This window comes from Vigna angularis, chromosome 2 (assembly GCF_016808095.1).
Source record: "Vigna angularis cultivar LongXiaoDou No.4 chromosome 2, ASM1680809v1, whole genome shotgun sequence".
Taxonomy (NCBI): domain Eukaryota; kingdom Viridiplantae; phylum Streptophyta; class Magnoliopsida; order Fabales; family Fabaceae; genus Vigna; species Vigna angularis.
In genome coordinates, this window is record NC_068971.1 from 33,256,408 (window position 1) to 33,328,496 (window position 72,089).

Here is a 72,089-nt window from a genome sequence, read left to right on the forward strand (position 1 = left end):
AACACCAAATTATTTTTCATTTTATGATACTCTTAATTATACATTTACAATTTCGTTCAATGGTTCATTAAAATGTTTCTAGGACTCACATATGATCAATTTTACTCTTTTTAATATTTTTATATGTTACGTAAAATATTGTTTTGATATTTTTATATAATTATTTTATCTTAACTCATTATCACTACAATCCTACAAAGATATTTTTTCATTATAATATAATAATCTAATATCATTGAATCATCTATATCATCATTAAAATATTAAAATATGAGATATCTATATCTAAATTCAAGTTATTATTAGTTTAATATTATTTTCTTTATGCGATTTTTTTCAAATGATATATTATAATATTTATTATAAAAAAAAATTCATTAGAATATAGATAATGTAAGTAAAAAGATATATAAAATATTTTTAAACTTGAACATTTGTTTTCCTTTTAAAATATTTTTAAAAAATATTGAACGTTATCAACTTTATTTCATTAACATTTGCAAAATTAATAGATATTTTGATTTTCATAAAATTTTATTTATGTGCCTTAGTATGTAGGAGTTGATCCTAATGCTCTCTAACTATAATTCTTATTAATTACCATTAATTTTATTCAACAATTTTAGATAAATATTGTAAGGGTCTGATAAATTATTAGGCCATTGGGCCTTACATGGGGGCAAATAGGCCCATCACTCTAAGGCTAACCAGACCTTAGAAAGGGTTCTCAGATTTCTAACTTTTCTGAGCTCTTTTCTCTCTCTAAACTCTTGTGTTCTAAAGCTTTATCTGCCTTCTCTCTAGATTTCCAACTCTCTGAACCGTGAGAATTTGAGATAGGCGCTACCCAAGCGTTCGTGGCATAGAGAGCCTCATTTCTACCAAACGTTTTCTCCGTTCCGACCGGTAAGTCGTTTTTCCCTTTTTCATTCGCTGTCTTTGAGCCTAGGGCATGCAACGTTATTGGTTGCATGTCACCAGTGAAGTTTCCTTTTCATACTCTCTGTCAAATCGAGCTCTAAGAGTTGTTGATGTCACCACTTGGGTAGTTTATAGGGTGTGGTGGAATTTTCGTGGTGTGAGACACCATAAAGGAGTGCTCCTGTGAGCTTGGTAGTTCAACTCTGAGGTAAGGGGAGCTAGTTATTTTTGGTTGAAATTAATTTATGAGATATATGCATGTTGAATCCTGAATTGGTGGATTGATTTAAATTGTTATGTACCTGTTGAGTATAAATTGGCTTGTGTTATGATGCTGGAAAATTGTGCATGTAAAAATGTATTGGTGGTAAGTTGTTATGATGGAATTGATTGCTGAAATATAGATGGGTTTAGTGAAGATAAAAGGAATGGAGTTTTCTGCATATTTAACATATCAGTACGGGTACTGTAAGAACTTTTGTTTGAGAAATATAAAAAAAGGAAGAAAAGGGTTTCGTGAGAATTAAAGTGATGTATAACCTTTGGGTAATTGGAGTCTAGGACACATAGTACAGTTTGCAGGATTTTATGAGAGTACGTTGTTGGTAGGATAGAGGAAGCTTAAAAACCTGAGTTGGCACATCCCTGATCATAGAGCAGCCCTAGCCTGGTCCAGTCAGTTGTGACTAGTCATATGTGCTGGCGTCGAAGGTGAGTTTGATGCCTTCAGACATCTGGGTCCTCTCTGGTGACCAATTGGGGTAGAATTTGAGAGTTAGGGGTTCTGGGTATAATTGGGCTATTGGGGCAGTTTTAGCAAGTGGATTGTGACTTGTTTGAGTCACCAAATTGGTCAGAATAGGTACAAAGTGTTAGAATTGGGTTTGGGGTCCTCTAGTTATTGAGTTAGATGTTTTGGAGTAGAAATTGAGTTTGTTTAGTACATCTAATTCCTATCCAAATGACCAATGCAATACTTTACTTTCATCTATAAACATGTTTCATATCAATATTAGTGTTACAGATTTTAGTTTGTTCATTTGGATATGTCTAAGATGCACCAAAACCAGAAAAATCACGTTGTGGTAAAAAACTGATAAGAATAATCGATTATCTCACTTGATAATCGATTATTTTAGTCAGAGCGTTGTATCCTCTTCAAATCTCTCGAAAATAATCGATTATCACATATGATAATCGATTATTGTCGTCGAAAAATCACCCAGGACAGTTTTGGGTGGTTTTCGGGGTTCCGGATATCATTTTTGGACGTTCTTTATGTCGTTCTGGGGGGTTTTGACCCTTCCGGAGCCATTGGTGAGGGTCTCCAAGCTGTTTGAATTACTTAAGTATTGATAATTAAAAGTCCTAAAGAAATTTGTGTTAATAAGTGATGGTTTTGTGAAAGTATGTAATGTATGAGTTGTTTTTATGACATGGTTGATGTTGTTTGACTGTCAAGATGTATGTATGTCTATATAACTGATTTGGGTGGCTTGATTTTGCAACATGATTGAGGGTATGTTGTATTGTGGGTGAATTATAGTTTGGAAGTATGTATTGAACAAAATTGTGATTGGCGTAAGTGTAACAGTATGGTTGATGGACGTAATTCCATGGATCTCAAAGGGAGGTCACATGGTGGTGCCCTATGTTATGGACGTAATTCCATGGATCTCAAAGGAAGGTTACATGGTGGTGCCCTATGTTATGGACGTAATTCCATGGATCTCAAAGGGAGGTCACATGGTGGTGCCCTATGTTATGGACGTAATTCCATGGATCTCAAAGGGAGGTTACATGGTTGTACCCTATGTTATTGGACGTAATTCCATGATCTTCAAGGAGAAGATTCATGGTGGTGCCCTGAATGTTTAGAATGATTTGCATGGTAGCTTAGTCTTGGGGGTTTTCCTAACGCTCCAATGGTCTTTCATTCTCAAGTAGAGAGGATTGATCCATGTGGTGAGGAGTAGCAGGAGGTCCTAGTCTTGGGTGCTTCCGGTATGACCCAAGGTGAGTGATAACGGACTAACCTCGTGAGTATGGTAGGGTGAAACCCATTGGCAATGGCTTTGCAAAGCAGTAGAGGCCACCACGAGTGCATAACCCGCCATAGCTCGGCAATCATTCTAGTCCAGACGAGTCGGTTTATAATGCAACAAGTCTTGTAATGTCATTTACCATGTTTTGAGTGAACTATGCATGCTGTGTGTGTGACTGTATAACATGATTTTTGTATATCTAGCTCACCCTTCTTCTTGTGTTTGTCTGTTGTTTGTGTCGTGTTTCTGTTGCAATGATCATCCACTTGGATGTGAGCAGAGGTGGATGAGGTACCCTGGAGCAGGCCTTTGATGGTGATGATGTTGCAGCTTAGTTTGTTTAGGATTTCTTAGTTAAGTTATTCTATCTTGAAATACTCTCATGGGTGTTTAAAGTTTTAAATTATAGCCATTTTTGGGATGACTGTAATTATTAAGACTTAGCTGCAAGTTTGACTCCTAACTGTTCTCCTATATCAGAATTGTGGACTACCATAATATATATTTGTTATATTTTTGGGATGTTACAAATATAATAATTCCTAATCTATACCATTAATTTATAATCTATACCATTAATTTATATTCAATAATTAAACCCTAATATTTCTAATTAGGAATTGAACCCTAGTGTTCTCTAACAATAATTCCTATTAATTACCATTAATTTTATTCAACAATTTTGGAAAAATATAACATTTCCTAATAATCTATACCATTAATTTATTTTCAATAATGAAACCCTAATATTTCTAATTAATTTACACTATCTCCCAAGTTTGTAAAAAATATCAATCATGTTCATGTTGTTGGTGACTTGATTCACAAAACATTATTCTTGAAGATCCTAATATGAAAAGAGAGTTTCATCACATTATTGCAAAAGTCGTTTAAATCTCCTAGAGAAATATAAGAAGCTAAGTATGAAATTTTCTTGGATATTTTGAAAGTCGAAGGTATTATTAAAAAGTTTGGTGCTACAAGGTTTAGAGCATTATTTGCTAAATCAATATTGTAATCCGACTTAAACCACAATGAATTAACATATTAGTAAGTTAACTTGCTTATAAATATTTTATTTTTGTAATTTATTTTATATATTTGTTGTAATATAATGAAAGTGGGTTATTCGATTTATTTTTTTATAATAGTGGAACAAAGTATCACCTAATTATTCAAATATTATTATAAAAATAGAAGTTGAAAATTAAAGTATTAATGTACATAATTTGAAAAATAAATAAATTAAACATCCAAATTATTCAAACATTATTTAATAACATTCTAGTATTTAAAAAAATCAAATTATAAACATACACAAGCTAGAAGTAGTAAATAATTACAATAAAAAACATATAAAAATTGTAAAAAAATTAATAAAATGTTGTTGGTGGTGGGTTACAGGTCAATCCACCTTCAAAACAACTTGAACCCATTTAACTAATGGGTTAAGTATGTTGGGTTCAATTCAACCTAGGGATGACAAAAAAACCTGCGTCTGCGAATACTTATATGGATAAAATCTACGACATATAATTGGTATCCATAAGTTGCGGATAATGGATATTTTAATACCCGCTTATAAACAGGTCGGGTGCGGGTATTATACTACTCGACCCACAGCTACATGTTACTTGCAAAAAATAAAAATAAAAATTTAACTTATATTTTATTTAATTAAATTAAATTTCAAATAATTTTTTATTTTTATTTTATTATATTAAAATTAAATTTTAATTTATATTTTATTTTATTTATATTAAATTGTATATATTTTTTTATAATTTTATTTTAAAAATGTATAAATTATATATTTTTTAATATCTATGAGTATTCGTGGATACCTGCGGGTTTTAAAATATCCATTGAATTTTCTGAAACGGGTATCTACGTGGGTAGCAGGTAGGGATGACAACGGGTTGGGTTGGGCACGGATATTGCCTACCCGCAACCCGACCCGACAAAAAAAAATTCACCTGCTACCCTACTCACTATCCGTACGGATACTTGCTTAAAAAATATCTGCGGATATTTTAAAACCTGCAGATATCCGTGGATACCCGCGGAAACCCGCAAATATTTAAAAAAAATATATTTTTATAAAATATTATAATAAAACTTAAATAAAATTACAAAAAATATATAAAATATAATATATAATATATATTAAATTTAATATAAATTAAAATTTAATTTTAATTATATTTAACCTTATAAAATATAAATTAATGTTAATTTTAATTAAATTTAACTTAATAAAATATAAATTAAATTTTTATTTTTATTTTTTGTGAGTAGCGGATATCCGCGGGTACGGATAGTATAATACCCGCACCCGACCCGTTTATAAGCGGATATTAAAAAACCCGCTACTCGCAACCCGCGGGTAGTAAATATTCGCGGGTACCAACTATCCGTCGCGGATTTTATCTGCGGATATCCGCGGGCGCGGATTTTTTTGCCATCCCTAGTAGCGGGAGGGTTGCGGGTGGAGTTTTCATTTTGCAAGTTGGGTTGTGGGTAGGCACTATCTCTACCCAACTCGACCGGTTGTCATCCCTAATTCAACCCATATTTAAAAACTAAAACATTGCTAACACAACTCGACTCAAACCCGTGGTGAGTCAGGTTGACTCACATGTCAAAACCCATTTTGACATCTTTATTGAGTAGGTAAACTCAATACCCTAATTAGTAACATTAGGATGTACTTGCAAGGCTTATGAGATTCTTAAGAGGTTTAATGGGTTATGTGATTGAATATTGTGGTTTCTTGTTGTACCAAAAGGGTACAATTGTAACGCCCCAATTCAGGGTGATCATGAATTATATTTAAAGTTAAGATGTTTCAAAGTTCTTATAATGCGTAAAAAATGGTGTTAATTAAAAACTTCGACATTTAAAACATGCTGAATTAAAACAAAGTCTTAACTTTATCAAAAATATTATTCAATTACATAATTCTAAAATTAATAAATAAAGAAAGAAATAAAATAAACCTAATTACTCCTAAAATTTATAGTACAAAAACCTTCAATAAACCAAGTCTTTTCCCCAGTCTCTATCATGCATCTGGAGCATCCCTTGCCCTTATAACCAAAGGTCATACGATCATTGCAAGACACAAACACAAACACAAGCAAGTATGGGTAAGCTACCGTTAACACAACCAATAACAATATAATATATACATAGCAAATAAGCACAACTTAACAAAAAATATTCATCTACAACGCTATCCTTACTAGCATCATCATTTCTACACCATGATCGTCGTCAACATCTTCATCAGCCATATCATGACCATACCATCAATGTCATCATTATCAACACAGTTTCCAAACACATTGTCATCATGAAAACATCATCATGAAGTACCTTGCTCTATCACTTGTACCCAACCTCACACACCTGTTATATCAAACAGGATGGTTCAAGTCGTCCCACCCTCATAAATAAAGGACCTGTTTTCTTGCTCTACAAGAACTTACGAGTAAAAAGATCGAAGCATCGCACACTAGACACTATACTCAACAAAGGAACTAGAGTCTAAGCAAAACATCATTCCCCTCTTCCCACATCGCATGGCCGAAAAGGGTGCAACACTCGAACCCCACTCTCTTCCCACATCGCATAATCGAAGAGAACCTCTTTCCTGTATCACATAGTTGAAAACCCAAAACCCAGGATTTATAAGGTACAAAATAGACACACCCATCTCCTCACACGTATACTACTAACAGGTAAAACCCACATACTCTTAACTTCACCCTCAAAAGTATATTAAATCATAACCTATTACATTCATCTTCCCATATTGCTATAACAACTCCTAATCACATGAAGTCAACCAAACACAAATATAATAGTCAAACTAAATACTAATCACATCTCCCTTTTTTCACCATACATAAAACAAATTATAAAGTTCATCCATATTCCAATATGAGTCCAATGTGGACCACCCATGGGTTCCACTTAGAGAATAGGTCACAAAAGTATACCACTCAACATCAAGCCAAAAAATAATTCAATTATTCATCCATATACTTATTGTAAACCCATTATTTTTCTTTTCAAGCCCATTGTTTTCTGATTATTATCCTATTTTAATGTTATTTGATTAAACTTCAAAACATGAGAAGTTTAGGCGTTTAGACAATTTTGTCTTTAACAGGAGTGACTAGAATACTCAACCAGGTTTAAGTTATACTTGGATGCTAGGAGTGGCTAAAATACTCAACCAAGAGTGAGTTATACTCGGGTGCTCGAAGTGGCTAGAATACTTAACTAGGAGTGAGTTAAACTCGTTGTAATCTTGAAAAGATTAATGGAACATCTTAAGAGTTCTTAAGAGAGAACTATATGTAGCTCAAATTTGAGTGAACTAGTATAAATATTGTGTCTTAATGCTTTCTTCTTTTAAACTATTGTTAAGTTTTTTATGTCATAGTCTGAAAGAGTTTATATTTGTTAATCTTACATAAATGATGTCTAAACATAATTCACGTTTGCATACTATTATTAAAAACCATTAGATGCTGCTTTGTGAAAGTGACGAAACGACAGAGAATAGTGACTAACAATGTTAGAAAACACAAAAAAGGCACTTGAAAGAATTAAGATTAAGAAAGTAGGACCGAAGTACTCACTAATTTGAAAGACAAAATTTGTATAACCGTTAAACGAACAACAAAGACAATACTAAAAGAAACTCAAATAACTTACTTTAATATTATGTTGAGATTAAAATGCACAAATGTATTTTTAAAAAGCTTAAAAGATTTCTCTCATATTTTTTTATTTATAATAAAATAAAACTAATACAAGAATATATGAAAGATTAATGGACATTACTAGATTTTTATATATAGAACTAGTTACGACTATATATATAACTAATAAATAGTCTAGTATTATACAGACTTAACGATGATTCTAACCTGTGAATTAAGAAAAAGTAATTGTTGACCTTCTACATTAAATCAAATTATTTTTACACGTTTAAAATGTTTGATTTTATATAGTTAATTTTTTTATCGTAACATAATTTTAACATGGCATATAATAAATAATAAATTTAGTCATCTTATTCTCTATAAAAAAACATAAACTAAAATAATAATACATTTATACTTTTATTTATAAAAAAACTTATCAAACAAGTTTTAAATACCCCTAAAACCACTTTATTAATTTTGTTCTGTCTTGTCTCTTTACAAATATTCTCTCCCAATGGTCAACGTTTCATTTCATGTTTTATATCGTCAAAAGTTTTTATTATCTCACACCTCATTTGATATATCTAATTGACCCATTTAATACATAGACGATTTCAAATTCTATTCATCTTTAATATAAATAAATCAAAAGAAAACATATAAAAACATATACTAAAGATTGTATTGAATTTAAAATTAATATACTCGTTAATATGTATTAAATAATAAAAATTGAACTTCAGAAAATAAAATTATATTATAAAATAATAATAATAATTTATATTAAGCTAGAAAAGAAAGAGGAAGGATGAAGATGCAGATCCCCAGTGGGGTTCGCATCTGTATCTGCTACTAACCAAAGAACACAAGGAAAGAAACCAAGGAAAAGGTAGTGTATGAGAGTGTGCGAAAGAGAGAGCGCGTGAGAGATTATAGTACCAAAAATGGGGAGTCTAGTGTATCAGGTGATTTCCTCCGCTGCATTTCTCACGCTTGGGATGTACCACCTCATCAGTACCACGCGCAACTACCTCAAATCGCCGCACACCTACGTCGCCAAACCCTTCCACCCCTTCCCCTACCCTCGCCGCCTCCAGCTCTACTTCCTCATTTTCGCCCTCCTCGTCGCCATCGCCCACGACCTCCTCATCTCCGTCGACGCCGACCCCTTGCTCCGCGGCGCCACTCCCGTCCACCTCCTCCTCTCCCTCCAGTCCGCCGCCACGCTCTTCCTCTTCCTCCTCCTCGCCCTCGCCCTTCTCCTCGCCGACTCCTCCCCTTCCATCCTCCCCCTCCCCGCCGAACTCGCCTTCGCCCTTGCCTCCGGCCTCTTTCTCCTCCACTCCGCCCTCGCCTCCGCTCGCGCAGCACTTCAGACCTCCGCCATCGAGGCCAAGTGCCTCTCCGTCTCCGGCAGCCTCTCCTCCATCTCCGCACTCCTCTGCCTCCTCCTTGCCGCCCTCCCCCGTCTCTTTCCCGCCGACGCCGCTCTCGCCGCCACCTTCTGCCTTCGCGGCCTCTGGTCTCTGCAGACCGGCCTCTCCCTCTATGCCGACGCCTTCATCCCCGACGGCTGCCACCGCCTTCTCGACGTCAAGAGCGGCGTCGAGGGATCCACGCAGTGCGATCTCGACGAGTCTAAGTTTCGCGCCGTTGCGATTCTCGATCTGGCGTTCCTGATCCACGCTATCTTCGTCGTTCTCCTCTTGCTCATAACCTACGCGCTCGTCGCCAGGAGCGTTGGTCTGAGAAGGCTCGGATCCTATGAAGCGCTGCCCACGGCGACTTCATCTTTGGACGCCAACCACAGCCATATTCAGATGAAGGCCTTGACCGGCACCCAGGCTTGAAACTTTTCGCTCATTATATTACCTCTTTTTTGTTCTTTTTTATTTTAAAATCTTATCTGTCTTCCTCTGATCATAATGTAGGTTTGAACTTTGTGAATACACCATAGTATTCCTGTTTAGTGAGTGAGGCGAATTGTTTATGTAGTTCAATTTTGTTTCATTACCTGTTACTGCTTTGCATATTCCTAAACACCCCTTCATACTTATGATATGAACCATGGCTCTAAATTGCGATTGCAACGGCATCATGCATATGCAGATTAATTCTTTTCATATTCCTTATGATTACAAGGAGTGTAGCAGGTACTCTCAATTGTGGATTGCCTCTTTTTAGACTTTTGATTATCTAATTTGGAGGGTAAATGAGCGTGTGACGATCACTAACATGAACTCCATACGAAAATGAGTCATAATGAATGTAGGATGGATTGAATAAATTATGTGGTGAATAATGAAATGATGATTCATTGCATGAACTGTAAAGTTTATGTTTTCATTACATGGGAGTTCTTAGTATTTTTTTTATGAATGATGTTGAAGTGTTTACATTTCGTTAAACTGGCCTCTGAATTGCCTTGGAGTAATATTTAGGTGGCCACTCCTTGATCTTTAACTGTCCATTAAGAGGGGTGAGTGAGTGATTGATGCTAAGGTTCTTTTTCATGTCCTTTATTTCTCTTTGGTCTGATTCTGTTTTAGAGGCATATCTTCTAATCTGCTTAAGTTATTTTCTTCTCTCAGCATATAGGATTAAGGTGATGGCATGAGGATAATAATACTTAACAGATTTTATGTAGTATAAACTATTATAGCTAGGGGACAGGGTTTCAAAGAAAATAGTATGAATTACTGGGTTATGCATGATTTACTTGATAGAAAAATAGTTTGGCACCAAACAGTTTGGTCACTATGGATGAAATCGAAGATATTTGTACTTGGGGTTCCACTTTAGTACTGCACGAGGTAGATTGGCCATTTATTTTCAGTATTTCCGACATAAGCAAACAACCTTTGAAATGCACATGACTAAATATGTCTTTGTTTCTACCGAGATTATTTGATTAATATCCCTCTTGTGATTAATATCGCTCTTATAGTACATGAAATGTATTTTCAAGGGATGTATGTGGGGGCATTCAAATACTGCATACATGGAGAGTCCGAAGACAATATTTCTTTTTTTCTTTTACACGGCCGATTTTATCTGTAGTGCAAGCAGTCATTCTCTCTCGTGTGCATTTTTATTGAGCTGATGTGGCAGGATACAATTCTTCACGCATTCATAGTTGTAAAAGTGTCAACTTTTACAATGGTAAAAATGGCATGCCAAAATATGGTTAGTAACTTTTCTTCCGTATTTTTATGGGGCTGAAACTGATAATGGAGTACAGAACGTTGTTCTGGATGTGCTGACTTTGATTATATTACATATATTGATAATTGATGTCAGCTTTCGAGTCATGATCGCAGAGCAAAGAAATATAATTAGACAGGGAGCTTTAGTGCGAATATGTAGGGACTCGTGAAGTAAAATATTTCTGATTGCTTCAACAAACCTGCTTTTGGTGACGGCGGAAAAGTATTCCCTTGGTTAGAAAAAGTTTGAATTCAAACAGCTATTTCAGTTTAATAAGTTATGAGAAATAATGAGGAGGAATAGAAGTTATTTTTCCCTCCGCAAATCCTCCATTAAAATATTTGCTTTATTAGTTTTCCGTCTAAGGAAAGACATGTCTATGGTAGAAGAAAAGTTACTTCATCTAGAATTTCTCTCAAAATATATCAGTTTACCTGCAATGTTTGACTCTAAATCAATCTGTTCTGACACTCTATTAAACAGGGTATGGTATCAAGAAAAAAAATTAATAAATCTCATAATAGTCAGATAGAAAATGTGATTTAGTGATGATAGTCATTTTCTGTTTTGTAACAAATCCAAGCCTTGTTATGTAACAAATCTCCATACTTTTATGCTTTCTTTGAATTAGAATTTATGGAAAGCAACTATGGTTCTAAAGACTTTGATTATATACACTACATAATTCACGCCGTAATGTGCGGGAGTCAAAATCAGAGATGGCATAATTAGTTTGGTTGAGAAATTTTTGTATGATCAGGATAAGAAAATTTATTTCTCCCTAAAGTATTTGGATTGATTACTCATGCATCTAAGCGGATGTGTCCATTTGAATTGATTATACGTGCATCTTCTAGTTTACCCTAGTAGATATGTCTATGGAAGAAGAAATTTTTTTTCTTCCTTCCACAAAGTATACAAATTTATGACATTTATGACATTTATGACGGATTGACTATAAATTAGTCTTCCCTTTTCTACAGTGTTGCCCTGGGCTCGTTGAGATAGGCAAACTGCCCAGTGTCCATGCTAGTGTATATTAGTGTCCATGTTTAGAGAAGTCAGATTTTATAGTCTAAATTCATAAACATAATAAAATCAAATTTAGACTTAATTAAGTTTTGAGTAGTTGATAAATTTGAAAACTCTTTATTAACTTTTTGTGATATATTACATCTTCAAAATTTCATAATTTTTCAATCGAGTCTTTTTTGTTACATTTTTCTGTAAGTATATAATATAACAATTTACTGTTATTCTGGATAACGAGTCTTTCACAAGAATTTAATAAAAACTATTTTTAAAGTTAATCAAAATTATAAAAATTACAAAGTTTAAAACTAAACTAAAAACATGATAAAATTTAAATTTACTTTTTTTTCTATTATAATTTTATAATTTTTTTAATTTTTTAAAATTTGTAGTTTTATAGTTTTACAATTTATAATCTTATAATTTACAATTTTATACTTTTATAATTCTACAATTTTATAATTTTACAACTTCATAATTTTATAATTTTATATCTTTACAACTTTATAAACTTATAATTTTATAATTATCAAATTTTATAATTTTATAACCTAACAATTTTGTAATTTTATAATTTTCTAACCTTTTAATTTTGAAAATTTGTAGTTCTATAATTTTACAACTTAATAATTTTATCTAATTTTAAAATTTTATATTGTTATATTATTTTATAATTTATAATTTTAATTAACTTTAAAATAGTTTTATTAAAAGCGAAAAATTTGTGTGAGATCTTTATACTCCTGTTATTTTGTAATAAAATTTTACATAATGACATTTAAATTGGATCTTGTAATAAAACATTATATAACGACATTTTGGATGATAATTGTTAACTATATATTAGACTCAATTAAAAAATTTTAAAATTTTAAAGACTTAAACTACAAAAATTAAATAAAGAATCAATTAAAATTTTTTGAGGATCCAAAGCTTAATTAAGTCTATAATTTATAATAAATTAAAGGTTTAATATTATTGTTGATCCTTACTTTTGTTCAATGTGAGATTCATATTTTTGAATGTTCAATGTAGTATTTTATATCGTTATTTATGTTTAATTTGGTCATTTTGGCTGACGACGTTTAAATAGTTAACGATATAGTCACTAGTACAAAAATAACGTACAATGTTGTTGGTTTTATGCTTTTAACGGCGTACTCAAGGCCGACGTCATATTAGGAGATGTTATATTAACGTCGAATTACATATGTCGACGTTAATAAGTCATAGAAAACGTCGAAAAATAGAAGACTTCGACGTCTAAAATGTGACTAAATGCAAAATGATCAGATGAATGTAGAGGAAGATTTGGCATCTACTGCAAGGGGGGCGGGACATAATATTCACGTCGAAGTTCTCCCTCAGACGGACATTAATATGTGACTATATCCACAATGGGCTGTTAGATGTAAAGAGGGATTTGACATCCACTGAAACTAGTGTGAGACGTAAGAATGACGCCGAATAACGCTAGCGGCCGACGTCACACTCGCTGAGCCATAGAGGAGCTTGTCCAACGGTGCATTAGTATGATTGCCCATTGGAACGACTGTAACGTCATTTAGTGTCAAGGCCGATGTCAAGACACCTATAGTATCGTTGTGCAGTGTATAGGTCAACGTTAAATTAGGTTTTTTTTCAAAAATATGGGTCGTGTTTGCTCATTTAACCAAACCTGAAATACAAAAATCAGTTTTCGAGTTCAAATATTCACAGAATTCATCAATTCACAGTTTACACCATTCTATCATCAATTCAAAAGTAAATCTAAAAGCTAAAGCAAATGCTATCATCAAAACAAAAAGTTAAAGGAAAAATCTGAAATACAGAAACCAGATTTTCAATTCATATATATTCACATAATTCATTAATTCACAGTTTATTTAAACCATGCTATCATCAATTCATAACTAAAACTAAAAGCTAAACAAATGTTATCATCAAAACAAAAAAAACACCTAAATGACATAACCTATTTTATCTGACGTGGCTGCCTCTCATCATCTTTATCCTGACCACTTCATCATCTTCTATCTTTAACCTCAGGCATAACAGTTCACCACCGTGAAAACATCATATTTCTTTAAATCTAAATAAAATTGCGTTTATGATTTTAATTTTTCAATGGGGGCATTTTATCAAAGAACCCAAATAAGGGTCAAGACTTTGTTCTTTTACAATTTGGAAACCCAGCCTTAGGGTTACACAAGAGAGATTCTTCTCCAATCTCTTCTTTTCTCCATTTAGCATAAGCAAAACCTAGAAGCTTCAAGCTTCTTTCCCTTCCTTTCTCGCGGATGAATAGGTCTTGGGTGACATTTTTCTCCCGTGCAAAGTTCTCGCCTGGGGAGGGTTTTCTTGTGCTTTTCTTTCTTATGATTCAAGTTCGCATGGAGGCAGGAGTTTTGTGGAAGTAGGGCACGAACATGCGAGTGACAGCGGCGCGCTACAACAGACCTTTTTGATGGTGTTATCGTGGAGGGGGGAGAGTTGACCTGGTGTTCGCAGTGTGGCGGCCTTCTTGCATCAATGCTCTCACAACCACTGGGTAGTGCATCACATAGGGAATTTTGGTTTTCTTTTTGGGGTTTTATTGATCTTGTTTGCGAAATTGGAAATAGGGATTTAGGGTTTTTCGGTTGGGAGATATTATGTTCTTAATCATTTAACATTCACAATTGAGGTTGATGGCTACGTTTTGGGGTTGTCTCTGGGATTGAGAATTATGTTCTATATTTGATTATTGGTTTTTATCTGGTTGCGCGAGTGGTGGCAAGGAAGACGTAGATGGAGGTGACTATGGATGTCACGGTGGTCGTCAATTCGATAAAAACCCTAATATTAGAAAATCACTTCCAAATATAAAAAAATTCACATCACTATGTGTTTAAGTGGCCACGTCAGCCAATAATTTCATGTCATTCACTGATTGGTCATCTTGACATTTAGTCGTTAACGATTTAAACGTCGTCAGCCAAAATGACCAAATTGAACATAAATTACGATATAAGGAACTACATTGAACATTACGATATTTTCATTAAACCCTAAACCACGTTTGTTAGATGGATGTCTACATCCTCTCTGAGTAGAAGCCCTAGAGGTTCATTTCCTTCAAACATTTTGTTCAGTACTTTATGAAAAGTATCATTTTCATGTTTGAGGAGCTAGTGTCTCCAGTAATGACCATATTTTCTTTAAGCTTTTCATTTTTCAAAATGAGCTTTTCATTTTCTCTTTTTAAAATATTTAGCTCCCCTTGAGGTTGTTAATTTCTTTTTACAAATTCTTAACATCATCATCGACGATGTTAGTTTACTTTTCAAATCTTCATTTTCTTTTGAATTTTTTTCTATTTTGTTTACTCGTGAGTTGAAAAGCTTTTGACAGTTTGAAGGAATTTGACAATAATACATGTTAGGCTTCAATGATAGAGTATAAGTTAGTAAAATCTACCTCATCATCAGATTCGTTTGACGAACATTCGTTATCATCCGCCATAAGATATAGGTTGGCTTCCTCTTCTTCTTCATCAGAATTTGAGAAGTCTAGATCATCTAGATACTTATCAACACCTTCGTCCTTCCTTGTTTAGAGAAGCTGAGCTTTTTCTTTGTTTTCTTAAGATTAAGACACTTAGAAGTGTTATGGTTTCTTACATTGATAACATACAACAGGACTTTCTTTCTGCTGATCATTCTTAGAGGTTGATCCCGGACATTTGTCTTTCTTCCTTCTCCACATAGAGTAGAATTTCCTGTAGATGATCAAAACTTCATCTTTTTCTCTTTCTTCTATGGAGTCTTTTTCACTAGTTGACTCTCCTGAAGGTTCATATGCTTTTGTGGGAGTCCTTCTGACAAATTTCTAAGCCTTCAATGCTATGCTTTTTTAAAGAAAAACATAGTTTATAGATTAAACAAGGTTTTACAATGATCATATATGTTGCACCAGAAACAAATGATGAAGTAGGTCTAATTGCATAATGTTATTGAGAAATTGAATGTGAACTAGAAACAAGTTAGATGTTCATGTTTTATAAGCATTTCAATTGAATTTCTTTCACTTGTTTAAGAGTAAGGATATACACATTCTAAATGTTGAATATTTTTCTTTAAATATATTTAAATGTTAATTAATTTTTCAAAAAATATTTAATTGTCATTCTTTTGGTTAAAGGATTACTTTTCTATAAATGAAATAATTGACAATACCATTAACCATTGTATTTTAACCATTAGATGAGCCTATTTTTAAAAGTTTTTCAATCAATTTTTTTTTAATCCTGGATTAAAAACTTGTTTTCTAAAACAATATGATTTAAAAATATTAAAAATATATATATAATGATGTTACACACTTAGGTTTATATGTTATATAAAGATGTTTTCACTAATTTATATAAAGATTATTGTAAATGAAAAACACAATAAATTAGGTAATTAATAACTAATGATATTTCTTTCTTTTTAAGAAAATGAATAACAAGTCTGATAAATGTTGATTATAGTAAAGAGGATATTGAATTTTTTGTTTAGTTTGGAAAGACATGTGTCATTATACCTGTCAATTTGGCTCTATGGTATGGTTTGACCCTAATCCACATGGATTAGAGTTAGAAAAATTCACAAAACCAAAACTTCTACATTAAAAAAATTCACAGAGCCAAAGTATATCCAAAAGTCTTATGGATCCAGACCATGAGTCTTCTTTCTAAAAAAATATTCATTTTGAATATAAGAAAAAAGACAATTAACTCCTAATTTGTTAATTACTTTTAATTTGTCAAAGAATATATACCAACAATCACCTTATACAACTCCAAATCAAGAAATGATACTTTGATACATATAACTTTTTTACATTTATTTAATATTATCATTCTTTATTTTTTTTCTTTCCAAAAATATACAAATTGTCTCGTTTATGATTACTTTACCTTTATAATGTCTCTGAAATGAATATAAAAATATATCACTTTCCTTCTCCAAATATAAGAAATCAGAAACATTAATTAAAAAATCGGAGAACACAAATTCACACATTTTTTTCAGAGTAAAATCTTTTTACATAAGTTCTTGTTATGTTTAATATAAGAAATGCACTTTATATATTGACGGTAATTATAATATATAAAATTAATTTTGTTTCGGTGCCAATTTAATTAACTAAAATAAATATATTAACGTCAACATAAAAAGTTAATTAAAATAAATATTCATCCATATAAAACGTTAATCAAAATAAATAATTTAATTCGCTTTAACAAATATTAAAAATAACTAGTTAGTGCTAGTTTAAACATTAATTAAAATGAATATTGAAAATAAATAGAGTTAGTAAGTAAAGATTACAAAATGTATATTAAAATAAGATTATAAATTCAAACATAGAAACTCGTATAGTTTCTTACAGCTTTCTTTCTCTTATAAAAATAAGAGATAAATATCTATTTTATAATTAATTTTTCATCAAATAAATGTGATTGACAATATAAGATAAAAAACATTATATTCTATAACAACATTTATTAAAATAAAACAAATATTCTTAATACGGTAATAACATATATTCAACCAAAAGATAATGTTAGTTTATTTTCCTTTTCGTTTCATCTTTTTATAAAATATCAAATTAACATTATTATATCCGTTTTTCTTTCAACATGTTTATCTTAAAAAAATTGAATAACAGAAAAAAAAAAACAAGTGTTTAATAAGTTTTAAATTCTATCTTCACAAAAATTCATTCTGATATAAATTGATTCTGATATATAATTCATAACATATATTATTATCATTGCAAATTAATAAATAAATTATAGTTGATATTAAATTATATATTATATATTTTATTCACTAACATAATAATAAATATAATATTTAAATATTTAAATATATAATATATTAAACTATTTAATAAAATATATAATTTATATATAATAATATTTTTAAAAATTAATTAAAATTTTGTAATAAAATCAAATCTATTAGGAGAGGATTTTGTGGGTTGCAATTTCTTTTGACCCCAACTAAAAGAACTTGCTAAAAAGAATTTTTTTCAAAAATAGATTAAAAGTGATCATAAGCCATGAGTTAAATTGACTCCTTTATGGATCATTATGTAATAAACACATCAATCTAAACTTTCATATATTAATTTTTTAAAAGAAATTTAATTTTTCTTCTAATAAATGCATAGCTTTACAAGAAAACAACTTTTTCATAAGAAGAAAACGGTTAATAGCATAGTATTCTAATTAGAGGTTACTCCCTACACCATCTCAACCATCACATTTTTTTTAAATTTTAAAACTATCCTTTATATATTTTAAAATATTCGTTGAAGATTTTTTTTAGTTTTTAGTTTATTAATTTACTGTATTTTAAATTAATATATAAATATTATTTAATTTTTTTAAAATTTATTATGTAATTATATAAATTAATTTTATTTTATTTAATAAAATAATTATTATTAATTTAATTTATTTATTATTATTTAAATAATTATTTAAATATTTTTTATAAGTTTACTTAAACAGATGTGCCACCCGTTACTGTTGAGTTTTTTTTTAATTTATTAATTTATTGTATTTTAAATTAATATATAAATATTATTTAATTTTTTTAAAAATTTATTATCTAATTATATATAAATTAATTTTATTTTATTTAATAAAATAATTATTATTAATTTAATTTAAGTATTATTATTTAAATATCTATTTAAACATTTTTTATAAATTTACTGTGCCATATTTATTGAGGTTTTTTTTTAAATTTTTAGTTTATTAATTTATTGTATTTTAAATTAATATATAAATATTATTTATTTTTTTAAAATTTATTACATAATTATATATAAATTAATTTTATTTTATTTAATAAAATAATTATTATTAATTTAATTTATGTATTATTATTTAATAAATTAGTTAAATACTTTTTATAAAATTACTTAAACGGATGTAGTCACATCCGTTAAGATTTTCTTTTTTTCTTAAATAAAAATAATAAATTAAAATATAAAATATGTAAATAAATGTCAAGACCCAAAACAGTGTTGACATTCGTTTTATAACAAGAATAAATTAAATATGGAGTGGTGCAGAGAGCATTTGGTGATTTGGTGGTGTAGAGGAAGCAACACTCTTCTAACTATTATAAGAAAATAATATTTCCATCTCCACACTCCAAAAACATCTGGTTGGCCCTAATTCTTGGGTGGTGTTAAAATAAAAAGAAAAAAGATAAATCCCTACTATGTCAAAGACATAAGCTGATATATTTATAAATAAAAAATCCAAAAAAAATAATTAAGCATGTTACAATTAAATTAATCACAAAATTATATTTAACAATGTCTAATATATTTTAATCATATCTACATGTAGATTATTTCACAAAATACAATCAGATTTGATCAATCACATGCACAGCTTTAGCGAAAGTTATACTAGTCAATCCAACCGCATAGAGATACGGCATTTACTTCTTTTGTATTTGTTCAACAATGTTCAAATTGGGCATTGCTAAAGTACTCTTCAGAAAATATCAGAATGTATGGCATCTCATTTTATTCTGGTCCTACTTTGGTTGTCATAAAGTTGATGAATGCCCTGCATTGCATCCAAATTTAGTAGCAGCAATAAATGGGAAGTACACCGGAGCTTAAACTGAAACAAGCAGAAAAACACATGTTGAACTACAATTTGAGAAAGTATGTAATCCAATCTATTATAATTGTAAAAAAAAAAACTGACATATACCTTCTACAAGCAGCAATAAATGTAGATACCTGAAATAAATACTTAAATCCCATCTAGAAATAGCAGTGAATAAGAGACTTCAGCACCTCAGCCAGTCTCGGAAATAGGATTGCATCTTTTCTCGATTAGCAGCATTCCCAACATTCACAGTTGGAATGATCTTGTCAGGTCTCAAAAACTGTGAAGATAAAGATAAATTCACTCAAAAAGGAGAACTAAACAATGCATTTTTGTCAAAATCATTAAATAAATTAACATGTCTCGGTGAAAGTAATCACAATATTCAGTTCCAGACCTGAACAAAATCTCGCAGTTCTGTATAGCTGGAATGCTCACTGTAGGGAACTCCTGGAAGAAGAAACGGGACTTGTGAAGTGTGCTGCAATGGTGGATAAATAACTTGCTACTTCCATACATTTTAAGAATTAGTTTTTAATAATTTGTTTCTTATTTATCAACTTAAAATTCAAAACAAAATTAATCATCTTGTTGCATATAACTTTACCTTCCTTCACCTAGTTTTAAGTACACATTTATCACGGAGTTAAAGGAAGAGAAGAGGAAAATATTAAATGAGGGAATGAATGAATTAATAATACAAGTAAAATAAAAAATTAATAGCAATTTTGATAAGAATGACAACGTCAATTATATTTCTTAAGTAACAGACATGAACAAAATTTTAAAGGCCTGTTTGACATCCAATGACTACTACTGAGCATTTCAGCATCTCAAATCATATCACTATACCCAGTCCACAACACTTCAGTCCAGTGCATTTTCAATACAAATAAGTACTAATAACACTTCATATTTTATAGCAACCGAAATGCAGTTAATCTTACCATAAATCGTGATATTTCCTTTGGTAACAGGTTTAATTAGTTCCAGATCGTTGCTTATCTTTTCATTGAAAGTCCAACCTAAAATTTTGAAGGAAGAAGTATAGGACACTTAATTAAGCGGCACAAATATCTTCTCTGTTGACAACTTAAAATACCAAGATGATTCGGAGGTCAATGTTATCACAAGTATTTGTAAAATACCTGTTGGACGGAACGCCAAAACTTCTGTGAATTGATCCTTGTATGTCTTCAAGTAATCTTTTAAGGTCTAAAGTAACAAGTAAAAACATGATGGTGAATTATGATATACAAAACAAAATTTTAAGAGGGCGGCGCAAAACTAAACCTCAGGTCTCAAAGATGACATGGGCAGGACATGGAGAAGCGTGTTCTTTCCTATTGTACAGAGTCTATCTGAAAGGTCGGACCAATCAAAAGCTTGTAAAATCCGTCTTCTTGAAGCATTGGCATAAATTTTTACCTGAATCATAACAACAATGCATAGATATTGCGTCACTGGATCAAACAACCTAAGAGGAGACAACATGGCAACTTAAAGCTACTTTTATCAATTCAGGGCAGAAAACAGTCTAAACCCATGAAGAGGAACCTCATAAATCTACCACAAAGTGCCATAATTGTTGTTTGCCAATAATGCAAGGTTGGAAACACCTTTACGCACAAATTTTGACATTGCAGAAGGATGAAAAAAAAAAACAAGCGAAAACTTCAAAATCATCAATAATATCGATTAGATCGTCATGAAGACAAACCAATCGCTCAGGTACCAATATACGATATTATTGATGATTTTATTGACGCTCTGAAGGATTAAAGAAATAAAGTGAAAACTTCAAAACCATCAGCTATATCTAGATTAGATCGTCATAAAGACAAACAATCCCTTAGTTATCAATATATGCTTTTGTTTTTCGTAGCACAACCCTTCTTGTCAACAATAAGGACAATTGAAAAAAAAAAAACAAAACCAGTCCAAATAGAAGTCTGCCCCGGAAAAACACACATACCCCAAGAGCTTTAGAAATTGCAAGATATACACATTCTTTGCCAATACTGTAAGCCCCAACGACCACTAAAGTTCTCTGATGAATTTTGAGATGGTTCTTTGTAATTTTGACAACATAATTTAGTACATCTTCCTTGGAAGGGAACCTGAACCAGAATTTTTTTAACAATCAGTCGAGATTAGTAAAACCAATGATTACATATCATAACCAAATTACAAGACCTGTACAAAAACCAGAACTTACCTGTACTTTGGATTGCAATATGTAGTATCCAAATAAAGTACATTTACACGTTGATTTACAAGAAGACGGTAAGCTTGCATTGGTTTACACGCTCTAAAGTCCCCAGTGTGCAAATAACGTTGGTCATTTGGGAGGCTAAAGTGAATCAAAGCCGCACCAGGGCAATGATTAGCTTCTAAAAAAGTCACTTTGACACCATCAATCACATGTTCCGTATTAAATTCCAAAGGGTGGATATACCTGTACAAATAAATATATATATAAAAAAAAAAAACACACACACACACACACATAAGGTAATCCCTTCACAGAAATGCAATGTGAAAAACATCATCAAGTGCAGTCTTATTTGTAAGTTCATGTAATTGAGCAATCTACAAACAGAGCAAAGGAGACATGGGAGTTTCTGAGTTCTTACAAAGGATTTACCGATAGACACATTTGAACAAGCCGTCCCGTGAGAGGAGAGCAATAGATAGGGCCATGAGACCATTTCTTGCTAAGGCCACCATAGTGATCGCAATGGAAATGACTAAGAAAATACGCTGAACACCCTTCAAGAGACCCATACCGAAAAGCATCAACAGTGAATGTTGTCCCTGCATTTGCAAATAAAGTATGTTCATTTAGAACATTTCATGTTTTCTAATTTTCATAACAAAATCTCAGGACAAACGTCCAAGATGGAACTATTGCCAAACTAATTTTTCAATCAATTTGTTTCATCAGTCTCTTGGACTAAAGCAAATTGCAGTTTCGGATGTACTTGTTCCATTAAGTCAGTTCCCTGACTCGACTTGAATTAGTGGAGTTATGATAAAAATTTCACCTGGGATTTTCTTATAAAAGGGACAGGAACGTGTAACCCTATTTTCACCACTGAAACGCTTTCTCTTGCGGAGAGATTTCGTGTTCTCGGACTCTTTTTCCCCGTCGCGCGAAATCGAACCCCAATTTCCAGGTTTCACAATCTTCCTTTCAGAAGAACTACCTCCTTTATCAGAATAAACATTCAAACTCGGTCCAGATTCAACTAAACCAACGACGTCGCTTCTTTTGAAACCCCAAATCTGGAACAGGTTGGCCTGCTTCATCTTCTTGCCTGAATCGCCCTCGAAATCGGAGTGTCTATTATTTTTATCATCCTGCAACATCAGCGAGGACCAATCGGTTCCGCAACGATAGAAATCAGCGGTGAAACTGCTCTTTTCCGACGGCGTTTCCGATCCGGGGAGTTGCGACGGAAAACTCTCGTCGTCCAGTGAAACGACGCCGAACGAAGCACCATCATCATCGTTAAGGTCGTAACCGTCGCCGTCGTGAGGTAACGGTTCTTCTCCTAAGGAAGGTGGTGGTGATGCGTCGGTGGATAGCGCCATCGCTTTCGTTACGGCGCGTAAATGGTCGAAATTAAATGCTATTTGGTTTTTTAAAATGATACCGCGGGAGATTAAGGAGACTGCGATAAATTACGGTTTTTAAATATTTTGCTTAGTTTTCTTTTGATATTTAATTTGTTTATTTATTTTTTCAAAAGTTTGTTTATTTATTTATTTAAAAATCAATTCGGTCAAGTCACACTTTTAGAAAGATGTCTGCATTGTTTAATATTGATAAATTCTACAAAAGTTTAGGAAAAAAAATAACAAATCATTACCATTTCTTTATGTATTTTATTTAAATTTCACTTGCTTGCCATACTTGTAGGTTACTTTTTTTTAAAGTACATTCTTATTTTTTTTTCACTTAAATTACTTTTAGTGTTTGGCAAAGAACTTAGTAATTTAAGTAAAGAGTGATAAATTAATATGAAAAATGTTACAAATTGTAAATCTTTTACTTAAGTCAAAGAAAATAGAAAACTCTGAGAAAACTTAAAAGAATTTCAAAAAATATAGAATAATAAAAATAGAAAATTATAGGGAGACTCTAAAATAAGACTGAATATAATTTAATAAATTAATAATCATAAACAATAGTGTACTATAATAATTTGTGTTAAACTCTACAATTTTTTTATTCTTGGATTCTTACTTTTTCTTTTTTTTCAATATATATTTGTTTCTTTTTTACGTGATAATGAATGACAATTCATTGATAAAGGGTTCCATAGCTTTGTAATCTCCCTTTATTTGATTGGTAATGAGTTGGGAATCACTTTCACACTGTAAATTTTTTACTTCAAGTTCATGTGCGGGGCATAGATTGGTAATTAACGATTCATACTCTGGTTGATTGTTGATGTGTTGAAGGTGAACCAAATTGATTGTTCTATAATTAGGTCACTGGGTCCTTCTAGTATATCTTCTAGCCCCACTTCACTTTTTTTTTAGGATTCATCCATGCTCAACGACCACCAAGAATGGTGTTCTCTTATTGTTAGGAGTTTTGTTAGGAAGTCTACCACTTAATGTGCTTTCATTGCCCCGTGATTTTGATAGGTGAGCCCAAACTTGGAAAACTCCATCGACCATGTGGTCATCCCGCCTACAAGCTTAGGCTTCTGCAAGTTTTGCCTAATAGGGTAGTCCAAACACATGTGTTAAAACTTCATAAATAGTGTTGAAGTCGTTGGGTTGAAAACATAAGTGTGAGAGGTTTTTTTGTTGTAGAGGTTTTCGTATAATAACATTACATCCATCATCTAACTCCAGAATCTCTTCTTTTCTTGGTCAGCAAATCCTTCATGAACTTTTCATAAGTAGGCATCTGCTTTATAGCTTTTATAAATGGAATGTTGATCTACAACTTCTTAATCGTATCCAAGAACCTTTTAAATTGTCTTTCTTTATCTTTCTGTGTTGCTCAATGTGGATATGGTAAGTGAGTGACAAAAGGGTTATTATTCGTGAATGATTTCCTTTTGCTTAACTTTCCCTCTTTATGTATTCTCTCATCTTCTCTCTTTCTTTTTCACTCACTTTCTCTTCTCGTATTCTCTCCTTTTCTTTTTTTTTTCTGCATAACATTTTTCTTTCTCTTTCTTAGATGTTTTTCTCACTCTCTACCTCTTTTTCTTCTCTAAATTTTTCACGTTCAAGGTCACTCTTTTTCTCTTTCAACTCTTCTTTTTCACACTTAAACTTATGCTCGTCCTCACTTTCTCTCGTCTTTTCTAGTTTAGATTTCTTACCTTTCTTTTCATCTCTCAAGTCATTAATAATTCCCTTACCTATTACAACTCCTTTCTTCGCGCTAATGGATTTGCATTACTCCTTTGGATTGATCTTGGTATTGGTAGTGAGCTTAGCCTCTTATTGTTCTACTAGCTGTTGTGCTAGTTGTCCAATCTATTAAGAAAAAATCATCTATAAGACTTATATGTCTAAACGTTCTCACATGTTATGAAGTTTAACCAAATAACATTAAACGAAATGAAAAATAAGCAAAACCATAAGTGTTAGGTTCAAAATCCCTAATCATCTAGCAACATGGGAAAGCCTTAGGAAAACACTTAGGCGTATATGTAACATAGAACAACCTAAGTTAAAACATCCAGACGCAACACAAAACGACTCCTAATTCAAAGCGTTTATGAGAGTCATGCTAAACTCGTAAGATATACTTTACCAAACGGTAATCAGTTAAACTCTCAATGGTTAAAGATGTTGAAGTATCAAGACATATTTGTTGCGTTCACATCTACTTTATTCCATATGCAAATAACCTACTACACGCATCCACTTACTACATTTGAAATATATAATAAGTGGACGTTAGAGACAAAGAAGACATTCATGGAATGTTCTCACCATCAAAAGTCGTGCTAGAAAAATAATACATCTTACTTTTATCAATGTACTAGAAAAGCAAGTATGCTTTAACAAGTTGACTTTAACCAACGACTGCTCCACATAACAAGACAGAGGAAGATTCAAGACAAGAACTCAGTCTAACGAATATCTTTCGAAGAGCCCTTTAAATAGAAGATGATTCAAAGTAAGAATCAAGAGGATAGCTTACAATTAAAATATCATCCTACGAAGAGAAGGAAAAACGTTTATAGAAAAACATAGAGAAGCTCAAGCTCAAAGAGAATATTTGAGAAGAGAAAAAGTAAGTCAAGAAACACTCTCAAGCGTCGTTGTAATATTATCTTAGGATTTGTAAGTAGAGAGAAAAGAGAGAAAAAATCATTGAGTCTGTATATTGTATTGTATTGAACATATATCCTCTCTATGAGAGTAATCGTCTAATGACTTATAAGTAATCAATTAATTACAATTCTAAAGAGAATTAAAACACTTGTTGTATAACTCAGGCAAGTTAAGGATAACTAGGCAACGTATCAAAGTGATACCAGGATTGTCTAGTGAAAACCAGGAGTGGGTGAAACTCAACTAGTCTAGGATAATAGGAGTTATTCGTTGACTAGGGATACTAGAACTGGTGAAGAATATTGCACAACCAAGAGTGAGTGAAACTCAACTAGGCAGTGTATTAGAGTGATACAAAGAGTGCATAGGGATACCAAGAGTGGTTAGAATACTCAGTTGTAATCTTGTTGAAGATTATAGTGGAACCTTCTAAGGTTAGAGGAGACTGGATGTAGCTTAGTTGGAGTGAACCAATATAAAAATCTTTGTAAATTTACTATTTAATTCTATCTCAACGCTTCTTTTATAAAACCTACAGTAGCATTTTCGCTTTAAGAGCTTCATGTATTAAACAATTATTCATTAAAGAAGAAGTCTTTACAAACATTGTAGCGTGTATTATGAATAACACTTGAAAAGAATTTATTGTTTGAAACTATTCGTAAGGTCGAGCATTTAACAACTCACTTGAAAAATCTTATACCTGTACAAAATTACTATATCAGAAAGGTTGCGAAAGATATTTCCATTAACACTATTCAACCCCCCCTTCTAGTGTTTTCAGGTACTTTACAATCTGCATCTCCAAGTTCCTAAGTGAAGTTTTAGTTTCTTCTGGTTTGAAGTGGAAACTTGGATGAATTGCACCAATGCATCCTCAATCTTTAAGACTATATCTTGATGTTGAGGCTATTGTCCCTGATAATTTGTTTATTTAGATTGCTTGTTGGTTGAACCTTCTACTATCATTCATGTAGTGTAACTCTTCTTCTCGTGAAAATTCAAGAGCATAACTTCTAGTATTCACTTGCACACAAATCACATTTCATTAGTTGTCGCTCTGAGTCGTGAGTTTTCGGCCCGAGATGTAGTTTTGCCATTTGTTTCTTTAACTCTTCCATTTGTTAAGAAATGAGTTTGTTCTGTGTCAATATGGCATCTTACGTTCCTAGCTCCAGTATTCCTCTCTTGAAAGGTTGATTTCCATCATACTGTGCTTGGTGATCACTAGTTTCTAGTGATTCTATGATAGTTATAGCTTCCTCCACACTCTCAATCTTCATGGTACTTCCTACTGGTGCATCCAACAACATTCTGGTTTGTGGCCTTAATCCATTATAGAATATGTTGAGTTGATCTATTTCATCAAATCCATGGTTGGGACATTTCTTTAGTAAGGTTTTGTATCTTTCCCAAGCTTCACAAAAGTGTTCATCCATGCCTTGAGAAAAGGTTGTAATTGTTGCCTTAACATTGATATATTTAGATGGAGGAAAGAATCTAGACAAGCATTCTTTCCACATCTTCCCAACTTGTCAAGCTTTGGTTTAGGTGAGATTGTTACCAAACTTTGGCCTTTCTTATAAGTTAGAATGGAAATAACCTAAGGTAAAAACTTCCTCATCATCAAAATTTGTTCCTAAGGTTCCACATAGTTCATAGAATGTGGCTAAATGATTGAATGGGTCTTCTTAATCTAATCCAGTAAATTGATTTTCTGTGATAAGAGAAAGTAAAACAAGTTTCATCTCTACTCTTTTTGATGGTCTTACTATGCTTGAGAAGTGGCATGACCGTCTTTGTTAACTGTAATCTGTAAGTAATCTTCTCTTATTTCTTTCAACAACTATTTGATTTGAATAGCCTAGTTCCAAATCAAGATTTGTTTTCATATTAGTATTAGCATTCACAACTTCGGTTTGCGACTTAAGCGATGGCGTCAGGATTTTTCTCTATTTTCTGCTCTTGTTGTTATACCTTATAAACGTTCTACCTTTGGATCAAACAACAAAACCTGTTTTTCTCTTCTTCTTTGCATACACAACAACTAAAAACAGTAGTGAACAACTTTATAGCACCAAATTTATGTAGAAATAGTGATGAAAGTTAATAAAATAGTAACCAAAAAACAGAAAAATAACAAAAGAATAAAATGGGTAAGTTCTTTTTACAACAATATACAAATTTATACAATGAGAAATCTGATTAAACAAATATTTCTTAATTCAAATCCTTGACAATGGTGCCAAAAACTTATTCGCATGGCTATTACAAGGTCATGAATCTACCAGAAAGTATATTGGGTTGATTTAGTAAACAAGTGTGGTATCCACAAGGATTTGGTGAAAATAACAGTGTTATGTTCAATTTGATCTTATATGAGACTATTTTTGTGTAAAAAGTGTGAGAGTGAAGAGTGAAAGTGTTGTCACATTAATCTAGAAATCAGTTTAAGCTATTAAAGGAGTGATTATAGTATTAAAACTTTGTTAGAGTCTAATTTCACATATTCATGCCTTCTTGCATTAGATCTTCCTTCAAGTCTACAACTTCACGTGATCAAGTCTTGGGAGTGCTCTTTATGGTACTCCAAGCTCAATCTGGTACCCAGATACCGCATACGACTCGCCTGCGTTACGAATAAGATTTTATTCTACTTGTAAATCTCTGGCCTATTTCATCTAGAAACACACAGAAAAACTGATTGGACCACAACTTACGACTAGATACCTCTATGCCTCAAGCCAGTTAAACAGGATAAGTGATTAGTTCATCCCAAAATCAACATAAATCAATTAACCACTTGAAATCAAATGAAAACTGCATAAATGAAAGTGTCACCAAATACAAGAGAGTTTGAATATGTTACATCATGCTCTAACACATGAAGATTTAGCTCCTCATGAAGAGAGACTCACTAGAGTTTTTCTCTAAACTCACCCTAAGAAGGCTAAGATCGAAGTCTAGTTCTCTCGTTTTGATCTTTCCACCTCTTCTCTCCTACTTCTCCAAGGTGTTTGTATTTATAGACTTTCACAGCACGACTCATGTGGTGGCTCACAGCTTCAATGCCAAGGTCTCCTCCCTTGTTGGGTTTCCTTTGTGGTTTAAGCTATAAAGATCTGGGCTCGAGCTGCTTGAGGTTGCTTAATAATGAAACACTCTCTCATGGCTCAAGTCTTAGTTGATGGCTTAAGGAAACTTTCCTTGGTGAGTTTTCTTATATGGCTCACGCCCTCAAGTGGCATTTTAGTCGTGGCAAGTCATATTCTTCCAAAATGAATGTAATTCTTCTTATTTTCACCAAAATTAAGATTTAACTCCTTGAATTCACGTGTTTATGAAAAATAAGTAAAATTGGGGTAGTTATCACAAATTTTATACATAATCAAAACAAGATAAGTGATAATTAAGCATTGAAGTTCACTAATATCAAGCACTTGTCACATTCCAAGGAATGGTACATCTCTACTATGGGAGATCATTATCACTACAAGAAATATTACATTTACATACAAATATTTATATACGGATTGTAATTCGTATGTAATTCAAATATTACATACAAATTTTATATACGGATTTTGAAAAATAAATTATATACGGATATTATATACGGATTTTTATCTACCAAATATCTGTATATAAAAGCCGTATATAATTTTAGCTCGTGATGTCCGAAAGATTTTCGAAAGATAAAATTTGTATGTAATTTTTGTAATTCGTATATAACTAAAAACAAATTTTATCTATCGATATTATATACGGATTTGGAAAATCATTATTTAAAATAAAAATCAAAGTTTCAGCCTCTTTCCTCAAACCCTTTTTCCTCGAACCCTCTTTCCTTAACCTTCTTCACTTTTCTCTAAGCTTCTTCCCCATCTTCACTCCTCTTCATGCTTCTCCTTCAATTCGACGTGAACTTCTTGGGCCCTCCTTCGAGCTTTTTCTTCGTTTTCATCAGTGCGTGCGTGTGGCTTTTCTCCTTCGTCTTGAACACTATCTTCCTTTCAGGTTTGCTCTCATCTTTCACATTTCGTCTTCCTCGAGTTTCCTCTTTCCACTCGAGAGCTCCTCATTCACAAACCATTTTTCTTCACACAATCTTCTTCTTCTTTCATATTTAGCTTTTCCATAGCCTTTGCAACCATCGAACGTTTGTTCTACCGATTCATTAGTCGATCTACATCTCTAGTTAGGGCCCCAACCTCTTTTCACCATTTTCTTCATTTTCAACCGATTAAATCCTTTTTTCTATCGATTAAAAGCCTTTCCACCGATTGATTCTTCGATTAGCATCATTTACACCGATCAATCTTGCATTTGCACCGATTAATCGATCCATTTTAGGTTTCCTTCGTCAACCTAGGGTTTTAGGGTTCTTCGCGTCGAATCCTCTCCGTTTTTGGAGTATTCCTGGATTCTCAGGGTTTGGAAGAAATTGCACACAAATGTTATTCAGGAGAACAACTGAAAGATGCGTTGTCCAGCTGGAGCTATGCTTTCACCACAACTGCAGGTATCACTGGTTGGGATGACAAAGATTTCAGGTAAACAAATGGGTCCTTCGTACTTTCTTTGGTTTGAGAGTGAATGAAGCATAAGTTAAGGTTGTGAAAGAGAATACTGTAAGAACATTATTTATATAATTTTGAAACTTCTTTTGAAAGTGTTTTCTTTCTGAGTGTAATGCATGTGTTGTTAACTTGTTAAACTAAACATTAAGCATCAATAATCAATAATTATTTATCTTTCTTATATTCATCACAGGGGATAAGAGCTATCGAAGGATTGTCCCTGAAACTGCATTCCAGCATTAGAGATTGCTTGGAAGCTCGTTCTTTCAAGAAAATGAAGAGACTAAGACTCCTACAACTTGATCATGTACAACTTAGTGGAGATTATGGGTACCTACTTCCAGTAAGATGGCAGAGTTTTTGTTATTTCTCTTTTGTACATTCTATTTATCTTGCTTTCATGCACAGATGACTGAGTATGATGAGTATGGCACACCTCTGGATCGTGAAACATTTATGAAAGAGCTTGGGAATTTCTACAGATAGCGGTCCTTGGAATTTAAGCCTCCTAAGTTTTACGGAGAGCCTCTAAATTACCTTAAGTATGTATAATATCCCCTGTGACGCAAGGGTGTAACCCCTTTCTCATAAGCATTCTAAAGGCTAGTTTAAGTTGGCCTAACCTCCTTGATATTTGAATGTGTTATTACATTATTCTGATAGTGGATCCCTTACTTTTCAACTGGCTGCAGGTTGTGGAGAGCTGTTATCAGACTGGGTTGCTATGATGTGGTATGGACTTGTCTTACATGTTATTTTTGACAGATCATCTCTTTGAATAGTTCTAGGCCATGGCTGTAATTCTTGCATTACTTTTCTTACTTCAAACTCAAGGTTGTTGTTAATGTTAGGCTTAATTACCTACTTAGTCCCCATGTTCGGAGGTAATTTGTTGTTTAGTACCCGGGTTTAAAAATGTAGGCATTTGATACCTATGTTTTGAAATTTGTATCAATTGAATCCTACCCACTTAACGCTGTTATAATTGATAACGTTTTTCTGACTGTGTATGTGATTTGTGCAATCGTGGCAATGAGGTGGCTTAAGTGACTTGACGTGGCAGGCTGAATTGGGAATTTGAAATGGGGTTACATTTTTTAAATTGGGGAAATAAACTAATTAGGGTTTTTTTTATAGGTAGCTAGTAGCAGAGGTTAAAGAGGTGAACTGAGGTGGGGGTGGCCTTCGCCGCGAGAGGATCCTCTACCTCATCCGAAGTTTCGCCGGCGACGCTAAGCACCACCAGGACCACTGCCGGCGATGCCGTTCACGCCCGTCGGAGCAGTTCTGGCCGCCGCCTCCTCCAAGCAGACCGCCGCAAGTTGCTTCTGGTCTCTCTCCTTCTCTTTTCACCGTCGACCCAGCCACCCGTGCCACCACCTCTTGCGTCGTCGGCAAACCCCAAATACCACCGGATCCGTTCCCAACCGCGACGCCGTCAGCCTTGGAAGTCGCCGCCGATTGACTCTCCCCTTCTCCTTTATCTATTTTCTGTTTTTATGTTTGGGTAGTTAGGAATGGTGGGTTTCTGTTGTGTGCGCGTGTTTCCTGTTCAAAGATTCAACTCCTTTGGTGGTGATTAGAGATGAAAGGAAGCTTGATGGCTTAGTCCCAGTATCTGGTTTGGTTTTCTGGAATTCTGGGTGGTTGGCGGAGGGATAATGATTGTTGCTGGAGGGAAGTTTGGTTAATGGGTAAAGTTGAACTGGATGCTGGTTGATGATTGTGATGTTGGCTGTGAGACGGTGGAAGGGAAATCACGGGTGTTGGAGGTGATTGAAGAAGATGAAGACGTTAGGCGCAGGCCGTGAGTTGTTGGAGACGAACGCTCGTGAGGAAGACGAACGCTCGTGAGGAAGACGAACGCTCATGAGGAAGACTGGATGAGAATTGGCCGTGCGATAGGTTGGAGGTTCAGTCTTGGAGGAAGCCTGCCACGTCAAGTCACTTAAGCCACCTCATTGCCACGATTGCACAAATCACATACACAGTCAGAAAAACGTTATCAATTATAACGGCGTTAAGTGGGTAGGATTCAATTGATACAAATTTCAAAACATAGGTATCAAATGCCTACATTTTTAAAACCGGATACTAAACAGCAAATTACCTCCGAACATGGGGACTAAGTAGGTAATTAAGCCTTAATGTTATTTCTAATAGCTTCATCCCGTTCATATCTTGCGTAGGATAAAAGGGTCGTTTAAATGAACCAAATGTTTGCATCACATGGACTAACCCTAATTGATCTAGTTGCTCTATCAGGTATTTCAAGCAATTGGTGCTGTCAGAGGATTTCTAAGACCATATTCTCTTGTAAGTAGTGAAAAATTTCAAGAATAAAGCTTTTGAATATTACTTTAAATTTAATTTATGCTTTTTCTGGTTGCTTTTGAATATTGTAAGTGCATGAATCATCTGATAATTGGGTTGCTCTATTTGCATCAATGCTTAATGGTCCTGTTAAGTTTTTTATTATAACCACTTATTAGTTATGATTGCATTAATGTTTGCATCTGATATTCTTTCATGACTAATTTCAGTTCATATCTTGTAATATACTTGTAATGAAATGAAATAAAAACTAGAGAATAAGATTTTTCATTGCTCCTGCATCTCTATCCAAGTTACGCATGGTTGGATTAAATTTCTATTAATTATTAATACTTATTAAATTACTGCTTTTATTTTCACAACTTTTCTTTTGTTTTCGAAGTATTATATGTTGATTTTATATCACGATGCTTTTATGTATTACTTGAAATGATGATTTGACTTTTATTTTAATGCATAATTTATTAAATAGCATCATACAATGTTAGAAATTAAAAAATAGTATTTTTTTAATTTTATAAAAAAGGGAAAAATAAAGAATCAAATTTTAATCATTTAAATTATAAACATATTTAATAAAGTTTTGTTGAATGTAACTTAATTAAAAAGTAGAGTAGTATTCTAGTATAAACCCGCATCAGCTTTTCAATAAAAATAGTAATGAATTTACGTAGTCGCCCGACTTTTTAATATGATTGATGCCTACTTTTCTGATATACTATTATAATTGTTTTTTTTGTGCAGATCGCAATTATATTTATTTACATATCCCTGTATAGAAGGGTCTCCAACAACATTTAAATCACATTCTAGTAGATTGGGTCACCTGTAATGTAAAATACCTATAATGTTATGAATTTTATTAAATTCATCTTAATGTTCTTGGTTTTGATCTTCTTAATTATTTAATAGAGTCTGTCAACTTTATGTATGACCATCCAATTGCATTTGATTTTGTCAGTATATGGCATCTAATGGTCCTAATCCACCTCCTCCACTCTAGGCACAATCTAATAAGGAGAAGGGAAAAAGCAACGTGATGTTGTTATCACGGTGATGGAGTGCAACGACAATGTCAATCCAAGATGAACAAAATTCGTAGTGATTATTAGGAAATTATAGACTTGTCAGTCTATGTTGTTTGACATTTTATGAATTGTAGAATTTATATTGTTTGAGATCTTAGGAACTGCACAATCTATTAATGAATATTAGACATTTTGTAAATTTATTTGATAATGATTTTTAAGTAATATATATCTATTTTTAGTGTGAAATGTTTGATATGGTGTTAAATAAAAGTTATTGTGGTGGTTGGTTGTATGTATATTACAAGTTTGTAATTAATGTATGTGCAGGTATTGAATAAAACAATTTTTTCTATAAACAATGTTACATACGGATTTGTCCGTATATAATTATATACAGATTTTATATATGAATTTTTTCGTATATAATTATATACGGATTTTTCCGTATGTAATTATATACGGAAAAATCCGTATATAATAGTAACTACGATCATTTTATATATGGATTTTTTTCCGTATATAGTTCGTATGTAATACTATTTTATATACGGATTTTTGAGGTTTTATACGGATTTTGGCGATAGATAATAACGATTTTTCTTGTAGTGTATAAGGAATAAAATGGCTTGAGTGATTTTTCCATTCAAAATTAATTACGTTTGAGTGTAATGCCTGCAAGTCAGCATGATGTTGTTAAAGGAACTGTTGGGTCAAGGTTTTAGTTTGAGTTCACAACAACACATCAATCTAGTGTTGTCTCTTGAGTTGCTTGTTCTGGTCAAGTAGCATATTGGATTTGGTTTTGGATAATATTCATGAAGTTGGGATCCATTCTTCTAGGTGTGGGATTGGAATGCAAGGAATGTTTTGAGGAATAAATGAGTGAGGTAGGAGATAGCTTTATTGAAGCCCTACAATGGGTGCTAAATTTTCTTATCGGGTTTGTACTTGGTATCTAAAAGTCACGTGGCAAGATCTTAGAAGTAGCGTTATAAGTCAGGTCAGTTTTGACAAAGGAAGATCAATCTTCAAAAGACTCTCAAATTCTTCAGTAAGTAAGAAAATTAAGAATCTTTTAAAGTTAAGTGAGAAAATAATAGAATGCTTAAGTGCATAATAATCCCTTATCGAGCTCTCTTTGTAAAGCTTGTGTGAGATGTGTTTTGTATTAAACATCTATATGGTAATGTCAAATAATTACCTCATAAATGAGAAAATAAAACGGCTATATGACTTAAATATTTATCATGAATGAAATTGTCGAGCTTTAATGGTGCATTAAAACTTTTTTATTGACACGACACGTAGAATAATTATATTTAAAAAGAATTAAAATGATATTATTTTATTAAAACGTATACTTTGTTATAATTTATAAAGTAAATTGTGGTTGAATATTCTTTGAAGTGCTTTTGGATGTATATAATTACTTCATATTAGTCTTTAAATGTTTTGAAATTCAAAACCAATTCATACAAACAAGATATGAAATTCATATTAATCCTTAGTATAAACGAAGTGAACTAACATTATTAGTTTTGTAGACCAAATCCATGTCACCTCTCACCTCCTAATCAATGTTCTCATCAATGTTCTTAATACATATGCAACTACCCTATTGAAATGATGTTAAATTTAGTACACAATATTTAAATAAAATTTAATTTTTTTTTTGTAAAACATGTCCTTTTGATTTGTTTTCTATTTCTTCCTTTTTCTTCTTCAACTTCGTATTTCTTTTTATTCTTTTACTTCTTCAACTCAATCATTTACCATTAATTTACACTAGTGCAGAAAAGATTGTAGACGTCTGGTATTTTGGGATTTTTACGTCTGATCTCGACCTGACGTATTGACGGGTGACGTTGATAGGACATCGGTTTGCAATGTAAGACGTCTATATAGACGTCTGACACTACACATCAAACGTCTATATAGACGTTTGACACTATAGATCAGACGTCTATATAGACGTCTGACACTACAGATCAGACGTCTAAAGCGTCGTCGTATTTGATTAGATCTTTCTCTGCTTGAGGCCTCTCGGGTTACTCCTGGCTCATGGTGATTCGAGTTTACAACTTTATATTTTAGTTGAAGAGAATGGATTGTACGTTTTTTTTGTATTGGATGGTTTTAAAAACATAGTGAACGGATTGGAGGAGTGCAAAACGCAAGAAATCGCCGCCCAAGAATGCCGCCCAAGGACACGAGGAAAACTGCACCAAAACCCAACGAAAATGCATTTTAATCGGTTCAAATGAAAGATAATTCATCAAAGAGTATTGTAGTCGGAGTAAAACTAATTTTAAACGGTGCAAAAGTGAGAAAACGAACCTGAAAAATGTAGCCCATGAAGAGAAAACACGAGGAAGATGATGAACATTAAGTGCACGTAGTTGCTGCCTCATGTTCACGGTGTTTTAATGCAGCCATATAGACGTCTATTCCCCCACATCAGACGCCTAAATGACTTTAGAAGTCGGATTGGCGGGATCTGACGTCTAAATGGAGTCAAAAAGTGACTTTTTAGATTTCAAAAATGAGTATATAGAAGTCTGTTCCCCCACATCACACGTCTATATGGCTTTAGAAGTCGAATTGGCGGGATCTGACGTCTAAATGGAGTCAAAAAGTGACTTTTTAGATTTCAAAAATGAGTAGATAGAAGTTTGTTCCCCCCACATCAGACGTCTATAGGGCTTTAAAAGTCGAATTGGCGAGATCTGACGTCTAAATGGAGTCAAAAAGTGACTTTTTAGATTTCAAAAATGAGTGCATAGAAGTTTGTTCCCCCCACATCAGACGTCTATAGGGCTTTAAAAGTCGGATTGGCGGGATCTGACGTCTAAATGGAGTCAAAAAGTGACTTTTTAGATTTCAACAATGAGTACATAGAAGTCTGTTTCCCCCACATCTTTCCCCCACATCAAACGTCTATATGGCTTTAGAAGTTGGATTGACAGGATCTGACGTCTAAATGGAGTCAAAAAGTGACTTTTAGATTTAAAAAATGAGTATATAGAAGTTTGTTCCCCCCACATCAGACGTCTATATGGCTTAGAAGTCGGAGTGGCGGGGTCTGACGTCTAAATGAAGTCAAAAAGTGACTTTTTAGATTTCAAAAATGAGTATATAGACGTTTGTTCCCCCCACATCAAACATCTATATGGCTTTAGAAGTCTGTTCCCTTCAGAATAGATGTCTATATGGTTGTTTTATTTACGAAAAATGCCACCGATCATTTTTTACGTTGGATATTCGAGGGTCGGACGTCTAAGGGGTGACGTTAAAGGCCTTTTTCGCACTAGTGTTAATTCCATATTCTAATCCTACCAATTTTGAAAATAAACCTCTATTAGAACTTAACACCTAATTTTAGAAATTTGACTGACAAAGTAAATCAGCACAATCACAAACAATTGATATCCTAGGAAGTGTTACCATCGTTCTATTATATCAACCACGAATATCAACAAATATGTGCTCATTACCTTCACTACCAATTAAGACCACTTCATATTTTGTTGTTGAATTCTCATCCATTGTAGTGAGAAAGACAAAAAAAACCGCTAATGAATGAAATGGAAGCTTGTATTCCTTCATTGAATAAATAGATAGGCTAAAATAGAATGTGATTTATTTATTTATGTGATGATTCAATTATAATGGTGAAGATTACATATGTAGAGAAAAAGTTTTAAACAGTATTAAATTTTGGAGGATTGAAATGAGTGGTGCTAATGAGTTAGGGAAATGAGTGAAGTAAAAAAAAAGAAAAAAGAAAAAGTACATCAAAATAAAATAAAATAGAAAAGGACTTGATTGAAGAAAAAGAAAGTTTATACAGGTATTATATGTTAAGATTAATTATATTTTATTTTGGTTCATGTATACATGACAATTATATAGGTAACATGTAAGGATGTTAAAAAGAAAGTTAATTCTAAAAATAAACGGTTGAAGCTAACAAAATTGTTTTAAAGAATTTCACAATAAGGTTATTAGATGGTTAAGAGGGTCATTTAATGATTTTTCAAATTAGTTAACAAAAATTTTTTAAAATATTTTTATGATGGTAAAGAGAAGCATTGTATAAGTACTAAAAAAAATAATGAATACTTTTATTTTATATTAGCTCACCTCTAATCTGTTGTACATTCAATTATCTAAATGCAAACTACAAAATGTTATGCTAAAAACAAATATTTACAAATATTCTTTAGGCTTAATAGCCTCTTTTGTCCCCAATTTTGCTCGATTGTGTCAATTTGATCCCTGATTTTAAAAAAGTGTCAATTTGATCTTCACTTATTAAATTTTGCATCAAAATTGTTCCTTCCGTTAAATAGAAACAAACAGCTTTAAAGATGGATGATCTGGTAGAAGATGTGGCATTTTGTAGATATATTTATGCTTACGTGTCAGAGAATGAGTGCAGAGATGGAATTTAGAATTGCATTTGGTAGAGCCCCAATCCAAATGGAGGTCGAGGTGTCGAACGCTTCCACTGACTGCAGCCGTAATCCATGTCTGGATACTTACAAGATGACCATAGGTAGAGCCAGATCTCAGGCGAAATCTATGGAGGGGTTGGTCTCTATCACGCGAAAGCAAGAAAGAGTCCACGGAGTGTAGAAAATGAGAGTAAGCTTCATTGTTTTTGTCATAATCAAAGAGGTCTCCGTCATAGTGGAAATAAAAAACGAAGGTCTCTTCTCCACCGATCGTTGACAGCGGCATCGATCGTCGACAGCGCCACCTCAACCACGCTCAAGAACACAACCAACGTCGTCCAGCAACCACAGTGAATCACATCACCTCCATTGACGCACAAGAAGAGCAACCACAACGTCGTCCAAAACCCCAATCGAAAAAATCCCCAAATTGCAGAACCCTAATCACGTAGAAACCATCCCCACCGCAAGAATCTCATCGCGCATCAACATCATGCCTCCTCAGACCTGCAAAGCAAGAGAACCAAACCACAGCCATGGCGGGGGCGTAAGAAAGAGGGGTTTAGGGGTGGGGGTAGTGATAGGGTGTTGGAGGCAGAGCGGGCAGAAAGGGAAGTGAGAGAGGTTTAATTATAATTAAAAGTAATTAAAAGAAAAACATTAATCCAAATTAATTATAATTAAAGAAAATACTAAACACGTCACCATACATACAATTTAAAAATATCAGTCTTCTGCCAGATCATCCATCCTTAACGCCGTTTGTTTCTATTTAACGGAAGGGACAATTTTGATGCAAAATTTAATAAGTGAGGACCAAGTTGACACCTTTTTAAAACTAGAGACCAAATTAACATAATCGAACAAAACTGGAGACAAAAAAGACTATTAAGCTTATTCTTTACTACTACTCCTAGCTTCGAGTTTGCATGAGTGTACAAAATCTCTCCAGATTAAACATTATATTCTCCTGAGTTTAAACATAAGTTGACAATGTGTCTATAGTCTAAATATACAAAGCACATCTAGACTATGTACACAAAACTTACCTAAACTATGTACACAAATAATGAAAAAATATAAACAAATGCACGTAAGTTCATTTTTCATTGCATCGTTGTCAAGTCTTCATGTGAATGACAAACTTCCTCACCACCCAAAAAAAATATCAGTTGCGACATGTGCTTTTATGTTGTTTTTATTGTCAAAGATTTAGCATAAACCTTTGACTTTAATCTAACACTTCGATGTAATACTTCCTTTTCTAAAGTAAAGTAAACACTTTATTTGAATAACTATGTTAATGGTACTAACCACATAGTTACTAAATCTAAGTATTACTAATTCATATTACTTATATTTGTGAATTTTTTTGAAGAGTATCATGTATAATTGTCACCATTGTTCTAAATAATGTGAATCATGGATTGATAAAAAATATTTTGACTAAAATGCTATAGAAAAATATTAAATTTTCAAAAGTTTAAAAAATCAAGACTTTAAAGTTGTGTTTTTTAAGGAAAATAATAAATAATTGTTTTGTTTTGTTTTGTTATTTACATTATTCGTTGGAAACACATGCATTTAGTTGTATATATTTTCACTTAAGAAGTAATTTTTTTATCATAATTATTGAAATAAAAAATATTATTATTTTATAAAAAATAATTATAAAATAAATAATTTGTATAGTTTTTATTGTAGGTATTTTTTTTTATTATTTAAGTGAGTTTAAAAATTAGTTATATAAAACCTAAAGAGTAAAATGATAAAATGAGTTGTAATGATAAAAATATTATTAGTAACAAAATATGATAGATTACATAACTTTTGTAAAGAAGAATCCTCTTAGTTATAGATAAATTTTAAAGTATAAAAACAACAAAGTTAATAGATAAGGTGATTACTATTATGTCCTTTTTAAAAACACGTTTTAAAACTTTTATGTGTCTTTATTATTGGTTGGTATTTGAAATTATTTTATACATCATTCTACTTAGGGATATTAATGTAATTTGCCTTCCAAGAAGTCCCAAGTATAAGAAGACACTGTACAAACAAGATATAAGGTGATTGGTCTACTTATCTAAAGAAGTCTCACTTTAGTGTTCTCCATCCTTAACGACCGAGGGATCGTCGTCAACGTCACTCTTCGCTAACACATAACACCTAGCTCTACGAAAACTTTTCATGACGTTTTCAACATTCTCTCCCTCACCGATTTGTTTATTTTGGGATTATCTCCTCTTGGTGTAATTGATCTCACCAATACAGTCAAAATATAAATTGTAATTCGTATATCAATTCGGCTCATCACGAATTTAAGTTGGGTTGAGTTTGAAAAAAATGTAATTTTTTATATGAACTAGTTTTTAACCCAATTCACTTAGAACCTGACTCACCGGGTTGAGCTCGTAGTGAGTCGGATTGACTCACCAATCCACCTAATTTAATTTAATTATTTATTATTTTGTGTTTTAATATTATTAGTTAACATTTTTTTATTACATTGTAGATGATAATAAAAAAGAAGATGTTTTAAGAGAGAAAAATATTATAAATTTATCTATTTAAGACTGTAATATTATAAATGGACAAGTGATACAAAAATCATCAATATTAAAAATTTATTTGTTTGCTTTTTATATATAATTTTGTATTACGCTTGGATTGTATGATCTTTTTTTAGTTTGAATTGACTTTGGAGTTTAACATCATTTTAGTGTGAGGTTTATTTATATTTGGATTAAAAAAATTATAATTTTTTTATTTTAAAAAGAAACTTATAATTAAATGAGGGAGGCAGCCAACCCGTTTAACCCACCAACCCGTGGTGGGTCGGGTCGGGTTTAAATTTTTTCAACTTGCTAATAAGTGAGTTGGGTTGAATTGACCCACTAAGTGACTAACTCATGGTGAACCAGATCGAATCGAGCCAGGTTATCTTTTTTGACAACTCTAAGTCTCACCATTTATAACGTGACAAGTTAAGGACAGATCATGGACAAAGAGGTGATGGACCCAGTAGTGGTAATTGGTCCAGTATTGAATGAACCACAATTTATTAATTTATCATTAATGTTATTAATATTTTCAATTAAAATCAATCAATAAAATAAATTATTTTCTAATTCCTTTACATAATAATTAATATGACATTGTATTTTATTTTGTTGTTGAATGCTCAAATTAATTATAAGTATAGTACAAGAGTTTGAGTATACAGTGATATCATTCATACTCAGGTTTACTAGTATGAGTAGAAATGATAACTTAAGAGAGGTTGTTTAGATTAAGAGAAAGTAAATATCTTTAACAAATAATTTGTAATAGATATCAATAACTTTTTTTATTTTGATAATAATACATTAATTATTTATTCATTATAATAATAAAAATAAAATATTAATAAAAAATTAAAGATGTAATCTAATATGTATAAATTTTTACATAAATATCTATTCATAAAAGTTAAGTCGCCATTTTTCTCATAATATGTGATAACATTCTTTTCATTTTTTATGTTTTTGTTTTGTTCACGTACAATACACTGTGCATGTAATGAATAAACTAAAGCCTAATTAAGTTTAAAGTTTCTAATTGTAACATTCAAATTTTAGACGTTTACAAAAGGATAAAATAAGACATTATAAGATTGATAAACAAAATTAATTGTGTGAACATAAAATTATATAGGGTCAGTATAGTTATAAAAAAATCATAATAATAAAATATATCTAAAATAACTAAAAAAAACTACTAGACGACAAAGAAGAATACTTCGCAGTATTATTATTCTCCACTAGAAATGTATTAAAACCTATCCCTCATCTACTCACACTAATAAAGTGATCATTGTAAAAGAAACAAACTAAACACAAGAAACAACAATATAAGCTAATGTGCAAAAACGTTTTCATAAAACAAACATAAAGATATTATCATAAATCAATCATTCATACGAACAATCATATCAGATATGAAGACTCATAATGGACTCAATTATCTAGATAAAGCATTGATGTGAAATCTCGAGGGTCTTGCACTTGTGGTGAACTCTACAACTCTATAGAGTCATTCTCAATGGATTTCACCCTACCACACACAATGTTAGTCCATTAACATCTTTGGCCAAGGTAAAGCCCCTAAACTAAAACCTCCTACACCTCTCACCATATATCTCATTCTACTTTATCTGAGCTTGAATGATTATTAGAGTGATAGGATAACCTCCATCATCTCAACTCCTACATCAATACGTAACTAAAGAAATGCCACCATAAAATCTCCCCACAAGATCCTTGGAATTATGTCAAACACATACAATGCTCATCCTCATCACAATTTCATACATCATTACTTACATGCATATTTATCCATATATCTAGCAATCATTCTTAGATAAACATCATAAACCAACTATCATTTTAACATCACATGGTCCTCATTAAACATACTAGAAGAGTACATATAAAATAGTATCAAACTTTATTAATTTCATTCCATGAGAACATATACTCGTTCAAAGAGTAGTGCCTAAAGACCCACTCACCCAACGACTAGAAAAAGAACTTGAACACAAATAACAAAGGCAAGAATATAACAAGATTTGTTATAGAAAACAAAACTCAAACCACAACTCTACTCCCCCTCTAACAAACCTAACTCTTTATTTCCTCAAACCTTCATAATTAAGAAAGAAAATTATCTTTGATATAGTCATCAGTGTGCACCCTCGTTACTATTATCAAGACATTTTATGTTTTTAATACTTCTAGTTAGATACACAATCTCTAGAATATAAACTTTAAACTCTAAAACTTTGCAAGACGTGACAAACCCACAACCCTTAGGTCATCTAAGGACAAACGACTATAATACCAAAATGTAACATCCTAATTTTGGCAGCTTACAACTGATAAAATAAGACATTGTAAGATTGATAAACAAAGTCGATTGTCTCAACATATAATTATATAGTATTAGTATAATTATCTAAAAAAATTAACCATAATAATAAAATATATCTAAAGTAAGGAAAACTACTAGACGAAAATGAAGAATACTTCATAGCATAACTGTCCAACACCAAAGATGCTTCAACACCTATCCCTCATTTAATCACACCAATAAGGTGATCATCGCAAAAGAAACAAACATAGACACAAGAAATACCAAAAGAAACAACAATGTAAGTTAATGTGGAAAAGAGTTTTCATAAAACAAACATAAATATAGTATCATATATCACTTATTCATAAGAACAAACATATCACATATGAAGATTCATACTAGACTCAATTATCCGGATAAAACATTAATGTGAAATTACGATGGGTCTTGCACTTGTGGGGGCCTCTACTATTCTATAAAGTATTTGTCAATGAGTTTCACCCTTTCACACACAAGATTAGTCCATTAACATCTTTGGTCTAAAGCCCTTAGATTTGGACCTCATGCACCTCTCATCACATACCCATTCTACTCTACTTGAGCTTGAATGATTCTTAGAGTGATAAGAGAACCTCTAACCTCTGAACTCCCACATCAATATGTGCATTAATGAAACGCTACCAAAAAATCTCCTGATGAGATCCATAAAATTACGTCAAACACATATACAATACTCATCATCATTACAATATCATACATCATTATTCGTATGCATAGTTATCCATAAATCTATCAACTATTCTTAGATAAATATCATAAATCAACTATTATTTTAATATTACATAGTCTTACATTAAACATAAAAAAATACATGTAAATAAAGTTAGAATTAGATTATGTTAATTTCGATCAACAAAGAAATTCTACTCGCTCGCGTAATGAGTAGTGTGTGAAAATACACTCACAAAGTGACCAAATAGCTCGCCTTGGTTTTAAAATACTTTTCCATAGTTTATAAAGCTCGGGATAGCTTTCTTTTTTTCTCTTTTGTTTTTTTGTTAACATATTTTAATAAATTATAAATGAAGTTAACTATTTTAAATGTGTAACGAAAATTTCGGTCTCCTAAATTAATACGAATTATTAAAAGATAATATAAATTTAATATAATTGTTATTAGAAATAAGATAATAAATTACATTAAATTCCAATTAACTTCTTATCTCATTTTCTGGTCTTATGTATTTTAGTTCCAATGTAAACATTAACAACACAATAAACTAACTTTGACGTCTAACAAGCAACTGATAGAAACGGCCCACGATGAATAGAAAAAATAAATTTTATTCTTAAAAACAAATTCTTGAATAACTGCACTACTTTTTCTTATAAAATGACATAGGATGCAGCCCTTCAAAACATATCATATCAATTTGTTGGTGTTGGAACAGAGACATTCTTCTTTGAACCATTCACCCATTCAACTTTCTTCTCCACACCTTCAATCACTTATAGCTTTGCCTTTTCAAGCCTTGAAGGTATATAATACTAATCACACCTTTTTTATTTTAGGCTTAGTATCAATTTTTTTTCTTTATATTTTGTAATAAGGATGTAACGTTTTTCTTTATTTTTGATTCAATATTTTTTTCTCTATTTAGCTTTTATTCAATGTGATCTATATTTTTTTTAGAAGAGACTCAATGCGATTCTTCTATTCGACCAGCAATGGACAATAAATACATAAAAAGGGTAAATGAATATTAGCATATGTCAATCAATCATTTTCGAAACAACGCTGATTTAACGAAAAAAATCATATTCAATTTTTTTTTTAAATTATAAGGATCCGAGTTAAAAAAAAACAGAGAAATAATATTAACAGGAAGTAAAAGAAATTAAACATTAATTTTATAAACAAGAACTTGGTTGTGTGATTTTTTTATCTGATGATTTGAGTAAAACAGGACGAAAAAAGGAGAGATAGAATCATGAGTGATGAAAATGGAAATGCCCCAAATGAAGTGAATTTCAACCTACCCCCACCAATGGTAGTTGATGATGGACTTGAATCCCCAATTGAATTAGCACCAAATTCACCAATTTCTCCACCAATCTCATGTTTTTGCTTTGAATTTAACCAAGACGACAACAACAACTTTGATTACTCCAATAATGTTGATGTTGCATCCTTGGTGGTAGTAGGATGCTCCGAATGTCTTATGTATGCAATGGTTAGTAAAAATGATCTCAAGTGTCCCCAATGCAAAAACACCAATTTGATTCATTTTCACGATGACAACAACTCGGGGATTGTGGACTAAGATACCTTACTCTCATTTTAAATTTGCATGCTTTGATGTAAGTTGGACATTGTAAAATTTACAGAAGAAATATCTTAAGATATATATTTCTTTTATATTTTATTTTACCGTTATCGGTGTCTCTCCTTAATGAGAAAAAAGTCAAAAGAAAAAGTTTTAAATTACATATAAAATAGGTTATGCTTAATATATGATTGTGTTTACTTGACTTAAGTTATTATGTTTACTCCTTTATTATGAATCATTAATAAATAATATAAGTTTTATTATAATTGTGATTATTTTAATTATCTATTGTGAATTTCTTAATTGACTCAATAAGTAAAATTAATTTTATTTTTAACTTTTTGTGGATATAAAATCGTATTTATTATTAACAATTATAATTTTATTTTCTCTAGTGTAATCTCGAGTTAAATAATAACGAATTCGTATAAGAAAAAAATAAAGAGGAATTTGAAACGTCGTAAAAATATACTATCATTGCTCAACTTGATTTATAAATATTGACGAGAAAGTGAGAATAAGAAAATAACATTTTTCTATCACTACATAGCAACTTATATGATATCTTTTCTTTTATATCGCTTACTCGTTTTTGCAAATATGAATTTTATGCAAAATTTCATCATTTTTTATATAGTTATTTTATTTTGGTTATGTTTCACATGTTATTTAAGATAGTTTTTTTATTTTTTTTGGTTAAAATTTCATATTTAGTTGAAAATAAAAATACTAATTTTTTTTTTAAATTGTAATATAAAACAAAACTTAGGTAGACTGTATTCAATATTTAATATTTTTTTCATAAAAATGAAAATTGGCGGTTTTAGAGATTGAAAAACGTAAAACTAAAATTTAAAAATAGAACTAAAAATAAAAAACCAAATAAAGAAATATCAAAACATATCAATGCACCATTTTATAAATGTAAAATTTTCAACACATCCTCTCTCATTCATGTATAAACATCTCAAATGTTGGTTATACATTAATGAATACATTTTGGATACATCTTGAATATTGGATGATACATTAATGGATAGTCCGATAATGAATAGAATAATAAACCCAACAAACAAAAATTTCGCTAAGATAGACTCAAACTCATAACTCTAATACAATGTGAAAAAATATATTTTAAGCGTAACTTAATCTCATAAAATTGACTTGTAATTAAGGTAAGGTTTGCACCTACTTTTATATATATAGTAAATTAGTTTAATCTGTAGTCGATGTGAGTAACAGTTAACATCCAAGTTTGACCAAGTAACTTATTCAATCAATGGACCAAATTAAATGTTAATATCATTCAATCTAGTCCTTATTTAATTATCAATCAATATTTAATAGAATCCTAATTTGAGTTATAAAATTAGAAATACAAATTAATATCACAAAGGAAAAAACAAAAATTAGAGAAGATAAGAACAAACTTAGAGCAAAGAACCATCATCGCAATAACTCAATTCATGTTGTTTGATCTTAATTTCGTGAAGTAAATTAGAAAATTAAGAAAAGATGAAAATAGTTAAAGAAGGAGAAAAACTAAAACCCTAAAAATAGTGAGCAATTGATTTTGTCTTTTATTTTAGGCAAAATTAGGCCTGTAATAGGCTTTGACCTAAAACTCAATTTTACAAAACTTTGAAGCAATTATGGGCTCAATTCGTGCTCTAATAAGGTTTAGAAGTCCAATAAAAAAACATGCATATTCACAGGGTTCATTTATATCAAATTTGCCTCAACTTCTAAAAATCATAGGCTTAATATCCTATTTTGTCCCCAGTTTCGCTCAAAAATGTCAAATTAGTCCATCCTTTAAAAAGTGCGTCAATTACGTCCTTACTTAATAAAATTTATATCAATGAAATCCCTTCCGTTAAATCCGTACAAACGGCGTTAATTATTTTTCTCTCTCTTCTACTTTAATAATTAACGCCGTTTGTACGGATTTAACGGAAAGGGATTTCATTGATATAAATTTTATTAAGTAAGGACGTAATTGACGCACTTTTTAAAGGATGGACTAATTTGACATTTTCGAGCGAAACTGGGGATAAAATAGGGTATTAAGCCAAAATCATAAAAGATAACAAAGAAGTACAAATCCAACAATCTATATGTTCATTTTAAAGTCCTAAAAGTTTAGAATCCAATGCAACTAGAATAAAAAAAATTGTCTCCAAAAAATTTTATGACTGAAATAATGAATAAGATGAGTTAAACATATAAAATTAAAGCATTTATTCTTAATAAATCTAACTTATTACTAATGATACAAAATGAAAATAAGACAAATTAAAAATGCATTCCAAATAAGATTATGATAGACATAACTATGAACTTTGACATCTCATGCTCACACTCCAAATCCATCAATCATTTGTCATCAGGAAAATTTATTAAGAAAATTAAATTAAATTAAAGAATACAAAGCATGGGAACCACACTAAATCTATGATAAAAATTGAAACATAGGCAAACTATACATATTATGAATAAAAATCTAAATAAATACATGGAAGTAAAACATTAAATCACTTATATTGTTTTTTATGAATTAAAACTAAATTAGTTAACTTATCATTATAATGATTTCTTTCACGAAAAATATAAGAAACTTTGAAAAAAAAAAGTGCATTCAATGCATATTAAAACTATAAATAGGACATCAAAACCAATTGTCCAAAAGAAAATTCTCCAAAATAAAGGAGTAGGAAGAGTATAGTTCAAGCTCTTCATCATGCTCTAGATCAAGCATTAACGACTTAATGAGTAAGCAAATATTTGTTTAACGTGAACAACAGTATTGCTGGAAGCCAAGTAATTATCTTTAGCGATTTTGATAATTATGAAGATATAGATCTTGATGAAGATGAATTATAAGATAGATATAGGGAATTATTGCTAGAGTAAAAAAAACTAGATCTCGCTCATAAGAAATTAAAAATTGATTTTAAAGAATTAAAATCAAAATTTGAAAATATGCTAGAAGAAAATGAAATTTTGAAAAACAAAATTTCCTATTTAGAAAAAGGAAAATTTGTTAGTAGTAATGAATGTACATCTTGCATAAATTTGAAGAAATTAACATAAACAACCAAAGGAGAATGTAGTAAAAGCTTTATAGAAATAAAAAAGGATGTTAAAAGTAGGTATGCTACTAAATTTAAGAATAAAACTAAAAGAACTTGTAGAGTTTGGGTATAAGAAGGAATTACTTATTATAGGAACCCAATAGGAACCCAAATGTTGTTATTTGTTTCTATTGCATAAGAAAGGGTCATACATCAAATAAATGTAGAATAAAATATTATAGTGTTCCAAATGGAAAATATACATGGATTCCTATTGTAAAATAACATGTTTCTAACTTCAAAGGACCCAAATAAGTATTTTTGAGGACTAAAATATTATTTTTCTATTTTTTTAGGTTATTTCAAAATTAAGAAAAAGTTTTTGAGTGTACACCAAAACTTGGTAAAGTATGGATGATCAAATTAAGGAGGAGTTTTTAACATGAAAGAAAATTTTGACAATTATTTTTTTTTTTTTGGAATTTTCTATGTTTTGTATTATGCTTCCTGTTTTCAATTAATACAAATTTGCTTTGTTATTTATTTTGTTTATGGCTTATATTTAGGGGGAGTATTATCTTTAGGGGGAGTTAATTCTTGTACAACTTTTTTTATAATGATAAAAAAGAGGGAGAAATATTTTGTTTAACGACTTTAAAATGTTTATCTCTTTTCTACTAATGTTCTCTCTTCTTTAAGTTGTGTATGAGTACAGGTTATTACAAAAGCCTTTAAACCAAAGGAATTTTTGATCATCATCAAAAAATGGGAGATTGTTAGCAAAAAGATGAAGCACAAAAGTTTTGATGATACCTAAATCAAGTCTCAAGTTCTCACTTTACAAGAAGACCTTTATAAAGATTTGTATTATGTGTTAAAGCTTTTATAATAAGTAGTTTATGTATATGACTTAGTGATTTGTTTGATTCCATGTAATTTATGCTTTAAATTTCATTTTGGAGTCAAAAAGTTATACAATAATCGATTAGTTACTTAAGATAATCGATTATCATAGATAAGTTTTTCAAAATACTAAAAAAACTCTAGTTTGGTCTTTGAAATAATCGATTACTAAAGAATGATAATTGATTATCCATAATCGATTATCACTTGCAATAATCAATTATCATGACTAGCTGTTGGACTTTCTGAGCACGTTTTTTACCGTTGTACATTCATTAAATGCATAATCGATTACTGATACGACTGTCGCGGTCATACAAATTTGATTGCACGAAATTAAATGCAGTATATCTAGGAAGTGACTCTTAGGTCGTCTCTCAAGGACCAATTTTGGTGGTTCAGTCTTATATCAGTCACGAAAAGGGGGGAGTTTTGTAAATGGTTTGTATGCGGGAAAATTAAATTAAAATTTAAAACCACATTGCAGGTAAATGCAGTGAATAAATAAAGTACAAAATAACGTAAATTGCAAAACTAAATAAAAAGTGCTGAAATAAAATTCAAAACAGTAAAACGGTAATTAAATTGCAGGAACAGTAATTGTGTAGAAAATGGTAAATGAAAATAAAATTCAACGAACATTGATTGAAAAATGCAAACTAAAAAAATACAATTAAAATTCAACTCTAGAAATTGGAATTTGAATCAAACACAAAACCTCCCCAGAGGGGAGGAGGAAGCAAGAACGTAAACTTTGCACTCCTAACTCTACTCCTAAAATCTAATACTAAAATCTACTTCCTTCTACTTCTCTGCTGCCCATTTTATAGTCAAAATTCTGAACCAAGTGTACCCCTCTTCCTTTCTCGTGAGCATACCACTTAAAATGCAAAAAAGAATAATTATTCATTTTTGTATTAAGTGACAACTTCTTCCAGCAGACCATGCACCCACTTACGTGACTTTTATTTCCCTCCAACACCACTTCTTTTTTGTCTTTTTCTCCATCTTTATTCAATCCATTATTCAGCACTTCATGGACGTAGCAAGAGGAAGCATGGGCCCTCCATTCTCATCACCAATGGCTATTGTCTTCTCTTCCATGTGATGCTGCAGCTTTTCCTTGCTGCCGGACGTAGCACACCAACATTGGAACATTTCTTTGCTGCTATGGACCGTGATGTGGTGCTAGACCAGCTTCTTCTTCTTGCTCAACTGCTCCCCTTGGATGGCTGCTTTCCCTTCTTCAATCACCATGCGCCGAGACACCCTCTTCTTGTTGGATGTGTTGAGCTTGCTGCTATCCGAGAAGCCACTGCTGTCTGGACGTTGCTGGAACAGTTGGGACGTCATCCATTCTCCATGTGGCCGTGAAGTGTGTGTGCCTTCTGCTGGATGCTTGCTGAACGTGAAGGCTTCCTCTTGGTGGCTGCTGGACGTGCTGGACTGCTCCTTCCAGCTTCAACGTGCACCTCTCCAAGATGGCTGCCTCCTTGCTTGCCGTGACATAAATGCTCCAGCTCCATTCACTTCTTCTTGCACGCAACAGGACCAACCCCGTGAGCTCTTTAGGAAGCCATGCTTGTCTCTTTTGGAATGAAAATGAGTGACAAGGTGGGTCAGATTTCACCCAACAAAGCCATGACCTTCATAATTGGTGGCTCCCATTTTTATTCTAGGAATAATGGATTTTGACCTTTTTACACTCCAACAAATTTAGCTGCATTTTGGAGTTCCTATGACCGAGAATATGACCCAAATGGTAGACCCCTCCATAATATGTTGTCTCCTCTTTTTGGAAATGCTAAAAGGAATGAAGGAGCTGTAACTCTTCAACAAATTCAGATTTTCAAGTGGTGGCCCCTTCTCCAATTGTTTCTAATTAAATTCTTTTGCATGAAATTAAATTTCCGTGTGCATGTGGCTACTTCCAAAACATGGTGGCCCCTTTCTCTTTTATGCCAATAATGCTTAAGCCATTCAAAACAGCAAAATCAATCCATGATAAAAACCGTGAGCATTCTTTTGCTTAAATGTGATCCATTTCTTCCATTTACAAAGCAAGAAAGTAGATTCCTTGGCTGGTTGCTTAAGCTTAAGGCCGTGTGGTTCTCTCCAATTAATGACCAATTTTACTTCTACAAATTCAACAAAAATATTTCATCACAGACAACACACAGATTAAATCACTACAGTGCAGCTTCTTTCCAAACACAGTGTGTGAATGTTCTTCTAAACGTCTCAATTTGTATTTCCAAAATTTCCCTTGTAATTACTAATGCAAATAATCAACTCAAATAATTCAAATTGAATGAAATTAGAATTTCTGGTCAAATTAAGTACAAATAGTAAAAACAGGAAAATACCGGACATTATGCACAATTCCCTAATTAATTCTAGCACAATAAACCAAGTGAAGTGAGCAAAATATTGATTCATCAATTACCTTATTAAGATAATCAATTATTACGCGAGAACAGGCTAGACACGAATTTTTGGAGGTGTCCTTGAGTGAGGTCTTTATAAAGATGTTTTAGACTCTCATTCTAACACACAACTGAATGTTTTTTAATGAATTAAAGTGTGACCTAAGGTTTGTGTAACTCTTATGTTTTGACTTTGAGAACTTGGTGTTGGCAAAAGCGAGAACATTCACTAGGAGTGTGATTGAATGTTTTTGTTGTTGTTGACTGAAGCTTGTCATCCTTTATGAAGATTCAAAGGAAGTGTTTATCCTTCGTGAGACATTCGAAGGAGGTATTCATCCCTTGTGGTCTTCATGGAATATGAGTATTATCTCTTAAGGTAACAAGAGAAGTGTTTCTAAATCCTTAAACTTGTTTTTCTGTGTGATTGTAACAATTTATTGGTTTTGTGATAGTGGAAAGTTAATATTTGTTTGGGATTAGCAACTAGACGTCGAATCATTGTGATTTGAACCAGTATAAAACTACTTGTGCAAATTTTTCTTTCCTTACACCCTTTATTGTTATTCAGATTATCTATTAAGAAAGTTTAAAAAGAGAAGAAAAATTATTTTAAAACACAAGAAATCAATTCACCCCATCATCTTGATTTTTTTTCCAAACACACAAACATTTTGTTACACTGCTCTAACACTTAGAAGAGATATACTTGCTCAAAAATAATGTTCAACACAATATCTTTTATTTATATAAAGAGAAATAGAGAAGGACGTGAGAGAGAGACAAATAGTTTTATTGAGATATATAAAAAGAACAATTGGTCTTAACAGTATAAATGCTAACAACATGATTTCAAATGAAATCACACAAAAATATATCTATCAAATATACTTGCACTCTTTTTGTTTTAACCCCAATATCTTGATTAACCTTTGTCAAAATGTTGATTTCTTGAAAAAACAAAAGCAAATTGAGGATATATTTTTGGGAAGTTTTAAATATTACATTATCAAGAACATAAATATTATTTCTCAGAAGAATACATAACAATAACCATTTCTACGAGAACCTCTATAAACACTAAGCTAATAAAAGATCAAAATAAAGAAACTTCATATTATATCCTTTGATCTATTTGTGAGAAACAATTATCTTTCTTTTATCAAACATGCTTTGTTTTATAACCAAAATGAGTACTTAGAATATCAGAGTTCTTAATCTCAAAGGATGTTAAAAAATGATAACTAGAAGTGAGTTATCTACTTGTGATAACTAAAATAATTTTTGTTTGCAATCAAGTTTTGATTATTATAACCTATTAAAGTTTATGTTAAGAAAGAACTAGTCCTAGCTATAAAATATGAATGAAGAAATATAACATTTTGTGTTATTTTACACTGTTATTCAATACATGTTAAATGATCTAGCAATTTGGGAGTAAAAAAAATTAATCTCTGCTTTTTTATACAACTTGTTGGATATTTCATACAATAGACTAGCAATTTGTTTTCTTACCTTATCCAATACTTTCTAAACAATTACTTTAGCTATAAAAAAAATACATATTTGAAAAACTAAAACAAAATAACAACAATATAAGAATATTAAATTTTGTAGTACCTAAAAGTCAAATGATAATTTTTCTTACATATATATATTTTCAAAATAAAGGAAGTACTTTATTTTTTATTGTATTTTTTTAAGTTTGTACGTTTTATATATAAGTATTGTATATAACTATTATTACTATGAGAACTAGTGAAAATCATAATAAATTCTTTTAAAACAAGATAAAAAAAAGTGTAATAAACTTTTTTCAATGTAATTTATATTTAATTTAACTATAAATATTTCAAAAATGGTAAATTTATATGTATATATTTTTTTTAAAATTCGCTCAACACAAATATAAAAAAATACGCTTATAGTTTAAGTAAACCTGAATAAGATAAGATTAAAAATGTATTTACAAAAGTACATTTAACAGATGGTTTTACATTAAGGATGAAAAAGGACAATTGATAATATTTAGTTGTTTGTTATTTATAAAGTGTGAAAATTACTTTTTATTGGTTAGGTTGTGTATACACACTCTTTTCTTTTAAATCACTTAATCAATTCTACTAGTTAAAGTAAATAAATGATCAAATTTTTCCTAAAATTATCATTACGAAGATATTATATAAATGTGATTTATTTTATTGTATTATTGTTGTAATCATAATGTCACAAAGATAAATTATTGACTCATTTTTTTTCTTCTAATAAGGTATTCATTAAGGGTGTGTTTACTTGAGGGAGAGGAATTGGGGGAGAGTGAGTGGATGAATTTAAAGGTGAATTAATTGTTGTTTCTTTGAGTGAATTTAGAGGTAAATGAGAGTGAATTTAGAAGTAAAGTTGATGAGAATTAGTGTATAATTTTATTGATGTGACAAATAAAAAAAATTTGTTTAATTGATAGAAATTGAAGATTATCAAAATACCCCTAGTTATTAAAGTAATATAAAATTATATTTATTAATAATATATTTATTGATGAAATGAATTTTAAATATTAAAAACAAAAAAAATTAATAAAAAAATTAAGTAAAGTGAAATTATTTTTTTTAAACTTCACCAACACAAAAAATAATTGCAAATAAACTTCACCCACATAAACCATCATTATATAATATACACTTTTGTATTATTTAATCATGTTAATTTTATAAAATTTACTACGTTATCTAATAAAGCTTCAAATTCAAAAACATTTAAAATAATACGACAAGAATTATTACAAAAAAAGAAAATTAAATTAAGACTTTTTAAAAGAAAAAAATTACGCATAGATGAATACTTAAATGGTTAACTAAATTAAGATTTCAAAAAAGAAAATTTTTTTATCTATAACAATTTTATTAGATTTTATATTTGGAAGCGAATACACTTTTATGCATGGAAGACAATGTGTTCAGTTCTCTCTTCTATTATTGCACAAGGGTAATATAGAAATTTCATTACAAATCGTTTCAAATCTGCACAAAATGAGAAGGAGTGAATTTTTAGTGATCCCGCAAATCATCGCTTTTCAATCCTTCTAAATCGATGAAAACGAACATGGTATATCTCGTAATTTCATCTTCACAAATATGTTTGAAGAGTACTATCCATAGTACTATCCATGCATGCGAACACAACATAAGTAAGATTATATAAATGTAACTTGATTCCAACATGTAATATTTAACTTTATTTTTTCTATCCAACATAAAACTTATGTTTAGATAATTTCTAACTGTAAATTTGCTAATTTTTTTTTAATATTAAGGATATTATAAAAGATTTGAACGATAAATTAAAAATAAAAATTATCGAGTTAAATATGTTTTAAGTTTTTAAATTTTGATATGAAATTAAAATTCATTTCTTTAAAAATTTTAAAATTTTAATATAGTTTACCTCCAAACTTTAAAAATAATAAATTTAATTCTTTTAACTTAATATCAAATTCATTTATTAATTGACATTGTTATTTCCAATAATTTAAAGAATTTAAATATTAATATAAACTCCTTCCATATATTCAAAAACTTCAAAGTAATTGGATTTAAAATATTTATATTTATGTACTTTTAAATTTTAAAATTAAAATATATTAAAATATAAAATATAAACAAATTTTAATTTTACATCAAATTTAATAACTAAAACATATTTATCCGAAATTAAATTATATGAACGATGGACTATGATTATATTTTCTAAAAATTAATGTTTAATCACTCTTACATTAAATATCCACGCGCATATCGGGACGACAGACACGGTACATTAGCACAAACGTGAATGGAACGCCGAGAGAACCTTCCATTCAAGCCTACTACGGGACATGACATTTAACAAATTAAACATTGAAGATTAGTTTTCTTGCGAAGTTTCTCGTTGAATCCGCGCACAAATACATCGATAAAACCTAAGATCGCATCAAATTTTCATTCCAACGTTAAAATTTTTCTAAACCCCAAAAAATCAGAAAACAATGGAACCAGATCAAAGATGCATGGAGGTGAAACTCATTTCGTGTAAGGACCTCAGAGCCTTCAACTTTTTCCAAAAGCTCACAGTTTACGCTACCGTCTTCATCGACAGCGAGGATCCGAAGACGGAAATGACGGAGGAAAGGAAGCAGCGACAGCGAACCCTAACGCACAGAGAAGGCGACGGCGATGGCACCAACCCCGAATGGAACAACTACGCACGTTTCGATTTGGGGTGGTTATCGCGCTCGCCACGCCACTCCGATTATGATGATCTCTTCCTCTGCTTTGAGTTCCGCCACGACGGCGTCATCCTCGGGGACAAAGTCGTCGGCGAATGCCGCGTGGCGTTCTCTGATCTGATCCGCGATGCTGCCGCCGGCACGGCGAGGTTCGTGAGCTACGAGGTTCGATCCCCCGAGGGAAAGCCCAATGGTATCTTCAATTTCTCGTACAAATTGATTGGGTTTGGCATTGGGATTGGAAATTGGAGTGGGAGTGTGAGCGGAACGCAATCGTCGCAGTTTCTTGAAGGGAGAATCTCAGGGTACCCTGTTCTGGCACCGGAGGATTGCGCTTGCGCTTCCAATAGGGTACAATATCCCACGTGCGAAATTGAGAACACGTTCTGCTACCCAGCGGTCGCGATGCCGGTGGGGTGTCCCGTCTATCCGGCAACTGCTCCACCGCCGCCGGTTATGCTTCCGTCGTACGGAGAGTATAATTTCAATTACCCACAACCACCGCCACCCCCGCAGGTTGCGTATCCATATCCTCCCCAGCCTCCTCCGGTGCATGCTTACCCTCATTTTGGGCCGGAGCCCCATCCTTGGCTACAAGGCCCATATAGTGAACGCAGGTGGTAATGGACTAATGAAGAATTCAAAGCCCATACTTTTTCTGCAGTGTTTATTTTGACAACATTTAGCTGTAGAATTTTATTTATTTATTTCTTTTTACTATTTCTGTCTTGTAGGGTTCTCCATATTTTATACACGGAAATTTTGTTGAAAACGTTTTTGTTAATATTTGAAATTTTTTGTTTATTTATTGTTGTTTTGGTGGAGGGAGAAAAGGAGTTTGTACCTAATTGACCTAACTTAAAATTACTAACTTTAATTAAAATTACTAACTTTAATTAAAATTACTAACTTTAATCATACTATTAGCGAGAAAGTAAAAAAATCACTAACATTAAAAACTAGAAGAGGCATTCTCATTTGGGTTCATACCTAAACGTTTTATGAATAAAGTTTCTAATTTTGTTTTTATCAACAACAGCACTAGTTCCCGAATCAAATGACTAGATGATTACTTGCGTATATAGTTGGATAAAGAAAAATAAATAAATTTATGATAATCATTCATTACTATTTTTAAGTAAAATAGATATTAAAATTAGTTTATGCAAACAGTCATTGGTAAAAGTTTTATTATATAATTTCTCTTTTTATTTTGTATTTTTAAATTACATATAAACTAAACTTTGACTTTAGCAAAACTTGTTTATGTTTATCTTTTTATCTGTGTAATATTAAAATTATTTCGGAGTAGAATATGATTATACATTGTGTTAGAAGAGAATACCCGTAACACGATGTATTGTATTCTTTTGAATGTACTCTCTATCATTAGTTACAATTAATAAAATAATTTTTTAGTGAATCTCGTCATACAGTGGTTTCTTTCTAATATTATAATTTTCAATACATTTGAATGAACAGTAAAGTGAAATAAAAATATGTTACAACTACTTTTCTAACTTATTTATAATCAACTTAACTAGTTTTTCATATTGTACCAATCAAATGTTTGACTCATTTTCAAGATAATGGTCATGCAGTCACCAACCATATGTAATGCAATCTTTTGAATTTCATAATATTTATTTAAATAGCATACTTTATTGTTTATGGGAATGGATTCTAACCTTCATTTGCATTCATTATTAAAAAAGATAACTCCAAATTCAAAAACAAATTCTAACTTTAATATTTTATGTCTTGAAGAATAAAATTATAGAAAATTTAGAAATTAAAAACTACAATAATAAAAATAGTTAATATTTTACAACATTTTATAATATTTAATTTTTTTATAATAATTTAAATACATTGTTAAATGTAATAAACATTGAGATTTTGTTAGAAAATATAATAATGAAAATTAAGAATTTAAGTATTGATTTAAATTAATGATGAGAGTGCATTTATAATTAAATCCATTTATTAATTTAATTATATAAAATATGAAATAATATATACCTATTTACTAAATTAAACTTAGTGGAATATCTTATTTGTAATAATTGATGTACGATATTATATTTTTATTAAGTGTGATATATAATTTAAAATTGAATAAATGTATTTAGTTTTGCTCTAATGACATTTGTAAACATTTTATTGAATAAATATATTAATTGAAATTAAAAACGTTTTACAAACTTATTAAATATTATATCGATTTTGATAATTTTATTAAGTAAATTATGTAATATATATGCAATAATATATCAAAGTAAGTTGTGATTAAGTTTGTAATAAACTTATATGTTATAATTATGTGTTTTTTTCTATATTATAGTATTGTTAAAAAATTCGATTTGTTTTGTGTAATGAAACTTGTGATTTAAAATTTGCAACATTTTAAGTTGTTTAATAGTAATAAAATGGTTTGATGATAAAAAATAAAATCTTTAATTCATTATTTTAAATTAATATTGTAAATATGTATTTATTTTTTTAATATATTAATCATTATCTTTTCGGCATTGAAATAATTTGAATAAAAATTCCAAATTATAAAGTATCACTTGCAAACAACGTGCTAATCAATAATTACTATAATAATAGAAAAATTAAAAGTACCCGAAAAAAAAAATTAATCTTTTGGTTAACCTTTGGGAAATAACCACTATATCTTGTTTCTTTTTTGCTCTTTAGTGTTTTGTTAAAGAACAAAATATGATTTTTGTTAATAGTCTGAGCTTCCTTATTATTTTTGTGAGGAAAGAATGGAGTTAATACACACAATTAACGCAACTTAAATAACAAAGTTTAAGCATTTCTTAATCAATACAAAACATTGTTTTATATTACCCTGACAAACTAGTAGGGCCTGTCTTGTAGTTTTACTACCTAACTCTTGTGAAACCAACTTTGTATTAAAAGGCTAGAAAGACACATGTTAAAATTATTATTTCTTTTACATATAATTTTTGAAGCACATGTTTTTCAAGCACATGCGATAGATGATTATAACTTCTATCATATATGTGACCTTATTGAAATCATCAGCGTACATATGCGGATATATGTCAAGATTATAGTGATAGTGAATGTTTTTGGTAATTAGAAATTGATTCCTTGTTGTTCATACAAGGGAGATCCACCTACGAAAGACTCTTTGACATTCAAGCTAATAAGAGAGTTTATGATCTATGAGTATTAGTATAAGATATTGAGTGAATATTCCTTGACAAATACTAGTTGCATTTATAGGACTCAAATGTGTCGTGAACCTATGTTATCATTGGAATAATACTTACCTCAAGTATATAATAACAAAATAGTTAATAATAACATAATGATATTTTATCATGAATAATAACTATAATACCAAATTGTCGAGATTAATTATACCCCAATAGACATAGGCTTGGGTCGTTCCATAGTGGATGAGTTTAATGGGCCTTGTTGGGTCATGTTCTTTAGTATGTCTATTGTGCCTATAGGAACATAAACCCCCCATCCCCCATCTCTAGAGTTTGATTGGCATACATGATCGTGTCCAATCTCTTGGTTGGACCTCAACTGACTTGTATAGTTTGCATGTGGATTGATCATTCGACCTAGCTCGTATGTGCATTGGCTCTCTGGTCGAGCTTCGTAGGTTGAGTGGCCCTTCAGGCGAGCTCGTATATGGATTAGCCCTCCGGTCGAGCTCGTTCAAAATCCGCTATGTAAGAATAGTCCTTTTGACTTGTGTTACGCACTTTAGGAAAACTTTATGCTAGGCTGCCAGCTTGGGCAGGCGTTGTTGGGTGTTGTCGACTTTAGGCAAGCTTTCCTTAGTGTTGTTGACTTTAGGCAAACTTTGCTTAGATCTTGTTAACTTTAGGAAAACTTCCCTTTAATGTTGTTGACTTTAGACGAGCTTCCCTTTGATGCGGCTGAGTTTAGACAAGTTTTGCTTTTTATGCGACCAACTTTTTTGGGTGCTGCTGTTTTGTGCAGGTCTGGCTAAGTTGATGATGATTTTAACTTGCTTTTATATTATTTCTTTATGGTTACTTCACTTCAAGCAATCCTTGTTGCTCTTTAAGTTCTCTTCATGCTTGTCCTCGCATTTCTTGTCTTTTATTTCAAATTTGCTATTGTTAAGGGAAGTGAAAGCGACAAAGGTGAAGGCCGAGTGAGACATCCTGGTTGGCTTATGTACTAAGGTAGGTCAAGATTTAACAAATAGAGACCTGGACTTCTAAATAATAGGACACGTCTATGTTCTTTTCTAATTGCCACGTCCATGGTCTTTTCTGATTACCACTTCCGTTGTCTTTCTCGCTGCCACCTCTATGGTCTTTTATCGTTGTCACCTCCATGGACTTTTGTCGTTGCCATCTCCGTGGTCTTTTATTGTTGCCACCTCCATGGACTTGTATCGTTGCCACCTCCGTGGACTTGTATCGTTGTCACCTCCGTGGACTTGTATCGTTGCCACCTCCGTGGACTTTTATTGTTGTCACGTCCTTGGTCTTTTATCATTTCCACCTCTATGGTCTTTTATCGATGCCACCTCCGTGGTTTTTTCTTTTTGCCACCTCCGTAGACTTTTTTTATTGCCACCTTTGTGGTCTTTCATCGGTGTCACCTCCGTGGACTTTTATCATTGTCACCTCTGTGGTCTTTTTTGATTGTCACCTCAATGGTCTTTTCAGATTACCACCTTTATGGTCTTTTATCGTTGCCACCTTCGTGAACTTTTACCGTTTTTGTCTAGTAACTCAGGTGCCTCATTTGAGGGCTTATTGTGCCACGTTTGTGGGCTTTATGTACTATCGAAGTGGGATTTCTAGTAGTGGATGTTTGTCCTTATGCATCCGCAAGAGGAGCATAAGGGAGGAAACCCCATTGCGTTTGTTGTCTTTCTTGCTCTTACAAGTTTTTTCGTCTTTCAATTATTGTTTTGCCTTCCTTTCTTTCTGATAATTTTTGCATAGTTATACAATTTGTGATCGTAGTTTTGATACCGCTAGTTAGCAATCATTGTTATTAGAAAGGAGCAAAAATGAATAACTAAACAAATAAAACATCCTAAGTAAAGATTTTGGGAGTAGAATGTTTGCTTATCTTTTGGATATTTGTCTTTGTGCCATCTTAGGCATTCTATTAGTGGATGTTTGTCGTCGTGCTTATCTACTGTTGAGGTTTGTCTTGACATGACCTTGATTAACTTTTCATTAAGTTCTTATACCCTATAGGCTTTATTATGGAGGGGATCCATAATGAAATACGATTTGTTCCAGTTGGGTGCAAGCTTTATTTCTGCTTTATAGCCAAACTTTTATGGCAACCTCCTTAGCTAGATTGGGCAAACTTAGGAGATGTGCATGGAGGGGTGTTTCCTTGGATGGATGATGCGAAAAAGTGGTGGTAAGTGGTCCTGGGATGATGAGCTAAGGTGTGGGTGATGTAGAAGCTCATGACCTCTAGGAGATATGGTGGTGATAATGTAGTGTTTGGTGACTTTAAGAGAGGTGAGGCCAAGAAGGAAGGTGACTAGAGGGGCCTCTAGGGTTGCTTTAGTCTTGATCTAGAAAGTGTATGACCATAATTTGGCAGCATAACATTACATTAATCCAAGATGAAATACAAGGGTGGAGATACCTCTATTTATAGGCCAGAGATCTCTCCTTCTAACCCTAAAATCATGATCTCCCACCTTTGCTCTCATTGGCAAAAAATGAAACCTTTTAAGGAGTGGACAAGTGTCCACAAATCCTCTCCAATGATGGGAGGACATGTGGTCACTCACAAAACACAATCATCTCCATTCCTAGAGTGTCATGTGACCACTATTAAAAGGAAATTATCTCTAATGGTGGAGCGACATGTGACCATTACTAAAAAGAAATCATCTCCGCTCCTAGGGTGTCATGTGGTCACTTCTAAAAAGCAAATAATCTTTAATGGAAACATGACACATGACACAAACTTTCCACTTAGTTTGGATGCCTAATTTAAAGAAAATCCTATGCTACTCGTAACTTAATACAAACTTTAAACAAAGTTACACTGTTATATCAGACGTTGCAAACATCGTTACAAACGACCAACACCTAGACATGCAGTGATTAAATGAAAATAAAAAATGGAAAGCATTAATTAATGGTTGTTGAAAATGGAGCTGGTAGGTGGGTGATCTCACACATGTCTATGATAAACGAAAAGAAAACGAAAAATAACCGAAGAAAATTTCGCTCCCACCTACATGTCCACAACGATGTAACATCATGACACAGCGTTAGTAATAAAAAATTTCCAATTCAACATACTTTATTCTAATTTTTATTCGTGGAAAAAGAAGCACGCAAGATGTTACGACAAAACAATTCCTTTCAATAAGCACGCAAGATGTTACGACAAAACAATTCCTGTCATTTAGGTTTCTACAGTGACAAATGAAACAACTGAAGTACAGAATGAGAACAAAAATATTCAATGTCCAAAAACGAACATGTGTAATAAAACAGCATTTTACACAGACAACAAAATGCAGAATTTGAGACAGCAAAATCCCAAGGAATGCTCTCTACAAGTGCAGCGCATCATTATTACTGTAACTACAAGGCTGGTTTTCTCTTTACATCACTTAGTAACCTAGGAACTGCACGGGACTTTGCGACCTAAGCTGTTCATAGAACCTTCTGATAAAATCCTCAGCCTGAACATCAACATGATCGTTTCCAGTTTCTTCACTTTCATCCAATGCAGAATAATTGGACACCCTCACAGAAAATGGTGAGAGAAGAGGGCTCTTTTTTTCTCCAGGGACAAATATATTGAACATGTAATCTGGGGTTTTTGGCAGGGTAACAACACCCTTAGGCACATCAGTTTCAACCTCAAATGAAAAACGGTGTTCATCATCGACAACATCAGGGGCATGGATGCAGGGAAAGTTGAAATGGTGCTTGCGCTTTGGCATGTGGAAGAAAACAGGGTTTGGACTATTGCTACATGAGAATTCATAATGCACCCCTAAGCCACCTCGTGTCACACTCTTAGGGTTCTTCTGCTGGTGGTGATGGTGATGGTGATGATGTGATGACATGAGATTGCTAAGAGATTTTCTCACGTTACCTTTCTTCATCATCAAGTTCGTGTCCATGATCATCTTTCTCTTTGATATGAGACCCTTCCTTATCATGAAGAAGGTTACCCTCATCACATTCCATAATCTCTTTGCCACAACAGAAGAATGTACCTCCATTTCTCAAACTATTACAATAATAATGAATATGTTTGCAACTAAGTGAAGAAGAAAAAAATACTATATAAGTAAATAAAGAAAGAGAAGGGTTTCTTGATTCTACTACGAGGCTTTATGCACCTCGTAGAAGAAAAGAGAACCCTGGTGTGAGAAAGTAGGAGGTGAAGCGAGTTATATATATAGTGGTTTCTTTTAAAGTTTTTTAATGTTATGGAGTATGGCAAAGGACATATAATTAATGAAAAGAAAGTGGATGGTGTTTTCAAATAGACACAACAAAGTTTAGAAAGAAATAAAATTAATGTGATTGTTTGAAAGTGATGAAATGAAGAAGTAGTTGACGTGTTCAATCGAAATACAGCTAGAACACACAGTGTTTGGGATTATTAATAGAGGAAGTTCAACGGCTAAAAAACATGATCTGGCTGAAACAGTGAACAGCCAACAAGGGACCCATTGGTTGTCTTTTTTCAATGACTCGTCGGTGATGAAGGAGAAAAAAGTGGGAAGCTTCATTAAAGTTTGAACCTTTGAAGCTCCAAAAGCAACCCAAGGTTGGGGACACGTGCCCCTTTGTTCATTTAGTGTGTACATGTGTTCCCCCACAATCCTTATGCAATAAGTGATTAATTATGGAAGGTTCACAAGGGGTTCTTCCCCTTCCTCTTTTGGCTAGACTTTTAGCTGCCACGGAGATACATGTTACAAAGGAAAACAACATAATTTGTTGTCCTCAATAATTTCCTATAATGTTTCTCAAGTAAGTGCTTCAACACTTTCTGGTTTCTTTCCTATACTACTTCATATATTAGTCTAGAAGTGCAACGCATTGTGTGAGTTTTTCAAAGTTTAGTTTGAATCCAAAAAAGTATAAATTAAAATTAAAACATTATGCATATATTTTAAGTGTAAAGAAAAGGAAATTTTGAGAAATGCGTGGGTTGGGTTATGTTCTGTACAAGCAATCGATTTACGTTACGTTTTGTAATTAAACAAAAGTGTTATTATATCATGATAATTGAAAGTATTACAAAATGTCTTACTAAATTTAATATAACATTAAGTTAATTGCGTTTTTAATTAATTTAATGTTGTATTAAATTTAGTAAGATATTGTGTTATATTTCAATTATTATGATTATAATAATATTTTGTTTGATTAAAACGTGAGTAATAAAACTGAATATTTGTGTTAGATCAAATAAGAATATAGTACAAAATGGTTATTAAAAATCATTATTTATCTGCACACAGAATAAGTCTGGAGTTTAAAAAATGCAAGTAGGATACCAGTTTCTTACTCTCAAAATTTTGGAATTACACTTAATTTTACATTTTGTAAGATGAGGATTTGTCTTACCCATATACTATATAGTAATTATATAATAATGAAAAATATTCCCCGGATCCTCTTATATAAAGAAGATTCAACATTGTGATGAGAATTTCTAATGTAATTTTACATATTTAGAATAAAGTTTTTTTTTAACATTTCAGCCGGTCAAAATATAGTTCAAACTTATATTCAATCGTATTTTTATGTAATGAATAGTGAATACATAAATATGTGCTAAATTACTAAAAAAAAAAACTACAAACTGCATAAATTTATTCTTAATACGTATAATGTCATCTACAAACTATAATATATAAGACATATGTTAAACTACACATCATAGTGATTGTTATTAGGTGATCATGATTAGCCTATAACAACCACTATATCTACATTGGTTCAGTAATTAATTGCTTAATTTCTTTTTTGTTGTTATATTTATTAAATTTTTCTTTCAAAAAATAGATGAATTCATGAATGATTTAGATAAAAAGGTTTTTGTATTAAAATTGCATTTGGGGAAAGCAAAAAGATGGGCATTATTGTTTACTTGCATAGCACAAATTTGATCAAATAATTGAAGAAAAGCTCTTTATTGAAATTTCACTTTGAAAAAAAAAGAAAAAAAGCAAAACCAAAATGGACATATAAACATTTGTAGGCTAAAAGAGTTGAAAGTTTGTTAGAAGGTTGTCAACACAAAAGACATTGAATGGTACTTCCGTATAAACAAAGGTTCCAGCTATTGGCAGCTAAGTCTAGTGTGAGAAACCATATAAAATAAAAGTAATAATATATATACATTATTATTTCAATCTAGGCATATAGTTTATGTTTAATATAAGATTAAAGGGAATCAAAGTATGTTTTGGATCCAATATAAAATAGGAATGTTTTATTATCACGGGAAAATGGCGGCCATAATATATAGGAAAATAAATCGAAATAGCATGACATTGTATATGGAAGTGGTCAAATGGTACAAAATTGGATTAGATTCTTCGTGTATTGTGCCTTATACGAAATTCTTTGCACAAAACATTTATGCATGAATTGTGGTTTAAGTTGCCATCTTTTACACCTTTCAATATGATAAATTAGTTTGTCACTTAATTTGGCTAGCTAACTTCCCCCTAGTTAACCGTATATAATTAATAATGTATATTTGCATTATGCTTTTCTGTTTTAGATTTTCAACCCTTAATCTAAGGATCAATTTGAAAACACCCGTCCGTATAGTGTTGTAAAATTAATTTGTTATTATATTGTGAAAGTTAAGTTAAACATTCAAAGCTTGAATAATTTCTTATTTTGATTCGGTTTAGATTAGGATTTGTATGGTTATACATTAGTACAACAAATATTTTTTACATCTATTATTTAAGATTATTTACATCAGTTTTGGATTTGACGAAAATATCATCTATGTAATAAGTTGGTCACATTTAATATTCATCATTGAACCAATGCAAAATGATCAATTTTACATCGAATTTAATCAAAATCAATATAAAATGTAAGCTAATAAAAAATTTAAAAGACATTACATCAGTTGTTGAGACGAGAAATAACCAATATAATATGGACCATTGAAATAAAAGGAAAAATACTATTCATTATATTGTTTATTGTAAGTGTTAGTGCTATCAAAACGGACCATCCGATTCGAGACCCACCATGGGTTGGTCACTTAGTGAACCAACCCAATCCGTCTCATTTATTAGCGAGCCAGAAAAATTCGAATCTGGCTCGATCCACCACGGGTTGGTGATTTAAGCGGTTTGACTCACTGACTCACTTAATTACAATTTTTTTAAATAAAAATTACAAACTTTTTGTAATTTAAATCTAAATAATTTCACTCCCAAAATGATGTTAAACAAGACAATTCAAAATAATAAAAAAATACAATACAATCCACGTATAATGAGCTTGATGGTATTTTTTAGGGTTTCATAAGATAATAAATTAATAAAATAAAATTAGGTGAGTTGGTGAGCCACCCGGCTCACCACGGCTTCAACCCGGATGAGTCGGGTTTAAATGAGCTGGGATAAAAATTAACCCACATAAAAAAGATACATTTTTTCAAACTCAACCCAGTCTGAACCCGTAGTGGGTCGGGTTGATCCGCGGGTTGTAACCCATTTTGACAACTCTAGTAATATACGAGTGTGGTTTCTTTTAAAAAAATCCACATATTACATCAGTTTTGATAATAGCCTATGTAATATGTGGTATTATTTTTAATTAGTTTCATTTCTACACATATTTGAACATGGTTGTAAATAATTTCAAACAACTATACCATATAATCAAAAATTCAAATTTGATATTCATTTAAACTAAAAAATAACAAAATTATATTTAGTGATAATTTAGTCATAAACCAAACCATATTTAAACCAAACCATAACAAAATGATATTTAATCATAAACTAAACCATATGTAAACTAATCACAACATTAAGTGAAAGGTAGATTAACTATAACAAAGTACTAACCCATAACCTTCAAGAGTGATGTTCATGGTTGGTGCATCAACATCACCCATTGTCATAAACCAAACCATGCTTAAACTAATCATAACACTGATTTTCTATGTTGCTAAAGATGACGAACTAACCAAACAAGAACCATGACATGATGAATAACAACATAGCCTTAACAGTGATGTTGATGGTTGGTGGAAATGCTCTATTTGATGTCATGGAAACTTTTGTTAAAAGATTTGAATGAGAAGAGATAAAACAAAGAATGCACGGTTAAACACATTTTGTTAATGCAAAAAAGTGAAAGGTAGATTAACTAGAACAAAATACTAACTCATATCCATAGCCTCAAGAGTGATATTGATGGTTGGTGCATCAACATCATCCATTGTCATAAACCAAACCATACACAAACTAATCATAACATTGATTCTCCATCTCGCTAAAGTTGAAGAACTAATCGAACAAGAAATGTGAGACGAGGAACAACAACATAGCCTCAACAGTGTTGTTGATTGCTGGTTAAAATGCTCTTTTTGTTGCCATGATAAATTTTGACAAAAGATTTGAATGAGAAGAGAGAGAAAAAAGAATACACAATTAAACAACAGTTTGTTAATGTGAAAGAGTGTGGTGAGACCGAAAAGAGAATGTAAAATATTATAAGAAAATAATTCAAAGTGAAAAGGACAATTATAGTACGTGAGGGTTTCTCACTGTGATGTCATTGTGCAAGACACTTCAATGGAAGTTATTAAAACAAGATCGTCTAAGTAAACCTTGTTTTGAAGTTTAACATAAATGTCTAAACGAAATAGTGCTTAATCATCTAGGACAAAAGATTAGAAGCATTAAATGCTACTTTTTAAGTGTCTAAACGATACAAGAGTGTCTAATGATATAAGAGCGTTTAACCTGTGTTTTATAAGCGCTAAATGCTATAAAGATTGTAACACAACATCTAGTCACAACAACGTCTAATAAAAAGTTAAATCGTCTAGAATACATGTAACTAGCGGACGTTATATATCAAAATGCTTAAAGTTACTCAAAGCAAACAGTGTTAAACGATAGTACTCGTGTCATGCCTAAACGCTTAGGATCGTTCAACGCTTTAATGCATGTACATTCTAATATTCTTTTTCTTGTTGTGTTGTGCTCTTTTTTTCTGTGTAGATTATCAACTTTATTCAAAAGTTTGCTTAGATTCAGAACAACGTTAAGAGATAGAAAGATATTCAAGGAATGTTTCATACATACTTTCTGCTCGTTCTTTTCGTATGCTCAACACAATTGTTCTACCAAGACGCAATATAACTTTTGACTCTACCCTAAAGGCTACACCTAGAAGAAAGTTAAAAACTTTAAGTAAAAGATATTTTTCAAAGATGTCTATATAAAGAAGTTTGCATGAAGAGAAGAAGAGAACTTTTGCAATCAAGATTACTGATATATTCTTACTACTTCTTTCTCTAAGCTCTTCTTTTAAGACTTATCTTTGAAAAGCTCTTTTAGAGATTTTCAGAAGTTCACTGTATTGAATTTATATCCTCCCTACGAGAGTAACCATTTGTTTTGTAATATTTCGAAAACACTTTGTTGTTTTTAGATTCAGAAGTGAATTCAAACACTTGTAAGTTTAACTCAGTGGAGTTAAACGTTCTAGTCAGTTGGACTAGTGTTGATACCAGGAGTGGTGAAACTTATCTAACTAGTTGGTTAGTTTGTAAACCAAGAATAGTTAAACTCGTGTGTAATCTTCGTTATTAGTGGAACCCCTTAAAGGAATTTAAGGAAGAACTAGATGTAGCTCAGTTTGGAGTGAACCAATATAAAAATGAAGTGTGTCTTACTACTTTCACTTTAAAAAGTTTTATTTTTAACGCTACTCTATAAACTAAGTGTTTAACTATTCTTATAGACCATTTAACCCCTACAGAGTAATATTAAACGATATTTGCAAAAAGGTTTAAAACACTATTCAACTCCCCCATTCTAGTGTTTTCTTTATGAATGAACTTTATCTCACATGATAAACATTGATTACAATTGATTAATTATGTATTGTGTGAACAAACATATAGGTATTATACAGGCCATAACATGTATGATTAAATCAACTCAGACATGTGTAAATTAAAAGGGAATAACCTAATAAAATCAAAATCATTTTTATGTGTCTTGATCCTTTTTGCGTTTGATCTTGTGACAACATCTGATAACTTTACTACTTTTGATGCTTTAAGTCTTTATCCATAGACTTTGAGTTTGTTATGTGTTGAAAACATTCATTGTTTATGTTTCAGTGAGATTTGTGAGACCGAGACACTAACCTTCGACTGGTGCGCTTCGCTTGTCTGCTTCCAGTTTGGACCGATCGGTCACCTTCAATATTGGCCACTTGGTGGCCGCTTTGGATCGGAGGGGGAGGTACCTGCAAAAGGCACTCTGACGCTCAAGTTAGGAGCGGTTTTATGAACTGTTTGTTACAGTTAAATATTGAAGTCCTAATATGACGTAAATATAGCGTATTGTAGTATGAGTTGAATCCGTCTTTACCTCAAACCTAAACCCTTATTTATAGAGTTTAAAGGAATCTGACAAATTAATTTACCTCTTAATGGTCATTAATGAAAACCTTAATTGTTTAACGACAGTCATTATAACATTCATTGTGCGTTACATCTGCTTAATAGTTGTCGAGACCGAACGGGTGAAAAGCTAGTCGAGACCGAACGGATGAGAAGCTAGTCGAGACCGAACGGATGAGAAGCTAGTCGAGACCGAACGGATGAGAAGCTGGCCGAGACCGAACGGTAGCCTGTGAGCCCATAGTAACATAAGCCCCCCAAGTCTGAGTTAATCGTTCGGCATTAGCCGAACGGTTAACTATAGGACTTATGAGTTTGAGGGAGGTTGTTCTCGTTGTATTAAGGCGTTTGCTCTCTGTGCTTCAAGTCGTTATATCCTATTTGTGCCGAACAGTTCCATGGATTGAATTTGGCCGCACGCTCGACAGTCCTTGTTACCAGAGCTTCCTGATTGATGAGAGTGAGAACCGTTCGGTTGAGAGGGATTTTCTTCTCGGTCTTTGGCTTCAACTTTGACGAGAGGGTTTTACCTCTTGGCCGATTGGGATTTACCGCTCGGTCTTTCGCTTCGTCCTTGACGAGGGTTTTACCTCTCGGCCGAGTGGGATTTACCGTTCGGTCTTTGTTCTCAACTTTTGACGAGAGGGATTTACCTCTCGGTTGTGATTTGCAGTATTCTGTTACCTCTTCACCGAGTGGGATTAACCGCTCGGTCTTCGAATCTTTATAGAGGAATTTACCTCTTCGTCGAGTGGTATTAACCGCTCGGTCTTCGAATCTTTATAGAGGAATTTACCTCTTCGCCGAGTAGGATTTACCGCTCAGTCTTCGAATCTTTATAGAGGAATTTACCTCTTCGTCGAGTGGGATTAACCGCTCGGTCTTTGAATCGTTATAGAGGAATTTACCTCTTCGCCGAGTGGTATTAACCGCTCGGTCTTCGAATCTTTATAGAGGAATTTACCTCTTCGCCGAGTGGGATTTACCGCTCGGTCTTCGAATCTTTATAGAGGAATTTACCTCTTCGTCGAGTGGGATTAACCGCTCGGTCTTCAAATCTTTATAGAGGAATTTACCTCTTCTCCGAGTGGGATTTACCGCTTGGTCTTTAAATCTTTATAGAGGAATTTACCTCTTCGCCGAGTGGGATTTACCGCTCGGTCTTCAAATCTTTATCTTCACTTTTGACGAGAGGGGTTTACCTCTCGGCCGAGCGGGATTTACCGCTCGGTCTGTTTCTTCAGACTCTTCGAGACTTTTTTCGCTGGATATGCACTTCTTTAGCAATGTTTGGGAACGATTGATTGGGCGTCTATTACCTGGCCTTATTTATTCCATAATGAAAGCATAGGACCATAACAAAAGTCTAAATCAAGTGAAACTAAATTTAACCATGACATTAATAGAGTTTTGGAGGCTTCTCCTTAATTGATAAATCCACGAACTGAACGTTCCCGATGACGACTGGGACTGCGACTATAGCCCCGCCCTCGCTCGTCTTTCCTAATTGCCCGCTCGGGGCTTCTTCTTGAATATCCTTCCTTAGGGAGGCCGCATCTTGCTTCCTTTATAAAACTACGGAGATGTCCCGCCCGGATAAGATTTTCTATTTCATTTTTTAACGTGATGCAGTCTTCCGTAGTATGTCCATGGTTTTGATGGTACCGGCAACTCTTCCTTTCATCTGCGTTTCTTGGAGATGGTTTCCTTCGGGGTGTGAGAAGTTCCGCGCTAAGGGCTTCTTCGAGAACTTTAGCCCTAGGTGCATTGAGGGTTGTATAATGGTGAAACTTAAATGGTCGGGGAAGCTCCCTATTCTTATCGTTATTGTCGAATGGTCGTTTGCCGTCTTTTCTACTTCCGCCCACATCAACCTCTTGCTGTCGTTTCCTTTGCGACAATCGCATTTCCTCCATACGGATGAACTCAGCTGCCCACTCTTGGAGCTCCTCCATAGTTTTTGGCGGTCGTGCATACAATTTTTCCGCAAAATATCCTGGTCTCATACACGAAGGCAAATTATTGATAATAAAAGATTGATCTATCTCTCTAACCCGTCGTGCGGTTTCAGTATACCTCTTCATAAAAGCCTTCAACGTTTCTCCTTTCTCCTGCTTAGTATTTACCAAATCCGTCGGTGTTACCTCCTGCTTCCGATTGGATGCGTATTGTCTCCTAAAGAGGTTTTCCACAGTAGCGAAGCAATCCACTGT

The 72,089-nt window shown here is 32.1% G+C and overlaps 5 protein-coding genes and 1 long non-coding RNA gene across 17 annotated transcripts in view; 3 read left to right on the forward strand and 3 right to left on the reverse strand.

The window, feature by feature from the left end:
* Positions 1-8,481: 8,481 nt before the first annotated feature.
* On the forward strand, positions 8,482-9,777 carry LOC108327748 (uncharacterized). Its single transcript, XM_017561442.2, has one exon. The coding sequence runs from the start codon at positions 8,632-8,634 to the stop codon at positions 9,535-9,537; it is 906 nt and encodes a 301-aa protein (XP_017416931.2). The 5' UTR covers positions 8,482-8,631; the 3' UTR covers positions 9,538-9,777.
* A 9,289-nt stretch (positions 9,778-19,066) lies between these two features.
* LOC108328039 (DNA cross-link repair protein SNM1) lies at positions 19,067-23,266 on the reverse strand. 4 transcript variants are annotated; one of them, XM_052872919.1, is made up of 10 exons: positions 22,646-23,266; positions 22,235-22,415; positions 21,817-22,056; positions 21,574-21,718; positions 20,892-21,026; positions 20,747-20,813; positions 20,546-20,623; positions 19,996-20,048; positions 19,730-19,878; positions 19,067-19,550 (listed from the first exon to the last, which is right to left on the reverse strand). In XM_052872919.1, exons 1-9 carry the CDS (start codon positions 23,193-23,195, stop codon positions 19,780-19,782), a joined length of 1,548 nt encoding a protein of 515 aa, XP_052728879.1. In that variant the 5' UTR covers positions 23,196-23,266; the 3' UTR covers positions 19,067-19,550; positions 19,730-19,779. The 4 variants fall into 4 exon arrangements, with proteins under 4 accessions (XP_052728879.1, XP_017417304.1, XP_017417303.1 ...); XM_017561815.2 differs by having other exon boundaries at positions 19,067-19,607; positions 19,701-19,878; XM_017561814.2 differs by having other exon boundaries at positions 19,067-19,607; positions 22,646-23,265.
* Positions 23,267-29,733: 6,467 nt separating this feature from the next.
* On the forward strand, positions 29,734-34,102 carry LOC108328420 (uncharacterized). Of its 9 annotated transcripts, none has more exons than XR_008247445.1 (6): positions 29,734-30,466; positions 30,687-30,836; positions 30,902-31,035; positions 31,186-31,225; positions 32,759-32,809; positions 33,831-34,102. It is a non-coding gene; the product is annotated as an uncharacterized LOC108328420 (long non-coding RNA). The 9 variants fall into 9 exon arrangements; XR_008247448.1 differs by having other exon boundaries at positions 30,687-30,823; positions 32,747-32,809; positions 33,789-34,102; XR_008247446.1 differs by having other exon boundaries at positions 30,687-30,823; positions 32,747-32,809.
* A 21,626-nt stretch (positions 34,103-55,728) lies between these two features.
* On the forward strand, positions 55,729-56,977 carry LOC108328345 (protein SRC2 homolog). Its single transcript, XM_017562204.2, has one exon. The coding sequence runs from the start codon at positions 55,966-55,968 to the stop codon at positions 56,827-56,829; it is 864 nt and encodes a 287-aa protein (XP_017417693.1). The 5' UTR covers positions 55,729-55,965; the 3' UTR covers positions 56,830-56,977.
* A 5,704-nt stretch (positions 56,978-62,681) lies between these two features.
* On the reverse strand, positions 62,682-63,586 carry LOC108328698 (uncharacterized). Its single transcript, XM_017562592.1, has one exon. The coding sequence runs from the start codon at positions 63,455-63,457 to the stop codon at positions 62,837-62,839; it is 621 nt and encodes a 206-aa protein (XP_017418081.1). The 5' UTR covers positions 63,458-63,586; the 3' UTR covers positions 62,682-62,836.
* Positions 63,587-71,300: 7,714 nt separating this feature from the next.
* LOC108327505 (uncharacterized) overlaps positions 71,301-72,089 on the reverse strand; it is a 1,179-nt gene continuing 390 nt past the window's right edge. The window contains exon 1 of the mRNA XM_017561200.2: positions 71,301-72,089. This exon is cut by the window's right edge and continues 390 nt beyond it. Within this exon, the coding sequence (XP_017416689.2) occupies positions 71,301-72,089 (789 nt within the window).

Bases quoted from the DNA above. Each gene is read 5' to 3' on its own strand.
- LOC108327748 (XM_017561442.2), top strand. From the start codon at position 8,632: ATGGGGAGTCTAGTGTATCAGGTGATTTCCTCCGCTGCATTTCTCACG.
- LOC108328039 (XM_052872919.1), bottom strand. From the start codon at position 23,195: ATGGCGCTATCCACCGACGCATCACCACCACCTTCCTTAGGAGAAGAA. The intron at 22,416-22,645 runs GTGAAATTTTTA...TTGCAAATGCAG, and splicing joins CTTTTATAAGAAAATCCCAG to GGACAACATTCACTGTTGAT. The intron at 20,624-20,746 runs GTATTTTACAAA...TCAAAATTTTAG, and splicing joins TTTGGCGTTCCGTCCAACAG to GTTGGACTTTCAATGAAAAG.
- LOC108328345 (XM_017562204.2), top strand. From the start codon at position 55,966: ATGGAACCAGATCAAAGATGCATGGAGGTGAAACTCATTTCGTGTAAG.
- LOC108328698 (XM_017562592.1), bottom strand. From the start codon at position 63,457: ATGGAGGTACATTCTTCTGTTGTGGCAAAGAGATTATGGAATGTGATG.